Source organism: Rousettus aegyptiacus, unplaced genomic scaffold (genome assembly GCF_014176215.1).
Source record: "Rousettus aegyptiacus isolate mRouAeg1 unplaced genomic scaffold, mRouAeg1.p scaffold_m13_p_11, whole genome shotgun sequence".
NCBI lineage: Eukaryota > Metazoa > Chordata > Mammalia > Chiroptera > Pteropodidae > Rousettus > Rousettus aegyptiacus.
Genome location: NW_023416286.1, coordinates 92632789 through 92688801, shown reverse-complemented (window position 1 = coordinate 92688801; position 56013 = coordinate 92632789). Strand labels below are relative to the sequence as shown.

General features: G+C 46.6%; 1 protein-coding gene, 1 non-coding gene and 2 pseudogenes across 3 annotated transcripts; 2 read left to right on the top strand and 2 right to left on the bottom strand.

Annotated features, from left to right (window-relative positions):
• Nucleotides 1-619: 619 nt before the first annotated feature.
• On the bottom strand, nt 620-55013 carry COG3 (component of oligomeric golgi complex 3). Of its 2 annotated transcripts, XM_016143846.2 has the most exons (23): nt 54736-55013; nt 45812-45958; nt 43840-43901; nt 42635-42800; nt 41905-41979; nt 40599-40691; nt 39791-39916; nt 38529-38600; nt 35869-35912; nt 35041-35167; nt 34391-34482; nt 33184-33323; nt 31742-31902; nt 29760-29865; nt 27245-27369; nt 24846-24935; nt 19177-19297; nt 16699-16787; nt 16455-16589; nt 10981-11056; nt 6805-6932; nt 5958-6056; nt 620-2181 (listed from the first exon to the last, which is right to left on the bottom strand). In XM_016143846.2, the coding sequence occupies exons 1-23, from the start codon at nt 54907-54909 to the stop codon at nt 2152-2154; spliced, it is 2478 nt and encodes an 825-aa protein (XP_015999332.1). In that variant the 5' UTR covers nt 54910-55013; the 3' UTR covers nt 620-2151. The 2 variants fall into 2 exon arrangements, with proteins under 2 accessions (XP_015999332.1, XP_015999333.1); XM_016143847.2 differs by lacking the exons at nt 45812-45958; nt 54736-55013 and having other exon boundaries at nt 42635-42796.
• Nucleotides 11833-11951, top strand: LOC118609434 (annotated as a pseudogene).
• On the bottom strand, nt 26369-26487 carry LOC118609647 (annotated as a pseudogene).
• LOC118609438 lies at nt 45337-45455 on the top strand. Its single transcript, XR_004953433.1, has one exon. It is a non-coding gene; the product is annotated as a 5S ribosomal RNA (ribosomal RNA).
• Nucleotides 55014-56013: the final 1000 nt, after the last annotated feature.

Here is a 56013-nt window from a genome sequence, read left to right as displayed (position 1 = left end):
CCCCGGGACGGAGACCCCCTTCCCGCATGCCCTGCGGGGCACGTCCCGCAGCCTGCAGGGCCCACCGTCGCACCAGCTGGCAGAGGAGACGCGTCTCCAGGGCCCCGCTTCGGCACCTCAAAGCAGGGCAAAAAGGAGTGGATTTGGAGCCGAGGCCATGACCCAGCGGCTAGCACAGACACCGCCCCCTCCTCGCTCTAGAACGCTCCCAAGCGTGGAAAACCGCACACACATGCACGTGCACGCACGCACTCTCTCGCTGTTACTTCTCACAACCACATGGGGATCTACAGGGAGCTCAATAAAAGTTTCAATTAAAAAAAAAAATTTAAGCATTCACACACATGACAGACCCATGAGGACAAAGTAGGAAGCAAAAATCTTTATTTTTAAAAAATTCACATTTATTAAAAACAGCAATTTCTAGCCAAATAATATAAAGCATTTTAAATTAATTATCTGAAAGTATGTACACTCTCTGTATAAGTGAACACTCGAAACTGTACAGATTTAAACAAATATTCATTTAGCAAACAAGCTGGATCACTATCACCTACTCAGCACTTTGTAAGGGTGTTTGCGTGTTTCAAAAAATAAAAAGATTCAACACAAGAACAAGTGTTGTCGAATATTTTTATCCTTAAGAACACACTCTGCTCTGTACATCAAATTAAATCCGTCACGTATGTACAATAATCATGCCCTCATTTCTTTGGAAAGGCTTTACAAAAATCAAATGTACATATCATACACAAAACGGGGTATTTTACAGTGTATTTCATTAAACACATACTTAAAACAGTTAAGTGGAAGTAAATGCAACGTCCTAATTCTTTCATCCCATGTAGAAGAACGACCGTGGACCTCATCACCTTCTACTTCCCGAAACAGAGCGCTGAGCTCCAGCAAGCGACGCCCGTCGCCGACCTAAACTGGGCTGGAAAACGAGTGACCCGCTCAGCACGACGTGTCTCAGCACGACGTGTCGGCATGTGCGACCCGCCCACGCCCTGCGGCCCTGCTCGAAGGCGATGGCCGTGCTGCTCGTCACGCGGCGTGAGGTCTGCGGGCTACGGGTCCAGACGCCTCCACAGGGCTGCATCTCGAGACTAGTGTTTGAACAACTCAAAATTCCTCGTGAACCAAAAGCAGGCTCCTTTCTCCACGACGGCGGAGGCAAAACGAGTCCGATCAGGAACAGGCGTTCACAGGACGACAGGCGGACGTGCGTAGTTCACGGTATGTGGTGACCCGACACAGTGCGGTGCAGGTTTGGGGCGGCGGCTTCATCCCCCCCGTCTGTGAGTCACAGGGTCTTCGCTGGGGCAGGCGCGCAGCCCGGCCACTGAATCCACAGGACGTGAAAGCCGCCCCAAGAACGAGTGGCAGCGTGCGGAAGGCCGGCGGCCGGTGGCCGGTGGCGGCAGCGGGCGGCACGAGACGCGCTCTCCCTCAGCCCCCCCCACGCAGCACGCCCACTCGCACACTCGCTGCTGCCCACGGAGGCCCACCGAAGACACGGCACGCGTCTGCCGCGCAGAGGCTGCCGCCCCTGCCCTCGCCCTTGACCCCTCCGCGCCGGACCTCGCATCAAATACACAGGAAGGGAACTTCCGGAATTCCCGGGAAAGCAGGATGTGTCCTCGGCAGGATCCGACCTCCTCCAAACCAAACTTCAACGCGACAGGGGAAACATTACACGAAATCGCGCAGGAATGCCGTTTCTGGGGTACAGGCCAGCCACCGGGGCGCGCTCGTGGCGCAGTGCTGCGGCGTCCCACACGCCACCAGGCCTCGCCCTCACGGCTGCTCATAGCGCTCCGTCCCCGAGTCCGCCCCTGCACGACCCGCTGACGCCGCTCCCACTGCGCGGCGTGTGCTGAGCCGCCGAGCCGCCTCTTAAACACTCACGTTCCTCGTGGCCACTCGAGTGCGGCGGTGACCACCGCTCAGGGGAATCTCTGGCGTGCCGATGCTTTCAGAAGGGAAACGGCACCCCTTTCACACTTCGCTTACACCTCGTTCCGCAGCCAACACTGAGCAGCACGCCCGTGTGGCTGTTGGGGACACTCCTCGCCGTCCTGCGGGTCGCGTGCGTCCTCAGCTACTCCTTCCGGACGGGCCATCCACGCGCACAGCCGCCTGGCCTGGTTATTTAGAAACTGACAGGAGGAGGTTCAGCTGGAAAGCAAAGCGAAAGGCTCCGTTAGCTGCGCCGTGGGGAAGGCGACCGGGGCCTCAAACACAGAACGAGGGCGGGAGACCCACATTTCTGCGAGACCAGGTATAAACCAGACCTGCAATGCTGGTCTTGTTCCTGAAGCCGCCGCTGGGCGCTGAGTTTGGGGAGGCCTGTGGGGAGTGACCCTCCGTCTCCCAGCCAGGCCCTCAACACATTTAGGACCCAAGGAAGATGACAGAAAAAACTACGTACCAACAATGTCCAGGGAAAGAAATACAGCTAAATAATCAATTTCATCTTTTTCTATGCAGAATGTGTTTTGGGAAGTCGAGTTGTTCCACTGACGTTTAGATGCATGAGAACAGGCATGACGCACGTGCTGACTCTGAGTGGACCCAGGAGCGCCCTGTCCACTCTAAAGGCGGACGTGACACAGAGCCGAGCAGAAAACCAGAGAACCCATCACGGTGACAAGGGAAAAGCAGCCTGCACACCGCACTCTGCCCCCGAGCCCCCGCGAGACTTGCAGTTACGTGAACGTGGCAGTGAACCCTCTCTAGAGCACAAACTATAATCACCCCATAACCTTGTACAAAAAGAAGGGGACACCAAGTCACCTCTGTGGTTTTCCTAGCCAAAATACAAAACCTAGATCTAATCATGAAAAAAAAGTAAGTCCAAATCAAAGGACACTCTACAAAACCGCTGGCCTGCAAAGGCCAAGAAAGGGGACAAGGCTGCAGAAGTGCCCCAGGTTGTGAGAAGCTGGAGAGAAGTGACACTTGACAGCACTACGTGGACTGGCCCCTGGACCGGGGAAAAACACGCATAAAGGACGTCATTGGGACGACCGGAGCACAGAACGCGGAGCACAGAACGGGAACTGTCACACCGACACTAAGGTGACCTAGGTAACAGTATCGATGTCGCGGTCCTGTTCTGGTAACCGCGGGGCGGGGGTGGGAGGGTCCCGTGCTGTCAGGAAGTCCACCAACGCAGTTCCAACGAGGAGCGGTCCCCGGCGTCCTCTGAAATGACTCCAAGTGGGCGAGGGGGAGGCGGAGGGGGACGGCAACGCTGCGAAGCCCACGGGCGCGTGCGCACCGCCCGAAGGCGCCTGACTGCCAGTCCCGCACTTTCTGTACGTTTGAAATGAACAAAGTTTAAAAATGTTTGTACAGATGCTCAACTTACGATGGGCTCCCGTCCTCATAAACCACTGAAAGCGGGAAATGCCGCAAGCTGCACACACATTCGATACGCCTGACCTACCGAGCGTCACTGCTTAGCCTGGCCGGCCTCGAACGCGCTCAGACACTCACACCAGCCCGGCCAGCGAAACCGTCCCACATCACGAATGCACCACAGAGTGTCGGCTGCTACCCTCAGGATCGCGTGGCTGGCTGGGGGCCGTGGCTCGCTGCCCACCCGACGTCAGGAAAGTATGGAAACTCCAAATCCCAAGTACAGTTCACACTGTCAATACTTTGAAGAATCATACATTGAACCATCTTAGGTCAGGGACCATCTGTACTGCCATATACTGGATTTTTAAGAAAATGAGTCACAAACTTCAATTTCCGGGGGAATCTAAAGTGGGAGGGAATGTGACAGAAAAGCAGTGGTCACCCCCCGGGCACAGCCTGCAGTCGGAACACCAGGTCCTGGTTCCTGCCCTGCGGCTCGTGGCCAGGGCCTCAACCAACAACGGTCAGGGCCACGACTGCTCCTCCAGCAGAAGCGGAAAAACGGGGAGGTCGAGCGAAGATTAAATACGATGTGTCGAACGCTTAGGACCGTACTCGGCAGCGTAGCACCGATGACTATTGTCTGGGGAATGTTAACAGCTCTGAAACAGGACCGAGGCGCAGAGGGATGATGGTCCCTGTCAGTGACTTTGGAACCGCTGCAACCACTGTGCATCATGAAAATAATTCAGGACTTCATCAGCAGAGCAGGCAAGAGAAGCAAGTGAGTCACACCTAATGAGAGTGCGCATTTACTGTAAACCTTTTAAGTCACAATCACGCACACTCGGCTCTTGCTGGCCGAAGTCAAATGTGGGCGCGGGAGCCCTGCGGGTTCTCGGGGGCCCACCCGGCACTCCACATCCACATGCGTGCAACTGACCACGGCTGGGAGGACGGTCAGACGGCGACGCTGAATGGCCCCTCCTGGGCCCTCCTCACACCGAGCACCTCCTCACTCTCAGCGACGGCCTTGCTTCCGGCTTCATGCACACGTCGAGCAGCCAGATGACAGCTTCTGGGAGCCCATCGCACCCACGGCCTCCCCACGTGGGCCCACCCGCCTCTCGCCTCTCCCACGACTGGCCCCATGCACACAACGAAGCAACAGAGGCTCCGCCCCCCACCTGCCCCTGAGAGTCTGGGCCCCTCCCTGCCCAAGGACATTTTTCTGGCGTCCGTTCTCCCTCTTTGGCTCTTCCCCAGGAACACACGCACACGCACACACGCATTTCCATCTTTCAAAATAAAGGGAGGTTAATAAAAGGCTGGAGGGACTGGAACGGGAAGTGAGGCGTCTCCGCATTTATCTTGTTCTATAATTCTGACTTGGGAACCACGTAAATATTTTACATAATTTAAAAACAAAATTAAATCAAAATGGGGGGATCCCCAAATACTGAAAATGACCCTAACTACAAATCAAGTTAGTAGCGTAATTACACAGACTATAACTACTTCAAATGACCTATAAAAAGTATTCTAACCGCACAGCCTAGGACCACAAGTATGTCTGTCACGTGACCCACACACCCGCACAGAAGAACGCACAGCCGTAAGAGAGCAGAGTCCTGACAGACTGCAACGTGGATGAGCCTTGAAGACATCATGCTAAGGGGACGAAGCCAGTCAGCGAAGGCCACGTGTTACAGGATTCTGGTCAACGAAATGTCCAGAAGAGACCCAGAAGAGACAGACCCCGCGAGACGAGATGCGGGTTAGCGGAAGGGGGAGGGGAGTCGGCTCTTGGGGATGGGGTTCCTCTGGGGGGATTAAATGTTCGCAAATTAGATGCTGGCGATGGTGCTCTACTTAGTGGATGCACTACAAACAACTGAACTGTCATCACTTCAGGCTGAATTTCATGGTACGTGAATTATATGTCGACAGAAACGTGACCTGCGGCTCCTCCAGCTACATCTTCTCTCCCCCCACGCGGAAATGCTCGCCCCCTCCACTCTCTCCCCGGTGTCTGCCCCTCCCGCCCTGCTCTCCCCGAATTCTCTGGTCCCTACCGCATACCAATCTCCTAAACAATTCTAAACTTAAACCACCCCCAGCACCAGCCTAATGCTCACCAGGTGCTTGACACAAAGCCCTCGCCTGGTCTGAGTCAGCTGATGACAGTCTACACAGACTCAGCCCTATGCTTAGCTTTCTACATTTGGGAAAAAGAGAGAAAACAAACACGGTCTAACGTCTACTCTAATCCCTAAAATAACTTTTTTTTTTTTTCCATTTCAAATGTGGGCCTCTTATCAAGCATATTGCAAAGAAAAGTACTCAGTGACAGTTCATTCATCTTAAACACAGCAACTTCGGTATCAGAAAAATTAAAAAGCAATTGAAAATTCTAAAACCATCACCAAAAATTTGAGAAAGCAATTCAAAGTTTAAACTCCTGCTCACTGGAATTAAATAACGTCTGATTTTTAATACTAAAACTAAAAACACGGAAACTCAAAGACATCACTCACGAAAACAACCGAGAGGCCATGGTGACAGCAGGGCCTTCGGACAGCAGTTACCTGCTCCATGGAAGGACAAGCGATGATCTGGATGTCCTCGGGGCTGAACTCCTCCTTCAACAAGACGTGGAACTTCTGGAAGACTTGCTGGATGTTATTCTTAGAAAGTGAAGAGGCAATCATATGAAATGTGTCACTAAAAGCATACAGTCATCTCAGTCACGAAGCACTAAGAATGTTGAACCGTAATAAACTGTCGAAACGAGCGGAGGAAATGCATCTTTCATGAGGTTGCCAAAGACATGTAATTTGCACTTAACATTCCACGTGCCAGCACAACCCGACAGAGACTCGGCAGATAACCTGCCCGGAAAAACCAAACCCTAGCGAGCCCCGTCCCCCGAGAGAGTAACAAAGAGTCTTCAGCAGCAATTTCTTACACAAGAGAGAATGAAGTTCCCAGACACATAAAATGTACTAAAAATCAACCGATGCCTTAGGTGAAGACGTGAGCCCAACACAGAGCCGGGAGTCCTGACGACTAAATTTGCTCTGACATCTAAGAGCGTGGAGGCTACCGCAGGCCATTTATTGCTAGGACCCACCAGTAACATGGGGCGTGATTCCTGAAACGCCTCTCGCTCAAGTGCTGGGCCTCGTCCAGCGCAAAGGTCTCATTTTTCATTTATTAATTTACTACCTTCTGCTTTGAGGGAGAAACTACCTTAGTGCCAAAGGTAACATAAGACAAAGTGAGGGTGGGAGATCACGGATATCATCAGACAGATGCAGGCGCTTCTGGAATCACGGTAATTATGAGCCGACTTCACTAGAACAGTCCACCAGCAGGAAGAGAGAAACGGTGGACAGGACCACCCTACATGCAAATAAACGGTCACGTACTCACCCTAACAGGTTTAAACAAGATGAACTCGGTATCTTTATTGGACAGGTACAATGACATACTTCTCAGGGTCAGAGGCAGCTTTGTTTTTATCGTCTTGTAGACACTTGCCACAAGGTCACCAACCTTTGCTAGAAAGAAATTAACCTTGTTAGTGTCCCAAAGAAAAAGAAACATTTCCATTTTAATTTAAAGGGGAATAAAAGGAAAGAAAAAGTATAAAAAGATAAGACTATTTCCCCAAAGAATTTCTTTCACTTGTCTTGTTTATCAAGTTTAATCACAAGCTCTATAAACATTCATTAAGTATCTACTAAATACAAAATTCTAATCCCTAGGGCTAAAGTGGCAAAAAGACACACAGCCCCCGCCCCCAGCATGCTTTGGGACAGACACAGGGCTGTAATATGCGGCCTTCGGAACTTCGAGGTAAGAGTTAAAGTAAACTAAAAAGAGAGCTTGTTCCTTTGCAGACTGACTCATGGTGAGAGATGCTCCTGACTTACAAGATCATTCAGAAAATATCCATACGTTTAATGGGAACTAAGAATTCATGTGTTAGATTCTTATACTGCATTATCAGGAAGGGAACAGAGTTCCAGAAGATCGTAACTGACGTAATTCTGTAGCTCAGGTGAAGCATCTGAAAAGAAGTCAAGGTGGAAAAGAAGAGCAGTGACCTGGATGAAGTATCTGAAAGGGGAACTCGCCCGGAGAGCTACACGGGAAAAGCCTCATGGCTGCGAACATACTCAACCTCACTCATAATTAAGAAATGCATGTTGAAACAACTGAGGTATTTTCGGATTGGTAAAAATTACAAAGTTGTGAGTAGAGCTCGTGTGGCAGGCGCGTGGGCACACAGGCCCCTCGCCCGCTGCGGGAGGGGCGCGGGCTGGCTGGCGGAGGGGGGACCCTCGGACAAGGACAACGTCCGGCAACACCGAGCACACTTAACGCTCTTCCACTGAACGTTCCTGCTGCCAGAAATGCCCGACACGGAGCCGCCGTGGACACACCCACAGCCAGGGACGCTTACGAAAGAGTGTTAGAAAAACAAAACACCAGAAGTAACTTAAATACCACAAATAAAATGACCGAAGAAACTGCGCTGCGGTGCCATGCTCTGGGCCTCCAGCGGGCGGGCTGGGCAGCCGGGGCTCCGCGGTTGGGACGGGGAAGAGCGGGCCGGATCCGGCACAGGGTCACTGGACGATGTGTCTCAGGCGCACGGATGTGCGAGTTTGTGCATAAACGGTTTGGGGAAAGACACTTTTAATAGTGGTTAACTTCAAGAGGACTAGTTTGAAGGTAGAGAAGAGAATTACTTTCCATTTTATATTTTTTCCTAATTCAAGTTTTACACCATGTTAAAAAAAACCAGTATAAAACTGAGGAGCGTCGCTGTGGGCAGGGTGGGAGCGCCGCGGCTCCGGGAAGGACGGACGGTAATCCAGGAACGCCTAGTGCCGCAGGCTCTGCCCCACTGCCGCTGGCACACCTCGAGGGTCTCCAAGTCACTTCCAGAGCCCTGATCACCGAAGGGGCGTGTGGGGCCCCGTCACGCAAGTCCGCGCCCCCGCCATCCGCGGCTTAACTTCCACAGTTTCAGCTACCTTCCCTTAACCACGGTCCAAAGGTAGTAAATGGAAAATTCCAGAAATAAATAATTCATAAGTTTTAAGCAGTGCACTGTGCTGAGCAGTGCGATGAATCTGCCACCTGCTCTGCCCCGCCAGGACGTGGGTCGCCCCTTGGCCGGCGTCTCCCGGCTCTAGACGCGGCCTGCCCGCTGGTCACCCAGCCGCCGCCTCAGTCGTCAGACTCGCTGTCCCAGCCCCGCAGTGCCCGTGCCCCGGCCACCCCTCCCCTACCTAAGAATGGCCCCAAAGCGCAAGGGCGGTGACGCTGCCCTGGGGACACGCCACGGACGGGCCGTGAAGCGCGCCGTGCGGAGGGGGGCACCGCACGCACGGGGCTCCGTCTTTCCCAGCGTAAATCGACAGAAGGGCCCCCTAATTTATAACTCGACCCCCGTGAGTCCAGCATGAAACGACCCTGGGGGCCTGATCGGGTCTGCGTGAACCAGGAAACCGTGTTCCTAGGGGCCCAAGACAAGTTCCTGGACCGTTTCTGACGCTCTCGCCTCAGAGGCCCCCAAATCCCTGTGACGCTGAAGTGTGGGCTTCTCGTATTACAGAGTTAAAAAAGCAACCCCACGGCTCTGAGCGGCTAAACGGGACAGACGACACCCCAGACGAACAAAAGTGTCACGGCTATAGCAGCCGACATCTCCTCACTGAGACACAAAACGGCTCACGCAACAAACGGGTCGCGTGATGAAACAGGCCACGTGACAAACAGGCCACGTGACGAAGCAGCAAGCTCTGTGTAAATGTGCCCTCTGTCAGTCCTCGTCTTACTGATGACGACTGCCGTAGGCCCAGGAGCGCAACGCGCTTACCGCTGGCAGCCCCCGGGCTCCGGGGGGAGGCGGGCCTCCTCGAGCACTGCGCACCGAGCCCCGGGCCTCGGCCAAATGCGCCTCTGCCTGTTTGCTGCTTTCTACCTGTTTTAAGAAAGATTACCCAAGAGTTTCACTTACATAAACATTCAAAATAGGCAGCTCCTACTTCTAAATAAGCTCTGTATGTGACAGAAACCTTGACCCCAAGGCCCCGGTTATCCAAAGATGATCAGAGTTCTTTCTGGAACCGTGCTGAGCAGCAGACGAGCAAGCCTGGGACGGTGAGCTGTGGGAACAGGCGGTCGCCGCCCGGCCAGCCACGGTCAGAACTCCCAGCAGTGTCGGTGGAAAAGCCTGGCTTTCTGTCCCCTCCCAGAACGGACTCCGGCACCGGCTGCGCTCTCTGTCAGGGTTTTCATCTCATACACGGTAAAAAGGTTTAAAACAATAAACACGGTATAACATTCGCTGTCCCTCTCAAAGTAGATCAAAGGCCTAGAGCAGGTTATCAAGCTTGTTTGCAACAAAGCGAATCAGGGCAAACCTACAGTGACGTCAACACGTTCACATGACGGACTTTTGAAACGAAATCCTGCACTTCAAGTATAATTGATACTTCTCCACATTCACAAACCTTCCTAAGTGATACACGGCTACTCTTTCAGCTTCTTAATTCAACTTCAAATTAACCTAAGGCATTACATAATAATAACTGAAAATTTTAGAACGGCCTCAATTCTTTTTCCCAAAAGAAAACATATACTGACAGACATTACATTCTCTCGTATGAAAAAACGTATTAACCAAGTTCCAGACCGCACGCCTGCAGACGGTCGACCCCCCAGGGGCGCTAAGCCAGACCCCATTCTTCGGGTCTCTCACTGTGAGCGAAAAGCTTCCCCACCAACTTGGACACAGCTTGTCCACAGTTAGAACATCGAGCCTTTTGCCATTTTGCTCTTTTTAGCTTCAAAGGACCTCTACCACAGAATGGGCAAGGGGATGGCCAGAAATACCAGTCTAAATGATTATTTATTGTGGTTTAATGGCAACTTAAAACGTGACAAACATGCCAAAAATAACCCAGAAAGTTAGTAGTGTTTTTAAATGTCTAACATCTAATGCTAGAGACAAAAACAAAATGAAACAAAACAAAACAAAAAAACCTTCTAACACACAAAAAATTTACATTTAGGAAAGAGTAAGACCAGGAGCATCTCGAGCGCGTCTGCCAATCCGACCATACCAGCCTGCTGCCGGCCGGCCAGCACTCCCATTTTTTATAGTTTTTCACGGGTGTGACTTGCATAAAACGTGGAATGAAATAATGCCGACATCCTTCACATAAGACTTGAAAAGAGACGCATTCGTTCCCTAGTTTCGTACTACCGAACATAGTATTTTCATCGAAGCTGTCAGCGCAATGAAAAGTGGGCGTACGGGAGCCGGCAGACCCACAGCGCTTCCACCGAAGCCTCGTTTTTCGGCTGGCTGTGCGAGTCTGTGTTTTCCACTCTTCCTTCCCTGAAATGCTTGTTGAGATAAGGCAGGACGAGCCAGCTGAGACCCGTCAGCCCCTTGCGTGGGTGTTAACCTGGCCACGGCTGGGAGCCCGACAGCAGCTCCGAGCGTCAGAGCCCAGGACGGTGTCCACGCGAACCAACCCATATCCGAAACCAAGACACCCCAAACAGTACAATGAGAACGAGTACCTGGCTGGGCCCAAGGCTGCTGCGAGAGGGTGTACCTGGGTCCTCCCTGACTCGCCATCGTTCTTAGTGCTGACACCTGGCAGAAGAGACAAAAAGAAAACAAGTTCCGTGTCACTGGTGATGAATTAAACCAGGACGCCTCTCCGAGGACATGCAGCACCACTCACACCTACCAACGCGTGATGATAATCAGACGCACAACCCCGAAAGAAAACGCGTCAGAGCAGACTTTCAATCGTGATTTCAAGCAAATGTCATCTTGCAAAAAGCCACACCAGTGTCCTGGGGCGCTGGGCCTGAGGCATCTCAGGGCGGGAAGACAAAAAGAGCCGCGAGAAATGTCAACACAAAACAGGCCTCTGCTCAGGTGGACAGTTACGGGACTGTTAAATTATTACTGTACGTTCTCAGAAAAATGTCAGCAGCTGGACAAAATCTCCTGTATGTACCTAGAGGGTCCTTTACTATAGCACAGGCGGACGGAATGTCTGTTATTTAAAAAAACAATTTTCGAGTAGCCCCAAAAGGCACACTTGACCAACCAGTGCTGCGGGTACAGACTGGACGCTCACCTCCTAGTCGCCTCTCTTTTTGTTCCTCAGAATCGGTACAGAGAAGCAAAACCAAAGGAAGGAGAGTCGGTGCCTTGGACAAGACTGTTCTCAAGATGGCGAATTATGGCAGGGTCGAGGCATAGCTGGGAAGGGTGAAGGGCAGAAACTGCATACGACATTTTTTAAGAATAAACTGTAAGGTGCCAAAGGTCCAGGCCATGACCTGGGCCTCCCTGGAGAATCTCATTAGCAAAGTCGGAGCACCAACTCTCGATTTCTCGTAAAGAAGGACACAGGAGTCTGCGGCCACGCCCCCCTCAACGTGCCTGATCCCGTCTGATCTCGGAAGCTAAGCAGGGTCGGGCCTGCTCAGTACTTGGATGGGAGACCACCTAGGAAGACCAGGTGCTGTAGGCATAAAAAATAAAATATAAGGGATGTAAACGGACAAGGTCCTTGCAATCTGTGAGGTCAACCAAGGGTGGCCTCGCCGAAAAAATAAATAAGTAAAAAGGACACGTGACCGTCTGGGCAGAGGCGCGGGCAGCACGTAGCGTGCCCGAAGCGCTCCGGCCTCCTCTCCCCTCCTGCCGCGTTACGCTTCCGGGCGCCCCCAGGCCTCTGCTCACGCTGGCGGCATAAAGCCACCGCTTCCTCCTGCTGCTCAACGCCTCGTCATGTCTTTACTTCATACAGTGAGATGCAACTTTTAAAAGCAAATCACACATACGATTCGCATTAGACACAGTGAAGAGAAACCACGCTCATGTTTAGTGCGGGGTCGGCGTTCACGTGAACACGTTTGGGTCAGAGATTTTCTATCAGACTCAAAAACCGTTGAGTTTTTTATTGTTCTGGAATGTCACTGCACCGAATATGGCTTAAAGCCACTCCTGCGGGGCTTGGGCCGCTGTGGGTGTCGTAGGGAGAGCACAGCAGCCGAGTCCCCGAGATGCCAGCACTGCTCCCCCAAGTTCTCCAGCATAAACAGGTAAACACACTAACGTGTCCACACTCAGGAGCACAACGCTGCGAAAACTTTTTTCCCCGCTTGTCAAATGGCGGGCATTTTTCTGTATGCAAGTTATGTTTTAATAGTAATCACTTCCTCTTCCTCCACCTCTTGTTCCAGAATTTAACCAATTTCATAATAACATATAGTTAGGCTGTATGTATTTAGATATTAAAAACCAACAAAAACTTGTGTGCTTATTTCTATTTACTACCTACACAACGTGTTTATTTTAAGTTACATCTCAAGGAGCATTTTCTTCGAAAGTTTTCCTCAATGAGCCCCATCTTTTTTAAAACCTTTACAGGACGAACAGGGGCCCAGCTGTCTCATAATGACACTGCTGAAGACACCTCACTGTTGACATATTTTCTATCCTGACTTCCCAGTAGATTATATAACTCTTCGAAAACAGAAATTAAATTTAGAGGTCAAACTCTATTAAGTACACATCAAGAAATAAACTTAAAGGTATGGTGTTGCTGAGAAAATTAATAACACTTCAGAGGAAATATGAAGAATAAACCTGCAATACTTCAGGAAATTATCTGAAAGAAAAGGAATATTGCTAAATACAAAGCTGAGTTTTCAGTATAAATTAGTTCTACCAGGGAAATGCTTTTAGCTACAAACTTGAGATTATACTTCCTTAAAATGCTCTCAGATTTTTTTTTATTTGAAGCAATATCTTCACTTCAGATTTGTCATATTTTACTATAAAATAACATTTTTGCAGCTCTTACCGTTACAAAGCACATTTATTTATCTGCATTATCTTCTTCGGATCCTCGCAGTAAACTTGGCGAGGAGGAGGGCGGAAAACCGGGGCTGGAACACGCTGACTCGCCGGCCCCGCCGCCAGGAGGCACGGGGGGGGGGGGGGGGGACGGGGGGGGGGGGGGCCGGCGCTCGGCTCCCTGCCTCGGCTGCTCTGCTCGCCCTCCGACCCCCACCAGGCCCTACCTGGGCGTCTGTTCTAAGCAACATTCGGTACATAACATTCTAGAACAACAAAAAACTACTAACGGTTTTTGAGTTCGATAGACTATCTATTACCCAAAAATCTCTATACGAACCTCCACCCCAACACTGAGAGCAGCATCACACGCCTTACGGACAAACGCTGAGAGAGAACGTTAATTTTCCAAGGAGCAGGAAACAAGGCGATAGAGCATGTATGTTCTAAAACTTATTTTACTTTTCTCAAAAAAAAAATGCATGAATTGAACAAAAAAAAATCAGGATGTTCATACTGGACAGATTATGATGTTGTAGAAATGTTTGTCCTTGTGCATCCTGCGTCACTGTGAAACCTGAGGTTCTCAATCTGTTAATGAACTTGTTTTCCTCACTCCAATACTAAGGATGTAACGGGAATTAATGAAAAGGAAGCATCTCAACAAGAATAGCCCAGGGAAGGAGCAACAGAAACGAAAAATCCAAAATAAAAGGAAAGAAAAGGGAAGGAAAAAGGAAAGGGAAGGGAAGGGAACGGGGAAAGTCAACTTGGGAATCAGAATCGAACCCGAGTCTTTAGGCTCAAAAACCAGTGAGAACCTCAGAATGTTCTCTACACACTCACACGGTTTGTTTTATTATGCAAACCCGTGTATGTTTATAAAATCACCCCAAACTCAGGAACAACTGAGGACAGTGTGTTGATGGGATTTAACAATCCAGACCTATAAGCATCATCCGAATGAAATATAAAATGCTGTTTCCTGGCTGTACCTGCGGATACTGTTTTCTTACCATCGTTTATCAAGGTACAAGCACTGGTGGCCTTACAAAAGGCCAACTATAATGAGAGGCACAAAATTCTGCATTTGCAGGTTTACCTTTTAAAAAAAAACATTTTAAAGTTTTTAAAACCTTTCCACTGTCTCTGCTATTCAGAACAGGAGTAACATTCACCAGGAAAAAGTGAAAACGTTTGCTCTGTAAATTCTAAGAAGCTATGTCTTAAACGATCACAAGTCTAGATGTGTACACTGTATGCTTATGCATGTGTGTGTGCACGTGTGTGCACACACGCACGCACGCAGGCTGTATCTTTGCTCTGACTCACACTCTATGCCAACAGGACAGGGAAAGGGGCCTGAATTTGGAATAAGATAATGTAAAAGGGATGCAGAGTCCCCTACGAAGTATTCTGACTGGAAACTCGGTGAGAGACCGGGGTCGAAAAGGGAAAAGGGAGGTCACCGTGAGTGACCTGAGCGAGGGCGCTGCAGCTGAGGGGAGGCCGGGAGTGGCTTCTCCGGGACAATGTCCCGCCGACCCACAGCGAGGGGGGTCTACAAAGAGCTGTGGGAGGAGCTGCACAGAGACCCGGGGACACGCGTGGCCTGTCCACGGAGAACCGTTATACAATGCACACCCGCAATAGGTGTTTTCTGCGGAAACCTCTACTATTTAAAAAACGTTTGCAGTGTCCGGCCTTCCAAAATGCACGCGGTGCCAGGTTCACTGAGCTTATATAAGATTAGCCGGGACACCACCACCAGTGAGTTTTCATTCTCCTGATTTCCAGGAAACCACTTTCCTTTAAAAAAAAACAAGACCTTTAACCCTGGATTTCACTACCACCAGCTTGCTTCCACGGGGAGTTTCACTCTGCCGCTGCGTTTGCCGAATCCTCACCTCAGCATCCCCGTCCGCGCCAACGCGGACGCGGGCCCCAGACGCGCACTGCAGGCTGCACGCTGGCCCCCGCGAGGTCGATCCCGGCAAAAACTGTGACGACTCGTCTGTAAACCACGAAGCATCAAAACCCGTACCGTTTTTTAATTAAAACCTGGTAGAAAACATTCCCACCACCTTCTTTCTAAATTTGTGTGGTAGGAAAAAAACTCGTCATGCACACGCATTCCGAGTAGCTGACATGCAGGGACTGAAGTCCACTCACAAGTACCGTACTCCAGCGGAAGCGACGAGCAGTCTGCCTGGGTTAACGTTTCTGCATTTGCTTTTCTGGGTACTTACTATTTTTTATAGTTACTACATTGTTTTTATCACAGGCTTCAGACACATCCGCGTCCCTGGACCCAGCGACAAGTCACTAACAAACGACTTACTTAGCTGTCTCCTCTGGTCACTTCATACATACGTCCTGTCTCCCCGGTTAGGACTGAGATACGCAGATTTGAGAGAAAGGACTGTGATGTCTTTTTTTTTTTTTTTTTGATGTATTCTAATATATGTATGTCTTGATGAGCAATGGAAGCTTAATAAATTAAAGTTAATTTCAAGACTTTTTAAACATCTTTATGAGAAAAGTTCTTAGTAACGGCACTTAAATTTTTTTTTTAAAGATTAGGTTGAAACAGAGAAGTCAAAGTAGCTACGATCTGAATTTTTCACTGCTGGCATTAGCCAGCTGATGTATTTTAGCTTGGAGACAGAGACAGATGATTATAAACTCATGTATCTGGTAATTAACAATGCAATCATAAAAAACCTTGAATTCTCAATTATCCATGCGAAAAAGAAGGGAGAAATAGCATGTGAAACAGAGAGGAAAACAGTCACCCATTTGAGAAACAGGAAACCCTGACGGGCAGGACTGTGACTACTGCCACGTGGGTGCAAAGCCAGGAAAAGTGAGCGTCCCAGACACACGCACACACCCGCCGCGCGGATAAACAGAACACGGCCCCCCAGAGGTCTGCCGAAACCAGCTCTGCGACAGTTTCACTCTCTCTTAAAAGCTAAAATCTCCGCCAGCGGTTTTTATCTGAAAGTCCAAGACCAAAAGCTTCTAAGAAAGAACCGCGGTGACTTCCCAGACAGAGTCACTGAGACTTGGGCTTCCCGCCTCGTCCTGCCGGAGCGCCCCCCAGAAAGAAAGTCCCTGAACAGGAATCCCCGGGCGGAACGCAAACCCCCGGGCCCCGCACGGCCCGCACCTTCGCCGTGAAGAGCTCCAGCGGCTCCACGAACTGCGCCGTCTGCTGCTGGATGAAGTGCTCGCAGGCCGACTTCAGGTGATGGTCCACGTCTTTCTTGGAGTCAAGGTAATGTTCTCTGATCTCAGGAGTGCCCTTGAAAAGAAGACGACAATTCCCTCCCGTGTTTACGTGCCTGAAGTCAGCAGACGTGTAAAGAATGCCGTTTTATCTCCCACCACCAATGAAACAGACTCCTTCTCACCTCCAACAAGAACTCTATCAAGGCATTGTTGCTATTCAGCCTAAAAAATCTTGGAACAGTCATAGGGTTCAGGATTTTAAACGCTGCATCTGTGAAACAAAATTACTCATCCGGTGAACAGGTACAGTTTCAACAGAAAAGCCGAGTTACTGTTTCAGAGTTTCAGAGTGTCCGCATACCCTGGTTCTGCGACTGCGACCCAAAAGCGGTCTCGTTGCCACCGCGCCCTCCAGGATGGGGCGAGACAAGGCTACGGCGCCCACACCCCGTCATTTGCCAGAAGTCAGACTGAGAAATGACCATTAAGCTTACTTATTCGTTTATAGAAACTTAGAAAAATGATAAACGGTAATTGACACCTTAAAACGCCATGCCTTTACTTTTATGACGCTAACTAGGTTTTAAAAAAAGTATGCATATACTTACCCAACTTCTTTTGTTACAATCCTGGCTGGCACAGAAATTTATTCATTGGAAGCGGTCTGAATAAATTAATGTGTCAGCCGGAAAGAAAACACCAAAAGGACATATTTACCCCTTAACCTCCAGACTAACTAGAATCTACACAAAGTATTAACCGAGGTCTCATTGATGTTCAAATGCAATAAGATATGTTAGTCGTGAGAGGTTAGAGGCTTTACAAGTGAGCACAGCAAGTGCTATTAAGTGATAGAAAAGACCACTGCTTCGCTTCGCTTCGCCAGACCGGAGAAAGCAAAGCGTGACACACTTCCGGCCCCGGCTTCCCCACGACAGCCCGACCTGCCTGACCCCGACCCTGACCTCACCGCAAGAGACCCTCTCCACCAGGCCAGGGTTCAGGGCAAAGCTTTAGGAAATGGCTCTGTTTCTGCTCTTTTTCTACAAGATATCTGAAAGTGTGTCTGCAATAAATAGAATCAAATCACCTCCTGGCAGGCTGCATGAGCTTCATAATGTTTTAGGGAAAACATACTTCAAACCAAAATTTGCCAAAATTTTAGGGTATTTCGTTTTCTCACACGTCAGTGCATCTAAACTAGGCCCTAGCAGCAGCAGATAATGAATTTTTAAAAAATGAAAATTCAGTTCATCGGCCCTGCTTTATCCCATCATTTAAATAAAGTGCGGGCCATCGGCGCCTGGCATCCTTCGGGGCTGGGGGAATGTTCCCACACCTCATATCTCTGAAAGGAAGGGAAATCTACTAGAATGACTGGCACGTAGAAGCCTCTGAGGAGAATAAGCGCCAAGAAAACAAGGTATTCTCTACGGGCGAGAGCCAGGAGATCCGCTGCTGTTAAAGAAAAAATCACAGACTATGTGAATAACACAGAGACACACTCTCCAGACTCCAAGAGAACTGAGAGGTATTCTCTGGTGGAGAGGAGAGAGCGTTAGGAGAGGGGCAAACCTTCTTAGCAGGACCCACGACGCTGGCTCCCAGGGGAGTTAAATCAAGTCTGCCAGGTCACAGGCAAGGCCCTTAGGGAACCAGCGACCTGCTGCCTTTGGGGACCCTAGTGTTGTGGCCCCACTGAGCCATGGGGCACAGAAAAGAATGGAGTCACTGGATCTTCTCGCTCCCCCGATACCTAAGAGGCCAGTTCGCTCATTACCTAAATGAAGGGCTAACGTCATTGGACCTTAATTCTCTTGAAAATGGTTGTTAGGTAAGTTTTGTAAGTAAAGCTAGTTTTGATAAGTTTGAAGTAATTACAGGAAATGAGAGATTTCTGTGGTATGCTCCTCACTGCTTAAGATCAACATCTTAAAGAAGAACTACTGTGACCTTCTAGAATCATCACTCATTACTTCAGTGACAAACCATGAGGGCGGACACAGCGCCTCCCCCCGCACGAGCCCGTGTGCTGAGGTCTGACCACCTCGAGATGACCGCTTGACCGCATGCAGCTCGTTTAAACCGTGCCCGTACAGAGAGCTTTAACGCACGTTTTCGGCCTCGATGACCTGGACTGACCTCGATAAGCTGGGAAGGTATCACGACATGCGGATTATGCTCACTTTACCTGGGGGACAGAAGCGAAAACCCCTGTCCGAGATCACACAAGAGCGGGAAGTGACTCTGGGACCCGGATAAGCACTCGCTCGGCCCCTTGCACCCCGCCGGCTCCCTAAATGTTCATGAACTGACGAACTCAACGCGGAGTTTAAAATCATCCCACTAGCTCACACTGTTGGCAGTTCTTACACTGACGTTTCCTTTTTGACTGTTTATGACCATGCATGGCAGAGCTGAGAGAGTAATGCTGCATGACAAAGAGGCACGTTCCGACACAGCTCCCTCCGTAAAGAAAATGCAGCAAGTTAGATGCCATTAGGACGCCGACGGCTCAGCTTAGAATGAGTGAGGAACATGCTTAGCAAGCGCGGCATGCAAAACCATTGCAGATGAACATAAAATAAACCTGTGACCTGTGCTGACACATTTGGACAGGCAGGATGCACCCAACTGTGCCAGCCAGGGCAATGAAGTACCTCTAGTTTTCTTGAGGTCCAGGGAAATTTCCTTAATGGTGAATTCAGTGTGAAATGGAGCGATTTGTTCACGAAGAATCAAAAGATGCTTTATTAAGAAAAGTTGTCCATCAATACGAGTCTAAATTGTAAGACAGAAAAATGAACATTATCTCACAGTAAATAAAAATACGAGCATGCAAAACATAGACGTTGTTAATCAATATTAAACATTACGTTTATAGCGCTTAACCTAACTTTCTGACTCTTAACTTTATGGCACCAACACTCCTTTGTTGTGCAATGAACTCTCCCCATAGCATCCAGGTTAGAATGACCTGGAAAACCTTGCTTCAAACTCTTACTAACACGGTCACCTGTTCTACTTAGCAAATCCAAGCAAATCAGACAGGAGGCTGTCAGGCAACACAGAAAGAGAAGCCAAGGCCACGTGCCCTCGGCGCAGGAGGCGAGACCAGGCAGCCACACGTGCGCGCAGAGCAGGCAGCGAAAGAAGAGCTCAGCGCGCACGCGTGATTCCGACCTCTCGCCGTTCTAGCTTCTCTTCAGTAACGTGGCCTTCACCATTGGATGAAAGCGGTTTCGAAATCCAGAAATACTCGTGTTTATACAAAAATACAAAAGGAGCCTCCAAATGCACAATGATTTGGGGTCACCACACCTGGATTACACTGCCACCAACAGAGCACTGACCCCCTCTGCCCCTGAGAGTCCCTGCCTTTCCTCTTGCCCTCCCAGGGCCCATCCACAAGAGTCTTAGGGTTCAAGCGCAGGCCTCAAAGCCCCGGCCCAACCCCCAAGTGGTGGATCATCACAGCTCTCAGTGCAGAAACGGGTGTGCACATTAACGTCGGCAAGGCTGTGTTTGCTCCTTGCTGCTACTCCAGACAGAACTCTACCATGAAAACACCTCTGATGAAATTACACATCAGGAAAAGAGGGGAGGGGCTATGAAGCTAAGCGACGCCTCTCTGCTCTCCCCCACCCCCAACTTCTAAACAAACACATAATCAACACGTAAGGATGCCTCCACTGACGGAAACTCACTCTGCACTCTGGACCACGAAGCATTAGATCAATAGGAAGTGCCACGCATTTTTGAATACTTGCTCTATTTTGCCCAATTCCAATGGGCAAAAATAATACAATATAATTTATTTTACTAACACTCTTGTGATCCAGGAAATGTGCCATGTTAGTTTACAGATATACAAGATGCTCAATTTAAGTACATAATAACAATTTCTTGCCTTAAAAAACTAAGACATTAAGTGATTATTTTCACTGATCACGTTTTAAAAAGTTGAGGAAGCATCGGAGACGTGGCTCCCCAGCGTATGTCGTCAGTTTGGCTCAAACTCTTACAGAAACTCTGTAGGTCCGGACGTCTCCTACGTGGCTGTTTACTGGGCGTAGCCGGCAGGGTCATGACAAACCCAGCCAGGACCACGCTGGGGACCCTGGTGCCAGGTACAAGGGCACACTGTCCCCCATCAGCTCTGCACCGGGTGAACCTGGCTGAGTTTCTCTCGGATTTGTGGGTGTCCCCGCTTTACACAGCAGGCCGCGACTTTATTTGGCCTGTTCTCAGAAAATCTCTGAGGTGGATAAGGGCTGAGATGGCCCTGGGAAAGGGGGAGAACGAGTTGCTGCTTTTCATTTGTTTTTAACTGGATGTGCTTCCTGAGTCTGAACAAAATCTTTGCTGGCTAATGAGAAGCTGAACTCTCTTTAGAGCTGAAAGAGAAAGAACATGCGAGTCCCCTGTGTGACGATAATGTTCGGATCCCCAAATCTGGAGTGGCGGGGGGGTTGCCGGGAGCCGCCCAGTGTGGCAATGAGCCAACCCCAGAGAGGCCACGGCAGTGCGGGGAGAGGGGCAGGGCACCCTGGAACAGGCGCACCCCGAGAAGGGCCTTGGAAAGTGCCGGGGATCCGGCGGCGTCTGCGAGCCCTCGCCGGCCCCTGCTCGGGTAGGGTGTTCTGGGGTGACTGAGCGTCTCTGTGAGGCTGCCCGCAGAAAGCTCCCCTGGGCTGTAAAGTGACGGGCACGCTGGCCTTTCCTAGCAGTCTGTCCAGATGCTACGCATCACAAAATTCACACACGAAATCCTGCCCACGGCGATGAGCCCCACGACAGCCAGCATCCCCTTAATGCCGAGATGGCCACGAGGCGGACCCTTTAATTCTTCTGAATTAATCTTCTGCGCACTCGATTAGAAAAAGCAGGCTATAAAATCAGGCAGAAAGAATGAAAAGCATATTTAATTGCTCTCTGGAAACTTCAAAAAGAGGATTTAGATAAATGGGTCAACCTACAATGTCATTTGTCAACCCAACTCTTTGAGGTATTAAAATGGCTGTCCTTATTTCAAAAGGGAGAACATTTGGAACTTGATTTGCCAAGGACAGACATAAATTGTCAAGGTCTCCAAAACAAAATTTGAATCCAACTGTTCCCTGTGCCCGTCTGTGCATGTCTACATGTGCATGTTGAAACGGGAGATAATTTTCTACCTCCGTGGTATTGTTAAAATTAACTTAAAGGCAGGTGTTTGTAAGAATTGGGTGTTTTAAAATTCTCAGAAATACAGAAACTAACTCAAATGCTTTTCATATTCATGCGATTTGAGATGAATCCTCAGAAAATAAAAGCTAGCTTCAGTCTGTTGGTGTTAGGTAAAACAGACGTGCCGTTATTTTACATGGGTTTATAACAGTCCATGTTAATAACTTACTTTGACATCTAGGAAATGGTTCTAGAGCTTACGAAATGTCTTTAAAAATCTGCCAAGCTGGAGTGCTAAATGCTGACTTCTTAGTTTTCATTACAAATTGAGGTTTTAAGGGCTAAAATCTCAATATACGTGTAGGAATAACTTTGCAGTGTCTGGAAGGCCTCAAAGGATTTATTTTTTATGCTAAATTGCATGGGAAACATTATAAAATAAGTGATAAAAGACTTCTAAGGTAAATTACATGCACAAACCATGGCTGTTAACTGAACAGCCAGGGCTCCGGTCCCTCCTGGCCCCTGGCACGCCCCTGTTCATTTTTTTTTTTTTTTGCATTCCTTCACGCAGAACATGTATTTAAGCTCAACTTTAAATGAAGGAGCTCATGAGCCCACATTTCTGAAAGGAGATGCACCGACTGCCGGGGTGTTGATGAAACGCCAAGCCAGCAACCAGGCCCTTTTACAGCGAGCTCCAGGGAGACGAAGACGCAGGTGTTGGCCTGGAGAAAGGACGGCAGATAAAAGACACTCTCCTGCCCCTTTCGAAGGGGACTCATCAGGCCCTGACGTGAATGGGCAGCCACCCCCGTCTCTGGCGCGTGCCTCTGCCTACAACAACCGCCAAAGGCTCCTCGGGGACAGGAAGCCGCTGACGCCAGAGGCAGACAGCTATCCTGAGATCGCGCCACGCGGTTCACCCACGGACTGACACCGGACTCGGAACCCGCCTCGCTTGACCGTCTGAGCCCGTCTGCTAATGACGCTGGTCGTCACCACGGTCACACTTGTTCCCTGGGTTTTCCGCACGGTCCGCCCGTGTATGAGGTGACTGCTCGTCCTCCCCGTGGCTCACGTAAACGCCCCACGAGACGCCAGACGAGGACAGTGAGACACAGGTGGGGCTCGGATCATGGCAGTCCACGGGGGAGAAATGACCCAGAGTGGTTTTCCGCGATGAGAGCCACAGGACCCGGCCGCCCTCCACACACCTGCCCTTCCCTTTCTGGGACAGATTCGGCCTCGGCTCAGACCCCACGGTTCCGGTGCCGCCCCATCCCCCACGGCCAGCAAGACCACGCGATACCGAGACCTCCCGGCACCGAGGCCGCACCACCCGACCAGAAGGCGGGTCGTCGTGCATCCCCAGACCGACTTAGGACCAAAAGGGGAACGGGAAAAGGTTCTACGGAGTCACCTCGCAGGTGCTCTGACCCTAAGCTCCTGCCTGGGCAGTCACGTGGGCAGTCCCGCCCAGGCCCACAGCGTCTCTGCTGAGAGGCTCACCTCTGCCTCGAGCCGGCCCTGCCCGCGGCCCCCGAGCGTCTGGGTGAACACACCTTCAGCGCCTCTCTGCAAACCCCTCGGTCCGAAACGTAACCGCCCCCAGGAGAGCAAATAATCTCAACCGCCCTGTACCCCATCCCCGCCTGCTTCCCCCGCCTCCACGCCACCTGCCCCACGTCCCCTCCGTAACTCCAAACGCATAAAAGAAGCTGCCAAAGTGTTACTCTCGGGAGCATTTGGGATCTTGCTCCCTCCCCGGCATCTGATTTGCTCTGGCTCAAATGAACTCATAAAAAGTAAAAAATAAAAAGCTGAAAGGCAAAAGTACACTAACTCAGCCGTGAGAATAAGTTAGCTTATTTAACTGTTTACCAAATTGAGGGCTTCCTCATACATACTTAAACACCCTATAAAATGCAGGAAACAGATAAAAGAGGCAATGAGGGCAAAGACTGAATAATCAAAAGGCTCTTTACTCCCCCCTTAAAACTGAGACGGTGGCACAAGAAGGCATAAGCATTTGAATGTTTTTTTTTTTTAATTAGGACATTTTTCTTTCCTCATGATGATCTAAGAAATACATGCTCACCATAGAAAATCTGGAAAATTTTTAAAAAGTGAAAGAAAAGGAATAAAAATCATCCATAGTCACCCAAAAGCTTTCAACGTTGTTACATTTTCAAATGCATATTTTCATTACACAATGTTACGTGTATTTCACCTATTATAAAAAATGAGAGCTCAGACTTGGAAAAATTTTTTGAAATGAAATCTGCCTGCCCATGACTTAACTGTCCATTCTCTTGTCCCCATAGCAAAACTTCATTTCGACTCTCCATCCCATGAATGAGAGGGTGCAGTGGTCACAAAGCGAGAACTTCCCCAGAAACAGGATCCCGAATTCTCTTGTGAGGTTTTTAAAAATCTTATAAAGCCTTGAAGTTAGAAACCAAGCCTGTACATCTGGAAGTCTGCAAAGGCTAACGGTTTGAACACTCCAAGCGGCAAAGACACGTGGGCTAGAAACAGCCCCCGGCCCCCTCCCTCAGGCGGCAGGTGTTTGGCCAAGCGACACCCCCGCCCACGCTGTGCTCCCTAAAAAGCTCAGGGGCCCGTGGGAGAAGCGGGCACCAGCAGTTCTCAGCCCCAGATCCCTCCCTGATTAAAAACCCTAAGTCACAAAGTCACGTCAACTGCTTCTAGTCATACAGGGCCACACTGCCTGTCTCCCAAACTGGAGGACCCCCTAAGAGCGAGGCCACTCGGCCCTTTAAAACATCATCGTAAGTAAACAAAGAAAACGCCGTTGCAGGGATGACTATAAATGGCCACGTTTCCTTGAAAACCCTGTGTTGGTAACCCCGGGAACCGGCGCCTCCCCCAGCTGCTAAGGCCGTAACGAGAAACCTTTATCCTGTAAAATTTATACCCTAATTACCATTTTTGGTACTTTAGCAAAGTAGGCATCTCTCTTACACAGTGCAGTCTTTATTTAGCACTGCAATGAAATACTACCAGCTTCTCTCAAAGGGCCTTGAAATTAAATCGGTTAAATAAAGAAATCCTACTGCCCAAAGGGCCTATAAATAACTGCCATAGTCCACAATGTTATATGGGTACCAAGAGTTCACCTAACACTTCATCAAACCTTGTTCTTGCTGATAGACTCTGACGCTCCAAGTAAGGACTGGATGCAGGCGGACAAGGCTTCCTGTGACAATCCTTGGAACACCGCCCTCTGGTGGAAGAAAAGAGAAACGCACCGTGTAGCAGCACTTCGCGCACAGGGAAAGAGATCAGGATGGCCTGCCCTCGTCCACTGGGTGCATTTACGTCACTGGGGCGCCCTAGTCCCGGGTAGCCTCTCTAGACCAACGCACACAGCTTACAGGTTCGAAACCTGCACCTCTCAGAACACTCACGTGACCCTTCCACTATACTCCCTGAGCAGCTATCCTTCACGCCGGGCTCTGCGAGGCTGGACACAGCGGTGGGTGGGCCGCAGAGCTCTCGCTCCAGCACGGTCTGCTGCGGGCTGTTTTTTAAATATGTAAAACCAACTTTAAAACAGACCCTCAGTAAATCCACTTCTAGAAATCTATCCCAAGAGATTAATCAGTATTGTTCTATAAGACTCACACAGGTGGGTCTTCCACACAGTATTATTATTTAAAAGTAAAAAACTGGAAGGAAGTGCTCCATGATGAAGGGGCTGACAAAATGCTAGTAAATCTAAATGCCGGAACGCTGTGCATGAAACTAAAAACGCTAAAGGAGGGGGTCAAATTCTCGTAAAATATAATTAAGTGAAAAAAATTCAGGTTACAAAACAGTGCGTCAAGAACGATCCTTGATTGCCGTGTCTCCGTCTTGCTCGAGGGGTGGCACGTGGCCAGCGCGGGGACTCCTGCCAGTCCCCTCGCTTCCCTCCAGGGTCCACCACGCCCGAGATGAACCCGGCAAGGCGCGGGTGACTGCGGCCCGGGGCCCGGGCCCGTCCCCGACGCGGCCCTGCCCCCGCCCTGTGCGCTGCTCCCCTCCCCATCCCCACGAGGCTCCTGCAGTGGGGAGGGTCCGGTGGCCTCCTGCTGGGTCAGCGACCCTGTCTCAGGAGGAGGGCAGAAGATGGGCGGCTGAGACTGAGAACCCCTCTTTCTCCTGCTCAGCCGTACTGCAGTCTTCACTGGACCAGTCTTTCCTCACCTTTGGTGGGGAAGACAGAGAGGGGTAAGGTCCGAACGTAAGCCAGGCGAAAAAATGACAGGCCTGCCTAGGGCATAAAATAAATACAGGCACAGCGATGCCCTTGGCCGACCTGCTTTTTGGCTAAAATCCTGTAAGCACCCAGGAGACTTCGCTCAGGGCTGTGATGACAGGCGGGCCCTACAGGGAATACGCCCCCTGCATACTTCCCATGGCACCATGGCTCTGCCGCAGGGAGTTTCTGAATCCCAGCCTGATGCCCTCATGCAATACGCCTACTGGAGAACCTGGGGGGTCATGCCAGTGTCCAGACTCCCTCCAAAAATAAAAAATAATAAAAATAAGGGATTGTAAGCTGACAAGGTCCTTGCAATCTGTGAGGTCAACCAAGGGTTGCCTTGCCTTAAAAAATAATTTAAAAAAATAAAATAAAAACAATCAACTTAAGTTTTTATTTTATTTTATTTTTGCCTACAGCACCTGGTCTCCCTAGGTGGTCTCCCATCCAAGTACTAACCAGGCCCAATCCTGCTTACCTTCCGAGATCAGACGAGAATGGGCTTGTTCAGGGTGGCATGGCCATAGTCAAATTAATTTTTTTAGGTGCACCAAAATTTTATAAACTTTAAGTTCAGCAGCAAACCTCTAACAGTCAATAAATGTAGAAAAATCTGATCTTTCAAGGACTGAAAATCAATCACATTCTTAAACTGAATGCTTAAAATAACTGTTACATGAAATCGGTGTAAGTTGGTGCTAAAAAATAAAATTAAAAAAGTACTGCTAATTTCAGCAAATAACTAAATCAGTCCATGGTTAGAAACACATGTAATCTTAATACTAACTAAGGATCTAAATTGAGTGCAAAATGGAAGTGACTGCCTTTAACGCTAACAGTGATTCTAAATGTCCGTTACGCCTGCGTGACACTGGACGCAGCACTTAACCTTCCTGCATCTCTTTTTCTTCATCTATAAACTAGGACAGGTGAATTAATCGGCAGTTTTAAATTGTTTTGTGGTCACAGACCCCTATGAGAAGCAATAAAAGCTACAGCGCTTCTCGGAAAGACACAGTCACAGGGACCCACATACGATCTCACCCACGACACCAAGGTCTCCACGGACACCCTCAAAGCCCCCTCGTGAGTTCTACAGGTCTACAGAATGCTCAGGTTAAGAATCCCTAAACTAGACTGATGTTAAAATTATCTCTGTATCTAAAAATCACGATTCTAATCTAACGCTAAGCAAAACAGTGTATCGACATCTTAGAAAAGCAACGTCAAACACATCGCGGGCAGAAGGCCCGCGGCCCGCAGCGGACGGGACCTCACGCACGCACATCTATGCATCTGTACAGCTTGGACAGGCAGACGAGGGCGCGCCGCACGGTCGGGAACCACATGCCATGGAGGTCGGCTGGCGACAGCGTGGTCTGTGGCCTCGCGCTGAGCGATCCCGCTGAACCTAGGAGCCCAACAGAAAAGGAGACACGTCCACACATATGGCTGGCTTGTTTGCAGAGCAAAGCCGGGGTCAGCGGAGCCGCCCGCCTTCTCGGTCTCGCCCGTAGCGGGGGGGAGGGGGCCCGAGAGAAAGCTACGTCAGGGCGGTGAACGTGACAAGTGAGTACACACACAGGTGTGCGGGTATGTCCCCACGTACTCGACCAGCTGTCTGTCCCAAACCGTGAAGGGTGATCTCTGTGGAACGCACGAACAGTGTGCACGGTACAGGATGCCACGCAGCCATTAACGAGGAGGCAGATGGCTACGCGGCCACGCGGAACCCGTGGGAGCCCGAGGAGCAGGGCGCGTGGCCGCGCTCACAGGAGGCGGACCCACAGCTGCTCCGCTCTCGCCTCCCTGCCACTCACGGACCCCCTCCGCGCCAGACCTCCACTTCCGGCCCTCGCCACCCACCACGCTCCCCCCTCTCAATGACGGCCCCCAGCACGCAGTCTTTGACCACGGTGTCCTTTTGACTTCCTGTTTCTCACCCATGTACTCAAAATACACTGCTGCCCCCTCCCTCCTCTGGCTTCCATGGCACCCCACGCCCCGCCTGCCTCCGACCCCCCTGCTCTGCTGTCCTTTCTCAGTCGGCCCCCAATGCGCCTCTACTTCCCTTTGTCCCTTAATGTCAGCATCTGGCAAGGGACTCGCCCCACATCTCCGCCACCGCCACTCTGCCCTTGCCCTGGCGTGACCTTACACAAGCCCGAAGTGGCAACTGTGGCTCTAAACCGGGCCCCTCTTTACAGCTCTAGAGCAGCGCTGTCCAAGAGAAATGCACGAGCCACAACTGCACATGTGACGAAGTAAAAGAAGTGAGAAGAAACGAGTGGAATTCAGTTTAATATATTTTATTTAACGAAGTTTATCCGAAACAGCCTCATTCTAACATGCAAGCAATATAAAAATTACTAATGAGGTATTTTCCATTCTTTGTTTCTGTCTTTGACACCTGGCATGTATCTTACAGTCACGGTGTGTTCAGACCAGCCACATGTCACACTCACCGGCAAGTGGCTACCACATTGGACAGCACAGCTCTAGACCTACGGGACACAGGTGCCCCCTGTTGTTCCACAGGGACCCTCCTCAGTCCTCAGCCCACGTCCAGTGTGACATCCAATTCTGCTGACTCACCCCAACCACGCCCTTCATCTACACACTTCTCTCCACCCCCCGCCCCCCGAACCTCCTTTCTCTCAAAAGCAACGCTCCCTAAGCAGTCTCCACAGTCCTGCCGGCAACGCCGCACCGCGAAGCCAGGGGTGAGGGAGAGAACGGGCTTTCGGGGGAGGGAGATGTACCAGGCTGGGTGGGCCACACAGCGGTGCACTGTGGTGTCTCCGGGAGCCCTTGGAGAGATGTACTAGGACCGAGAGGCATACCGGGACGAGACAGAGACTCTGTTTCGGAAGACGTCAGGCCGCTGTGGGTCCCTCGTCCTAGCGGGCATAAAATAGCTTTGGCAGTGGGGAATACCCAGGCTGCTTGCCGATCTGGATTTGGGGCACCAGCTCTTTATAGAGTTGACTCAGAATACTTGATGATCCCTACAGCTGGGGACTTGGGGCGGCTGGGGCTCCTCAAAGCCCTCAGAGTCTGTGTCCCCACTCCCAGCCAGTCCCATGGGGACCCGGGCTTTAGTATCGCCTTCACTGTTGTGGGGGTCGCGGAAGGACACCGTACTTTCCATCCAGCTCGTTGTCCAGGTAACCCATGAGCCCGCAGCGTTATTCCTGGACAATTTTGCTCCCACATAACATGCGCCCCAGCCCGAGCTCTCCCTCATTTCTGATCATTATTTTACCCCGGCCCCAAGCACGCAGCACATTCACAAACCACAAATCCGATGGAGCAACCGCCCTGATACCCTGTGCTTCAGCCGAAGTTCAAGGTCCAAGAGACGCTATCACTTGCCACGTAGCACGATCTGGCCTATTTTACCTGCTCGTCCCATGAGCGCCCTGCGCCCACACACGCCCAGGCAAACACGGTCTCCAGTGCCGCGTGCCACCCTCCACGCCCTTCTACCCTGACGAACCTGACCGCCTGGCTATGTCAAGCTCACTGTCACAGACACTACAGCGTTCGGTCACCCACCTCTCGCCGAGCCCACCGCCCCGTGGTCAAAGCTCACTTCCCTTCACGGTTCTGATGCCCTCGCCACGGTCCACGGCTGCCCTGTGCACACCTGTGGCGTGTCCCGAGTCCGTCAACCTGCCCCACTGAAGCGTGGGCTCCTTCAAAGCATAAGCTGGTTCCACGCCTGGCACGTGCCCAGGCCTCGACGCACGTTTATTACATGGGTAAATCCCAGCTGGGAGTTAAAACATCACGACATACCAGGTTTTGTCGGATGATTGGGCTCTGTTTCCTCTAACCGCACATCCGAAAATGAAGCTTCTGCAGGCACCTTCTTCTGTTCATCTTTTAAACTCTGAGCGATTTGCTGTATAAATGAGAAGAATGTTAATTAAAGTGCAGATCTCAGCTGTGTTTGGCAATATGAACATGTTCAAAAAAAATCCAAGTAATAAATAGATGGACTAATACCACATGCGAGTGAAAAACTTGCCTTTTCTGAACCACTAATTTTGGAGCCACTACAAGGCATCTATCTACTGGTAGCTCAAACATACGAAACCCATACGAGAATCATAATTTTCAACTTTGAATTTAGAAACGAAGTCTCCAACACTTGAATTTCCTACAGAAAGCGAGGGAGGGGAGGGAGGGGAGCACGCGACTGCCAGAGCAGCAGACGCCGGGGCCTTCGCGTCAAGCGCGGCGACAGGAGCGAGCGGATGCGCAGGTGACTTCTCCGCTCCGTCGGCTGTGCGGCCCCCGACGCCCCACAGTGACGGGCACGCCCGGCACCCATCCCCGGTGCCCGGCCTTTCACTCCCCAGGGGAAGGAGCCAGGACCCTGGGCAGGGGGCGGCCCCCGCCAAGTGCCGCTGGCGTGATGAAGTGTGGTGCACGCCATCGACTGTGTAGTATTCTTGCAAAAAAAAAAAAAAAAAGTGTTTAACCTGAATCTAAACGTGAGGGAAGCAATCAGACACATCCGGAATGTGGTACATTCTATAATAAAACTGGCTCAGCGCCTCAAAAACTCAGTATCACAGGGGAAAAAAAGAAGAGGGAGGGAGCCTGGACTTGATTTAGACATAAAAACCCAATGTGACATGGTAACTGTGACTGGATCCCACTTTTTATTTTTTGGTCCAGTTAGAGAAGATCTTTGAAGGACAACTGAGGAAATGTGACTATGGACTGTATACATAATTAATATGATTGAATTAATGTTAATTTTCGTAGATGTAAAAACTGCATTGTGATTATGTGGAGAATATTTTTACTCTCAGGAGAACAAGAACTACAGTATTTACAAATGAAGTATCATGATGTCTGGAACTTATTTTCAAATAGCTGAACAGTAACACATATGCACACGAAAAAACAGAGTAAATGTGCCAAGCCAGTAACACCTGGTGACCCTGAAAAAATTCTAGATTCAACTGAATATTAGATATTAAGGAACTATAAATGCTTTTAGGTGTGATGACGGCATCATGGTTGTGTAAAATAGAGGCGCCCCTGCTGAGGCATTTATGATGAGCTGGTGACAGAATTTGCTCTGGAACGCGCGAGGGCAGCACGGGGAGGGAGAGGCAGGAGCACGGGACGCGAGGCCACGCGGACGCGGGGCCCGGTCCGTGGCAGTTCACCGTGTCGTTCTGCTCCTGCTCACATTCGAAAATTCCACGTAAAATGTTCTGGGCTCTGATTCGGTTTTAGCACTGACATCTCAGACATCGTGGAAGCTTTGTCCAGCACGCAAAGTAAAGGAAGACATGGATATGAGCGGAAGACCAGCGAGACAAGCCCAAGTCTTCGACGCACAAACTGAACATCGGAACTGCAGAGCTCTGAGGAGACGGCCTCCAGGGATGTTACAGGAGAGCGTGACACGTGGTTACTACGTGACCATCACTACGGTGGCTCCTATGTCATCCACCCTCTTCCGTGCCATTTCCAAGAAAAAAGAGCAATCACAGGAAGCACTCAATTTAAAAACTGAGAACGCATATTGCCTAGAAAAGAGAACTGAACAGAATGTTTATAAAATACATCTTGAAGGGAAGACAACCTAAAAAATTACTTCTGTTCAATGTTTTAGAGTTTATTTTCTATGATTTTGTGGCAAGCTTATCCTGATCTTAAGTTCTGAGTGAGAATTAAAAAGCAAAGTCCTATCTCAATGAGCACAAAACACCTGGAAGTGGGGGCGGGGGGTGGCGCAGCCAGTGAGGAGGACCCACCTCCATCATCACCAGCTTGTCGGGGTACGCCAGGTCGCCGGGCGCCGGTCTGTAGCCGGCGATGTCCGTCTGGATGTAGATGTGGGTTCGGTAGACCAGCCGCTCCTGCACGTCCTCCAGCATCTGCTTCGCTCCAGCTGCAAACGCCCCTAGCTGTTCAGCTGACAAAAAAGGGCAGTCACCCGATCACTGAGATGTAGAAAAACGCTTTCTTTAAACAAGCAAAAGCATCGCTGAATTGTCTGGTAACAGAACAACCCACTTCGCTTCGGGGACTGTGGCTGTATTTCAGGATGACCTAATGACCTCCGAAAAATTTAATACATGTCTTTCAATGTCCTCAAATTTAAAACTGGGAAATAAATTTGCCCTTACACCTTCTTCCTGGGACTCTATAACTTTACTTCTATTATCAATATGGATGATAAAATCGGACTTAACATACTTAGTGCTTTTAAAAGTTCTTTCATACAGTTTCGGATCCATCCTGACTGAGATAGCTAAGGCGGCTTACGAACCGGGTTACCATCCCTTTTACAAATAAATTAATTCCCACAGACACTAGAGTGACTTGTTAATGTTTTCACAAAGTGAGTAAAAAACTAAAATGAGATATGAGTCTATGCTGGATTCCTTCATTTCTAAGATGCCACCGATGTTAACACACACCAGTAATTCTGTGACGATCTCCCAAGGGCTGGGGAGTTGGAGACACAACACAATCGCGTAAGCACGTTGATTTAAAAACTCAGCTTTAATTCAGAAGCATTAAATATGAGAAAACGTACATCTTAGAATAAACGAAATGAAGAATAACAACCATTGAAAGAGTAACAGACCTATAGTATCTCCTAAGGAAAGTCAAATCATTTCTGCCAGTAAAATAATTACTTGAAAGGTATTTTTTAAAGGTGCCTGTGCATCATTAGGAAAATCAGGTCTTCCATGACAATCGAATCAAATGTTGATTTGATTTGAACGTATCACACAGATAAAGTAAAAACTGTTTCAGAGAATTTCTCTTCTTTATTTGTAATTTCAAAAAGATGAATCATTACTGTTATGTATGCTAAAATAATGCCTGTTTTTTAATCAAGATTATAGAGTAATTACTTTACGTATTCTGCTAAAGGCGTGCCAACATGGCAATCCATTTTCTCTGGAGTTCAGATGCCAAAAAGAAGAGTTTAACTGTAATTATTTTATTACTAATTTTGCCCAGATTTCAAAATTCTTTCCCCTTTAATTTGTACATTTAGTCACAAAATAAGATGCTACTTGATTCAAAAAGGGGTAAGGCATCAACCCACGCTTCAGAAATATTACCTTTATACAGGTGGCGGGGTCAGGGGAGAGGGAGCTCATCTTTCTCAAATTCACTGAGCCCCAGATACACTTTAAAAGACTTTGGGATTACCACCTCCACTCGCCCCAACACTCACCGTTGTTCTGTACGTGATCTTCGAGCACCTCATTTTTAAGAATTCCACAAAGTTCCGAAAGAGTCTCTAAGTGAATAACATGAATGATCAATGGCCTGAAGACATCATACAATGACACACACAGTTTCTCCAAAAGTTCACTAAAATAAAGGAATAAAACATGGTTTAGTAGTAATCTTTTCAGGATTTTCTAATCGTTTAAAAGGCATCACTGATTTCTTCCAGCCAATAAAAACAGTAAAATTCTACTGAAAAATAGTATCGGGAACACTATATATTGAGGAGCGAATGGCAGAAAGTAATTTTGAATCTGTAAAGTATATTTGCTTTAAAAGCTCAGAATCAATAAGCGATCAGCAGTCAATGCAAATTAGCTGCCCCCAGGTAAATATTAATTTATTACAACTTGTACTCATTTCAGCAATAATTTTGTATATGTCCTTCCAAAAGCAATAAAAAATATTTCAGGAGACTTAATTATCCTTTTACAATCTGCATCACTGTGAATAAAATGGTACTATCATCCCCAGAAAAGACAGGTCCAAAATTCCTGAATGCTTACAGACTTAGATAAACAATACTTGAAGTCCTCCGGACATACAAGTATTTTGACAAAAACATTTGAAAAGAAAAAATCAGGTTGTCTATATTCTTCATACTGTCAACAGTATTCTCTATACATAGTATTACATCAAATGTGATCAACCCAATCAAAGCCATAAGACACACCTGTCCCCTCCCCATTAGAAGGGCGCAATCAAAACAGCCACTATGAAGAAACCAAAAGTGACTGACAGGGGTTCTGAAAGACACTTAGAGAACAAACTTTTAAAAGGATATTAAGTCTCGTCCGTAGCTTTCAGTGCCTTTCATTAGTTAGAATCACAGGACTTTCTAACTACGAGAATTTATTATACTTAGTGGAAATAAAAGAATGTAGATCCAAAGACTTAGTTCCCTATGTAGATTCTTACTGCCACACCATGCTGTCTCCATAATTATATCATAAAGGATGTGAAGCACATTGGCCTTTAAACTGTATGTTTGTTTTACAATAAATAACCACTGTCCCACCCAACAATATTGCGTTCACACGCCCACAAAAGTTAAAACACCCTGCAGTTAACTTAAGAATACGCCCATAATATAATCAGCCATCATGGTCATTAGCACATGAGATCTGAGTTCAATTCTGTGTACCACCTACTCTAATTTTGGTGTTGGCTTTGTGAAAAATTCACTGTAGAGTTGGTGCTCATCCTGGCACACATGGACCATAAAGGCGCAGCCACTGCGAACCTGCGGGAAACAAACACACACCACCCACAGTTAAAGACACACGACGATGCCAGCGCTTACGAAATAAAGCGAATTGTTGTATTGGCAAAGATCACACATACATTCATGAGACGACTTATTGAAACACAGAAAATGGTTGGTTTTCACTGCATAATGTGAACATGGGTGATTTTTACTTTCTTTTTCATGCTTTCAAAACTTCTGACAATGAAAATTGCTTTTCTAGCTGAATGGGGTATTTAAAAAAAGAATCTTTAAATACTTTCCCATAGTATGAATTAAAATCACACTAAACAAAAAAGCACTTCAGCAAAAACTAAGATATACATCCACAAACTGTGAATTTCATCTTTCAATGAACAATATTTATTTGTGACTCTTCAAAAACGGATCAAAATGAAGATATTTTGCCACGCTGAATGTTTAATTACTAAGGTATATTTGTCATAATGGAAAGAAAAATTCTTTACATTAGTTGATGTGGAAAACACACAGCTCCTAGGGCATCAGAATGTCTCAGTGGAAGGATTAACAAAAGCAGAGCGAGCAGGAACTTACCAGGGCACAGTGATCTCTATTGTTCCGGCTGGTTAGCTCTGTCACCGCGCTCGCAATGCTGGGGCCCAGGAGCAGCTCCCGCTGGCCCAGGTAGCACTGATGGATGTCGCTAAGCAGCTGCTGGTATCTGACCAGAAGCAAAGGAGACAAGTATGTGAATCAAATCTGATCGGAAATCCCAGGACAGGCTGCCAAACCTCTAAAGCTATGGTCGCCTCTCCTGTGCCCCTGTTAAATACTAGAAATATTTATGTATATGTATTTTTAAAAACCCACATAACGAACTGCGGTGCCATAACCTTTATCTTCAAAAGAAAGATTGATCTCCCAAGAACGGAGCTCTCGCACCCGCCCGGGCGGGGGGGGGGGGGGGGAACCCTGCTGTGGGGAAGAGGCGCCTCGCTGACAAGGACAGCGGGCAGTCAGTCGGTGACATCACGCGGCGTATCTGAGAGCCACTAACAGAGCAGAGCTTAAAAGTTCCCACCACGTGATGAGAAACTGCAGCTGTGCGTGGTGATGAACAGTAACCAGACTTACAGTGAGTGGTGGTTATTTCCCAGTACACACGAATATTGAATCGTTATGCTGTGTACCTGAAACTATAAGTTTTATGTCAATTATGCCAAATAAAGATAAACAGAGAGACGTCTTGCACACTCATGAAGTCAGGCCTAGGACTTTGCTCCCCAAATAAGTTGTGCTACGAGAAAAAGCTTACACGGTATGCAAGGTGACTGCTCAGAAAGTACCGGGGACGTAACAGATTGGGGGAAAGTGTTGCGAGAGGAAGATAATCTGGACACTCAAGAGCTTCTAGGTACTCACTCAGGCATCTTTTCAGATCGCTGTTCTATTTGTTCAATCAGAGTCTGCAGAATAAATAAAAATGCTTTAAAAATTCATTGTTTTAGTTACTCTTTTCATTACTTTCTGATTAGAACACACACTAATGCTAGAAAATCTGTAAGTACAGAAAACTTGAAACATAAAAATGTTTCATATAATACCATAAGATAATCACACAGTTAATATTTTAGAATATTCTGTTTTTTGTACATACACAATACCATTTACTATATGTTTATTTTTAAACAACACTGGATTTGTACTACAGATTCAGCTTTATAATCTGCTTTTGAAAAATTAACGTTATTTTAAAACATTTTCCTGTTACTAAATAATTCTCAATAGCAGATGAAAATGTAAATAGAAAGGCTGACTGTGGCACCTGGCACCTAGTAAACACTCAATGAATCATCATGATCACTACTTAAAACAGTGGTTTAAATGGCTACATAGTGGTTTAAGGGGCTTAGGGCTCTAGGCCGGGGGCAAAACTGGAGGAGGGTTGGAGCCCAGAAGAGCTGGTTCTGCCCTCTGAGACTCGCCTCCTACCACACAAAGCCAGCATGACAACCGCTACCTACTTCCCACCTGGGAACCCGCAACACTGGGTCACAAGAGGTACGTATTTCTTGAGGCTTCTGATTCATTCTCCTACAACGTTTCTGAGAAAGGAATCACTTTACTTCCCTATGGCAGTACTTCCTGTGTCTCCGAATCCTCTGAAGCACTATTACGCCTTAATCTGCCAGTTTCTGACGGACAAAAACTGCTACCTAACCTTCACTGAACGTACCCTCCACTGAAGCTAAACACGAGCTCACATTTAGCAACTGTTTTGTTTTCTAAAAGTAATCTGGTCATTTTTGTATTACGTATTTATCTTTCTGATTTGTATGACTTCATTAAAAATATTAATCTTCTTTACTTATTTCTTATGTTTGCTCCAGTTTCTGCCTTTTTTTTTTAATTCAGACAATTTCTATATCTTTAATCTTTTACTCTGCAAATATTTTTCCAATAACTTTTTTTTTAGTCTGCTTATCATTTTTGCACTTAACTTTTTAGTTCACTTAGAATGTATTTTAGTAACGTTATAGAGTGAAGGGCTTCTTTTTTTTACAAATACTTAAAAATCTTCTCAATACTATGTAGAAAACTCCAGGCTTTCCTCTTTGAGATGTTTCTTTATATACTAAGTTCTAGAATTTTCCATTTCAATAATCTCTCAGTGATTTCTTAAATCAGTACTACTGTATTTTTTCAAAATGTTCTTGCTTAGTCTTGCTTATGAATACCACATTAATTTTAGGATCATCCAAAAAGAAAGGCCATTGGAATTTTTGCTAGGATTAAATTTAACCAATAAATTAAACTAGGAGGAACGGACACCTTCGATATTATCTCCCCAAGTAGGAAGAAGACAGGCTTACTATTTATTCAATCTTTTATGATTTTCTATCTAGTTTTGTCATTTTCTTCACCCTTCTATTTCCATTAATGTTACTTCTAAATATTTCATGTTTTCTGTTACTAATATAAATGGGCCCCCATCACATGTACTGATTGGTTCCTAACGGTATATAGAAAAGTTGCTGATATGTAACCATTTTATATCCGCCCACGACACTGAGCCCTCTTATCTATGCCATTCTTTTCTAATCTAATTCTTATCATCGGTATTTGACTAATAAGCAAAAGCGACCAATCAGGCACAATCTAAACCCCATGCCAGGCTTAACCAACCGCTCTTCTCCTGTATCTTCTACAAATAAGACCAAGTGCTGTTATCTCTAAAAGCAAACAATCAAAAAACTCCTTTCAACTGACTTTCACGACGGAAACAAGGAGCAAGGTCAGAGTCCACAAAAGGAGACCACTCTTTCCAGTAACTTCGCCATGAGTAGAAAAAGATGCATGTACCAGTTCCGGTAAGTTCCATCTCAGGTGTGTTATTAAATACATAATAGGTACATCTACTCTCTGTGCCCTCCGTTTCCAATCATTCGATCAAGATAAATACTCTGTATTCCTTCAGGTGCCAGACACTGTACTAAGCAGACTAAATAAGGCACGTGTTCCCAGCCTCGCAGAATACCCCACAGGACGGGCCTTGATTCGACCCCGATTTCTCACCCACACCATTGCAGTCTTCCTCGTCAACCCGGCCTCGCTGTCTCAGATCCCTCTTCACCGTAATTCATTCTTTATTCGGCATCCTTCGTCTTAGGAAATGGCAAATCTGACCCCACACTCTCCCGTTTAGAATACTTCACTAGTTCTTCACTTTTCCTGAACCGGCGTGACGAGTACGCCCCTCGGGGATGGTCTTTGCCATTCTGCCTGTCTTTGATGTCTCTACAATCTTCCCTATCCACGCTGATCTCCTGGCAAGCAGTAGCGACACCGACGCCCTCGAGTGCACTATAAACCCGAGCTGTTTAACCCAGAAACCTTCCCTCGGCATCTTAGGAAGAGCCTGGCGTTTCCTGCTCTGTGTTCTTCAGGGAGCTCTGAGGCAACGTAAAGTCACGTGGAAAGACAGCACCTTCCTAGTCAAAGCAAAGGGCCTAACACAGCACCTCGAAAGGGCTGGCTCCATACGTTTCATAGCGACATCGTATTCATGTCACTAAACTTACCCTGACTTTGGGGGCAGCGGCTCGAAATTTCACGTAAAACAGCGTGAAGGCATTGGGCGTGGATGAAGGATCCTGCAGGAACACAGGAGACGGGGAGGGAAGATGGTTAGCAAACGAGCGAGTGCGCAGAACACGTGATGAAACCACTGCCGACGGCCACTGCTCGGACAGTCTCAAGGAGTAAACGTTATCACTGCCGCGAGTGAGAAATAGTTACGAGGAACCATCGCCTCCCTCCTCTTTATAATTAAAATTTACCCCAGGTTACATGAATTTTACAGTAAACAGACCTGAATTCAGAGTCATACTCAGTCACTGACTGAGGGTAGGACACTGGCCACATCACTTAACCTCCGGGATTTGGGGTTCCCACTGTGTGATCACATATACGCATAAAGATTTCATGCAACTCCACTAAAGCGCTATATACAGAAGGCAGTAGTACTTATCAGGTATTAGTTTCCTAAACTTATTAAAAATTTTACTAAATAGAAAAATTATATAGTCTGGCTGTTCTGTCAGCCAAGAGCAACGTTAACGATAAAATGCAACCGAGAAATCAGTGGCTCTGAACAGGAAGCTCAAGCAGATGTTCCACGCTCCTTAGAAAGTAAACGTAAAACAACGCACAATGCTTAGGGCTTCACGTAGTCGATGACCGGCCAGGCGGCTCCACTCTGACTGGCCGACCTGACACTCTACTAGTTTTCCACCTGCCATCTACTACGACCTGTAACTGATTAATCTGTTTCCTTCTTTACTGATCATTTCCCCTGAATATGAGCTCCACGAAGGCAGGGACCCTGCCCGCTCCTGGTCTCTACCATGTAATTCCTAGGACAATGCCCAGCACTCAGGAGGTGCTCAGTAAATGGACATTTGCTAAACACAGAAAATTACCCATCCTACAAAGAAAAATAGTCAAATTACCTATCATGTGAAATCTTACCACTCAGAACGACTTAGATTATTTTGGTGTATTTCTAATATTTTTGTGGAAAAGATATGAAAATGTTTGAAGCGACAAACAGTTTGAATCTTGTTTTATTATTTATCATATGCTACTGAACACTTCACACTGTTATACATTCTTTGAAAGTAAAGATTGATGGGCAGATATAATACAGCCGTTTTCCTATTATAAATGAAACTGCAATGCCTATTCTTATTAACAAAAGGTAAAAGAAGAATTTTGTAGTTACTAAGTACTGCTCTCAGACCAAGATCATAGAAAATAAGAAAAACCCTCACCATTAACTCACCCTTTTTAATAACTGATTTGTGAGGTTCTGTAGTGTGTTCACAGTATATGTCTTCATGAGGTGCAAAGCTTTAGAAAGACATTGCTTAAACTTCAGTAAATATACAGGATAATCTTTGAAATTCGGCTGTAAAGGAAAGGAAGATTTACGAAAAGGAACAAACACTGACAAAGCAAACTTTTAATGAAAATCAACGTGTCCTTTCTGTGAAGCCACATATGAATTCCGAAGGTCTTCTGCGGGCCGAAAGTGCCATGAAGACAAACCCTGCGACTAACCTGGTGACGGCCCAGGGCCCGGTGCCTGGCACAAAGGAGGGGCTCGATAAACATTTGCCGTTTTTAGCAAAATGTATTTTCAGTACTCCAGAGACTTCAAGACTAATATGTCAGGCCCGACTAGGGAAAGAATATCGTCGAGGGAATAAATGCAGCTGCAATTCCTCAGCGGGTAACATCTAGCGCAACGGGAAGTCAACGGCCTAAAGACCGCTTATGCTTTGGTAACGCTGGGTCAGCCGGGGCCGCTCTCCACTCCGGCTGGAAGTACTTTCTACATCACTCCTGACAATGACTGAGAAATGACCACAGGTTTTCAAGTATATGAGAGATCTATTTTTCCCTTCATGAGAAATAAGTACTTTACAGCATAAGACACAGTATACTAGGGATGTTAAGATATTTTGAAAGGTGCATTTGAGAGACTGCTTCTCTGTAACTGTTGTCAGTTTTAGTTCAAATAAACATAAAAAATTCAAAACAAAAGAAAAAAGGACTTCTTAAAAACATACAGAGATACCATGACTTACGTGAGACGAGATGTATGTTATACAATCATCTAACTTGGCCAGCATAGGTATAAATCCTTCGCTATTCACAGACAATGTAGGAGAATTCAATTTCTTTAAGGAAAAAAAAAATCAACCTTAATTCACACAATGCAAAAATGTACAAGTAAAACTTGATAATTACATTTTAGAACTACCATATTTCCCTTTAGGATATAACAAGTTAAACTAATGTCTTTACATTTTGAGTCACCAAAATATCCTCAAATGTAGTCCATGTGTAACAATAAATAAAGGAAAACCAAAAAATAACACTGATTTAATTCCGTTTATTCATAATAATCTTAATGGGGCTCTTCAAGGATTAGCAAATATTTTATTTACGCCATTGTACAATGTTACATTACGATAACACATCAAGTACCTAGACTCATATTTACCAGCACTTTACAACATAAACTTTCTGTTTTCAAACACTGGTAATTTTCTCAAGGTTAAAGGATTAACTAGCAGTCGGTAATACTATGCTTAGCCACCATATTATTAAAGTAAAAAATATATATGTAAAATGTAAGTAAATATATAAGTAATAGTAATAGTATAAACATAAACAATGATATTTAACACTTGATATAATATGTAAAATTATATTTTAAAACAAAATATACAGTAATATAACATAAATATAAGTAATGTATATAAAATATAAGTAAAACTGATCATTTCTTATCTAGATATACAAATAGTTTGGCAATGAACTATTTCCTGTTGCATTCCACTGTTAATTGGCTAACAGCTTGACTTCTAACTCTAGTAAATTATAATTATGATTGATTTAATAATTGTAATAATGTCATTTACATATAATTACTATAATTAAGAATCAGAAATGTCATTGACACAGCAGTCTTTATTGAGACTATTACTTAGGAATACAAGCATACATTATGGGGACTATATTTTTCCTCATACTAAACATGAAATTAGTTTAAAAAACATTTTTATTATTATTATAGTAGCAAAATTTAAAATTTAGTATTTCTTCTTATAACCTTCAGGGCTTACATATAAGATACCATAAGAGGTAGCAAACAAAGAGATTTTTAGTAACATCAACACAATTTAAGCAGAACTATTACTTAGATCACATTTGAAAAAATCTGAATTGGTAATCACATGTCCATTGATCGTAAACAGGAATAATACTATCAGCAAGCAAACTATTAAGTTAAAATATCACTCAAGCCAATTTATAGGTTTAAAGATTATACTCAGAAAGGGAAATATAAAGTCACTAAACTTTACAAAAAGGGAAAAACATGCTTACCGTATTAATAGTTTCCAATTCATTAAAATAGGAAAGCTTTTGTTGGATGTTTTCAGCTAGATCAACAAGTTCCGACTTGCATTTTTTAAAAGAGAAAAATCAATTATTAGAAGAACACAAGAATCAGCACTCCAATCTCAAAATGACTTTGAACTGATTTATATCAGATATTATCGATTTATATTAGACATAAGATTTCAGAATAATGCTCAAAGATTTTTGCAATCACGGACTAAAACAATCAGTGATATTACAGTAAATTATAATCTCATAAAATATAAATGATTGCCTCTTAATAAGCAGAATACACACAGAGAAAACTCTGATATAAACACAGTAATTTAATATTCTATCTTTAAGTCACAAGTTAAGTGCAGCTAGATCAGTTCATCTTTCTCAAAGCCCACCTTCACTACAACCATGATGCTTGTTTGAAAAGTGTCAAGAGTAGACAGTGCAAACTGATACATCCTCTTCACTCTGAAACTGTACTGAGACCTAACAGCTCAGAATACAGGAAAGCCAGCCCTCGCCCCATCCACCTGAGCTGATTTAGAATAAAAGCAGGTTGTCTATGTAACATTTTGCGTGCTTATTAGCACAGGGCCTCATACAGAGCAGTGTTCAATATATACTTGGAGAAATTAAAGAGATTAGAATTAAATTGCATACATCTATTTAAAAATAAAATATTAAATACAATCACTGGCCCTCTGCCCTACACCATTACCTGTTCTTTCAAGAGCTGTTCGCAGGCTTCATGGAGGGCTCCCGTCTTGTTGGACACAAAAAGATACTGTTTCTGCAGTGACTCCAGATGCTGAAGAGCTCTGTTTACGTCATTCAATATAGCATCACACTGCTCCTGAAACCCAGACAAGTAATCCCTCATCTGTCTAGAAAACAGAACCAAGAGGGGGTTGGCAATAATGTTTTCCCCCAATAAGCATAGTCAATAAACAACAAATTCTCGTTTTTCCCCAAATGCTTGGATTTTAGGAGGAAAGTTGGACCTAGTCACTGCAGTTCATTATATTCAGAAATGTACCAAAAGCTACGTTACAAACTGTTTCAATACTTAAGAAGAAAAATTACTGAAACTTAAAGGAGTAACTAAAGGAATCAACCATGAAACCACAAACTGGCTTTTCACATGGAAGACAATAAATCACCAGCTCAACTTTCAAAGACAACGACACCAGGGCCACCCCCTCCAAGGTATCAAGGAGTTCAATTCCAGCTTTGAGAGAGGGTTGTATCATGGGAAGAATGCTGGACTCGGAATTAGAAGACCCAAGTCCAAATCCCAGCTCTGCCCAAGTCTCCATGACATTAGGCACGTTATTTAATATCTCCAGGCCTCAGCTCGCTCATTTGTAAAATAGGAATAATATCACCTTTCCTCACAGAGCTGCTATGAACATTAAATGGAATTATATATCAAAGAGCCTAACACAATGTTTAGCAATTATAGCCACTTCATAAATATTCGACAAATGAAAAAAGCTCAACCCACAGTCCTCAAATCAGCTAGAAAGTATACGCCAGCACTTCCCCCATGCTACTAGTACACACGACACAGTGACGCCCCAGAGTCCAGGTGGCCGTCCCTAAAGTCCCTTGTGTCTCTGCTAAATAAAGGCAGCAAACACTCCTGGAGCCCCTGAGGAATTCCCACCTGAACCCAAGCCTTTCTAGATTTACCTAAAAACCAATGTCTGCCTCTCCCAACCTATTAATTACAATGTAATTTTTTTAAAGTTACACAACTTCCAATACTAGTTGACCCAAATCCTCTCTGGCTAGTCTTTAAGAAAATGTTGCTGTCGGACTTTTCTTTGTGCCTTAATTTTGTTTAAAGACACAGATTACGAAACGCTTCAGATGAGCGTGATCTAAAACTTAGGACAGGCAACAAATGCAAGAGCCACATACCTATATTTAGTGTCTTCATCTTGATCCATCTGGGTTTGTAGCTTTGCAAACCATGAGAAAAACTGGAAAAATGAAGAGTATTATATTGTCAAAAAAGCTAAAACAGACCACATGAAAAGTGGCCACATGCTAAACAGTCAGAAGGGAACTCTAAGTCTTACTGTTTGGAATTCAGACGTGAATGATTAGTTTTATGCCAAGAGACGATAATTTAATTGTACAGTCAATATCTACATGCTAAGAAAAGTGAAGGATATTAAAAACAATAGCCATTTTCAGAGTTAATCAAGACTATTAAAGACACAATACATAAGAAGTAAAGATTTCTTCTCTGAGAGGCTAAAACCCATTTGCTAATTTGCCGTATCTGAGTAGGTGACGTCAGGTTTTGGGTAAATATTGTTATCTAAGAAGAACTGTGAGAACATAAACTCATAAATAACGTAACAGACTAGTTTAAGAACACAGACTTTCACAGCAGCTAAACCTGGGTTTGAATTCTGGCCCTACTGTCGATGTTCCGAAAATATCTATTATTAAAAAGAAGTGGGGGGAGTTGGCCTTCGACAAGCATGAGGGAACTTTTTGGGGTGACGGAAATGTTTTATACCTTGATCAGAGTGGTAGTTACACAGGTATACACACTTGTCAAAACTCATCAAGCTGTATGTTTAAAATGATTACATTTTATTACATATAAGTTATAACTCAATATATTTGGTTTTTCTAAATTAAAAGAGCGTGCAGGTGCAAATTTAATCCAGAAGATTTTGTTTTCAACCCATCCAAAGAAATCCAGAGACATGGTGCAGGACTTCGTCCTGTGACTCTCCGTGGGACCGGCAGTCACGGGCACGCTAACTCCCCCGAGACTAACCCGCCCAGCGCGCAGGCTGCTGCCCACTGGCCTGCGGCCGTATGCCCGCCACACGCGGCATGGCCGTGATCATCCTCACAGAGGTCCGTGACGCGGCTACAGGACTGCCATCGTTATGCCCATAAGGAAACTAAAGACCTAAGGAGGTAAGGAATTTGCCGACACTCGCGAGGACGGCAAGTGACACCGGTGACGTCCGGACCCCGGGCCTCGCCCTGCAGCGCTCGTCAGCGCCGCCTCGCTCACTCGCTGTGCCTCCGGTCGGCGCGCTGCTCCCTGCCTGACTCAGTGGACTTCTCAGCTCTGACTCCTCACGAGACAGAGCAGAGGAAGCAGCAGAAGAAACTACTGTCCATTTAGGTTTATCGTCAGGAATAAGCAAAACCCAAGACAAGATTGCACATGCTACATTACAAAAAATAACTCCAAGGGCTCATCTAAAGAGGATGTTTAGGTTTTTAAAAGAGAAATTACCTTGCAACAGGCAGAGAGGGGTATGTGTGAGAGTGTGTGTGTGTGCGCACACATACATGTATGCGGGCTGAGTGAAGTCGAAAGTAAATAAAATAGGAAAGCCTTAATAAATATAATAATCTATCAATACCCAAACTTGGAATATTGTCTATGGCCATGCTATCCTGAACACGCCCGATCCCATCTGATCTTGGAAGCTAAGCAGGGTCGGGCCTGGTTAGTACTTAGATGGGAGACCACCTAGGAAGACCAGGCGCTGTAGGCATAAAAAAAAAAAAAAAAAAAACTTAAAAAATAAAGTATTGTAAGCTGACAAGGCCCTTGAAATCTGTGAGGTCAACCAAGGATTGTCTTGCCTAAAAAAAAAAATTTTTTTTAATAAAATAAAATAAAAACTTGGAATATCATGTTTTTATCTGTATCACATACATAACTGGGCAACAGATTCATTTAAAACACTTAATGGCCACAACTAACGCGAAATCAAGACTGCTTTACAAAAATGTTGTGTTAACCACAGTTTCGAATGTCGAAGAGCTTGTCGTTAGGGCCCTTCGTGTTGGCCCTGTCCCGGGACAGTTAACATGCTCCGGCACCCTTGGACGCGGGGCTGCCACTCGCCTGCTGTGCGGTCTCGATTCTCCCTTCTTCCATCTGCAAGGCCGTGAAACCCTTCGACAGGATGTCTTCCGTGGAGTCGGGCACTATCGAGGTCTGTGCGATGGGCAGCGCCTGGGACGCCAGGCTGCACAAGTCTTCAATTGGGAGCTTGGAAAAAAAAAGCGACACAGACATTTAAATACCTTGAAAATACTCTGAACTTCCCTCGAGACTGGTGTTACAACTCGGCTATTCTGTCAGAGAAAGGAATGCTTCTGATTTTAATAAGAGCCATGTAACACTAACGCTCCTACGAGGCTCGCGCACTCTGTTAAATGCTAGTCTCGAAGGCGAGCGTGACACTGGCAGCTCGCTACCAGTAAAGTATGGTTTTCGAGCTCCCTTTCTAATACTGGGGAGGCGTCCATGCCAACCCACGCCCACTTTCTTACTTGAAAGTCTTGTGAAGTAAACCTGCGTCGAACCAACCTGTGCTGCTGAGAACGCGCCTGCCGTCCACCCCCGCCCCGCCCCGCCCCATCATCTCACACAAAGCCAGGCCGCAGAAACAGCCCCCAACGGAGAACATCACACCCAAGAAGCAAGCACCAATAAACGTTACCTCCTACCATCTCCACCGCTGGCACACTCCCTCTTGCGGACAAATTCTGAATTGAAATGACAACTGAACAGAAAGAATTTCAGAGTCTCCCTCAGCTTCGGGAGAGCCCACCTCCAAGGCCTCACTCTGATGTCAACACCTCCCAGATCCCCACTGCTGCTAACGACAGTCCAGGTGTGAACCCGCCTGTAGTCAGACAGACAAGCCACGTGGAGACCTAAAAGAAAGGGAGTGTGGCCGCTGGGGAAGCAAAAGAGCCCACTTTGTTTCAATTCCAGTTTCCAGACCTTAGGGCATGACACGCAGGGTCCAGCAATATGAGATCTTGATCCGAGGCCTTCAGAAATGACTTCCCTGTCTATTTTTCTAGAAATAGAAATTTCATCTGAAGATAGTATTTTCTCTTTCAAGCTCAAATAAGCTAGATACAAAATACACCATCGCTAACTTGGAAATACAACCCCGTAACTACAGGGGTTTTGTACCTGGGCTCGAGGTACTCTACGTCCTGGCACAGTACATATTGTCGCTGGGCGGCCTGGCTTCGGCCCCGCCCCTGCTCACTATAGGCTGTGACGACAGGGCAATGACTTTATGCTTCTAACCCTCCATTTCTTTGCTGGAAAGTAGGAGTCACACCATCTGCATCATGAGGCCACTGTGAAAAGCAGCTGGACCAGGCGCAGGGAGCAGGCCGCCCAGGCAGAGCGCTCGGGGAAGGTCCTCCGTCGGCTGGTCCCGAGGGAGTCTGCCTCGGGACCCAGGGCACCGCTCGTCCAGGTAAACTCCTCCTGGACGGTGATGGAACCGAAGCACAAAAGGACTGCCGCGCAGAAAGAATTACGTTTCCCAAACCCACTCAGAACCTACCTCGAGTCTAAGGTGTCACCAGGACCTGTGAGCTGCCACCGAGGGCTCTGCAGGACGGCGGGAGTCGGGCTGAGACTGTCGCCCCTGCTCCCGCTCGGTGCAACGCCCCCAACGACCAACCAGCCGTCTCCTCCGAGATGGCGCTCCCTGGACGCCGCACAACGCCGGCCGCGGAGCAGACACCCCACGAGTCCCATGTCATCACCCCCCTTTACCGGCACCAACGCAGTGAGTGGATTTACACATCAGAATCCTCCCTGCTTCTTGGGTGTAGCCCGTAAGCCGCCTTTACAAGATCACATTTTACTAATAGTAAAATTTAGCTCTCTATGAACGGACCATGGAGAAATTCAAACACATAACCCTCTCTGCCCTGTTTACACAATACCTAATGGGCGAAGGGGAGAGAGGCACTAACTGGGCTCAGGTTTGAAACATAGACCAGAAAGCACACGAAGGCCAGGCTAACGCAAAGAAAGCTGAACGAAGTGCTGCTTGCGCCCTAATAAGAAAAAGACAAATAACCTACCGAATCATAACTATTTTTGAACCCATCAGAGGGCGGAGGTCACAGAATAACCAAGTAGCTTAAAATCTATGTAAGGTGGGCACCTCTGGGGAGACAGAAGCCAGCACTGGCTCACCTGTGGCAGATCACGGGGAAAAAATGACAAGCACCACCGTAGTAGGTAGGAATTCCGCTAAAATTTCTCATAAATTGCTAAAGGCTAGGGGGTGAGTGTCAAATGACCGGAAGCCACAAACACAAGGGGGGCACCGGCACCCACTCACACAGTTTTCTTCACAGACCCCCACAGGTGCTCGTGTGACGGAAAGAGGCCTAGGAGAACGCTGTGGGGGCGGGGCTAAGCCCCATCCACTGAAAGAAAGGCAGCAGACCCTACCATCCCTGGGGCGCAGAGGAGGACCCCCCAGTGCTGGGGGAAGGGAAGAGAAAACACCACTAAGCCCAGGGGCGAACCCCACCAAGAACAGCAGAGGCCCCCTACCCAGGAGGGAGGCAGTAAGAGAGAGAGCTCCACCCCCAACACACAGGGCAAAGGGCCTGCCCAAGGCTGAGGCGAGGCCTGGAGGACAGAAGCCTCTCCACAACCACCACTCCAGGCTGGGCGGCTCGTGCCATGGGAGGGCAAAGGCAACGCCAGAGATTTTGAAGCCAAAGGGAAACTAAAGTCAACCAGAGCAACAACAAAACCCAAACCTAGCGCAACTCCTGGCTACACTGACTCACCTCCCCACACTAACGACCTACCAGAGGGGTGTTCTTATTTCCAGACATCAATATTACTTTCCTTATTCTCTACTGTCCTGCACACAATGTCCAGTATTTATTCAAAATCACATTAAAAAGCTAGAGGGAAAGAAACAACTGATTGTCAAGAGACTGAGTGCTCAACAGAGCCAGACTCAGAGATGACTAGTATAACGGTACTATCAGATAATGAATTTAAAATAACTAAATAATGTTAAAGACTCTGGTATAAAATATAAATAAAATAAATAAATAAACAGATACAGAATTTCAGCAGAAAAGTTAAAACCGTGTCAGAAGGAAATGCTAGAAATAAACATCATGCTAACAGAGATGAAGAATACCTGCAGTGGACTGACTCACCAGTATACTCGACACTGCTAAGGAAAGAATCAGTGAACTGGAAGCTAGGTCAATAAAAATAACCTATAAAGAGGAAACGGTGGGAAAATAAAAACTGAATGCAACATCCAAGGACTGTGGGGTGATGTCAAATGACCGAATACATGTGTAATTTGATCCCAAAAGAAGAGAAAGAACAGGGTAGAAGAAATATTTAAAGATAATACTGAGAATTTTCCAAAAATAATGAAAGACACCAAACTACAGCTCTGAGCAGCTCAAGAATCCCAAGCAGAGTACGCACGCACACACGCGCACGCGTACACACACACACACACACACACACACACACACACCATATGTAAACTCCTGAAAACCAAAGTTAAAGAGAAAATCTTGAACGCAGTCAGAGGAGAAAAGACACATTACATACAGAGTAAGAAAAATAAGAATCACTGCAAACATTAAAAGACAATAAAGCCATATCTTTTAAGTGATAAAAGGAAAAAACTGTCAATCCAGAATTGTTTACCTAGTGGGAATGCCTTTTCTAAATGAAAGAGAAGTGAAGACTGTTTAAACACAGCTGAGAGACTGCGTCGCCCGCAGACCTGTACGACAAGAAATGTTAAAGGAAGTTCCTCAGACAGATGGAACGTAATGCCATATGGAAACCTAGATCCACAAAAACAAAACAAGCAAACAAACAAACAAAAATCCTGAAGAGCTCTAAGAAATGGTTAAAATAAAGGTAAATATGACCATTTTTCTTGCTTTTTAATCATTCGGAAAGACAAATGTTGAAAAACAGCAGCAATGCATTATGGGTTTATAGCATATGTAAAAGTAAAATGCATGACAACAATAGCACAAAACAGAGAAAGGAAGCATTGGGAGCATCCTCTTGTCAGGTTCTCATGCAAGTAGGAGCAGAATGCTTACTGCAGGACTGGGACTAATTAAGCAAGAATGTTATAAACCTAGGGCAAGCGCTCAAAATACTGAACACACAGAGGACCTTACAAAACTCCCCATACCTATATTTAATTCAACTCCTTTTGAGAAAAAGATATTATAAATGTATCTTAAAAAGTAACACAGATCAATTTCAAAACCCTGGTTGTGAAACCACACACTAGATTTGCAAAGGAAACAGAAATGTAATCATCACATTCTCCCATCAGAGTCCGTGAGGTCTTACACCACTTAAACCTGGTACTTCGCAATATATGACAGACTCCAAATAAAAAGTAAAATTTCTCTCGCTTCAGAATTATTTGTAATACACACAGCAGTCCTTTTCACCACACTTATGTGAATAACTCGCAAGGCACAAAATTCAAAGGACATTCAGGGAAAAGCATCCTCCCCAAGGACCCACTCCTCGGCCATTGTTCCTCCTCAGCGGCCACTGAAGTTCCTCGCCTCTCCCGCGTCCTTCCTCGGCCACCTACACACACACACACACACACACACACACACACACACACACACACGAAGGAACCTTTTTCTAACCCAAATAACAGTACACTATACACCCTTAGTCTTCTTCATTTAACATATAGCATTTTCAAATGTCTTTCAACAGACCATAAAGAAAAGAAGAACTAACTCTTTAAATGCATAGCTCTCTAATTGTCATTACACTATAATGGGCCCATTAGTTTTTCTGACAACCCAGGAGTACAGACTGATTAGCAATGGAAAGCAAGTCTGCCTTCTTCTCCCTCTTCTCTGCTTTTCCAGCAATTCCTCTGGGAGACAATACCAGTGTTTATAATTTAAAAGCTATTTCTAAGGAATTTAAGGGTAGAATGAAGAACTTTAAAAGTGGAATGTACCAAAGCGATAATCTGAGATTTTTACCAATGTTTTTACAGTAATTATTCAAAATACATGAACATATATTTTATTCCAAATCATTAAGAGTTAAAATTAAAAGTAAAATCCTCTCCCACTCCCCACTTTTAACAAAGTTCACTGTATGCAATATTTTTGATGGTTGCCCTGTAACTCTACAATAGATTTTCAATATTGACTTTGAATTCACCAATCTATTGAGAGTCCCCATTACGTAAAATGAAGAAATAAGTACCTTTAATTTTTTTCTCCTATATCTACTCTCAAATTCTGTCATCTATACCATCTTTTTAGTGTCAAAATTTATAATATTTACAACCTGTTCTGTAATTAAGACTTTAGACTGATTTTTGTAAATGATAGTACATGCTTCCTGACTTCCATAAATTTGTCAAAATTGCAGGATCATCAATACTGTTTGTGTTTTGGGTGTGCATTTATCACTGTCATGTCAAAAGGATCCAGGTGTATCATACACGTGTTCTCACTTTGAATCAAAAAATATTTATCTTCTAATTTACTTTAAAAATAAGATTGTATGAAAACTCCAAATACTTGAGAAGAAGGTACTATAGATATCCCAGGCACAATCTGTAAGCTAGACAGTGTGAGTAAACATAATAACTTGAACATATGAAAAAGCATTCTATTTGATGACTTCATGTACAAACACAAACTACTCTTCAATCATAAGGACATTTAAAACCCAGATGCAGACGGCGGCTTCTTGGCCTATACCCGTCTCATTAATACAAAACATTTTCTCTCAAACCAAGCGAGAGAGAAGCCATACTGCAACCAGTGCTAAGAAATACTGGTTAAAGTAATGAAATGAGTTGCTTTTGAAGAGCTTGTGAGAGTCTCCCATCAGGTACATCTGCCCAGCTGTCTTCCTTTCTCAAAGCACCTGGAACAGAATGGCAAATCATGAAGGGGCGTGCTGGTGGCACACGGCTCCCGTTCCCACCTCTCCCTCGCTCCCGAGGTGAAGATAACTGGGCCTCTGACTCGCACTGGCTTCCGATGGCAGAGACGTTTCCCTTCAGAGAGACAGCAGCGCAGACCTGGGTCCTGGCTGGCAGAAGCGCAGACCTAGGTCCTGGCTGGCAGGCCCCGAGAGCCGCCATATAGTTTAGGCCATTGGGGACACCAACACAATAAACACCAATTACAATAAACTCTCCAGACTCGCCTGACCAGCTGGACAGGCCCAGGAAAAAAAACAAGCAAACAGACCTTTCTCTCCCCAGCTTTACTTCTTGCACAGTTCTGGGCTGGACAATCTAATCAATTCATTCCTAAATGAAATCTGATGTTACTTTCTCTGGAGCAAATCAATGAAGAGGTATAGATGGAGTCCTAGAACCTTCCTCAAGGAACCTAAGCTCAGGATCATAAGAATCTAATCTGTTCTTTCAAAGTGTGACTCATTTGGTGGTGGGGAAGCAAGAAGATTCCACGTGCACTGTAAAGACATGATTTCATTTAATTCTCATGACTCCCCATGAGATAAGGACTATGATCATCTCCATTTTATAAATAAGAAAACAGGCTCAGAAAAGTTAAACGCCATGTCTGAGGTCACACATTCTTTAGGAGTAACTGTAATAGTAAACTATGTGTAAATTTCAGGGCAAATTATTTCAGCATTTTATCAAGAATTACTAAGTTCAGCTGAAAGAAAATGACCCTCACTGCTAAAACATGTGCCCTGGCTATGAGAAACCAGTCTAATTGACCGAAAATTCTCTTCTCTAACACTAAATTAAAGGTTTAACTCCTTTCCAAGATACAACTAATTCTCTTCACAAAAGAGAAAGCTATTTTCTGAAGAAGTTGACAGCTGTATGATATTTTTGCTAAGAGATAGCTGGACTCCTGTTATTCAACTAACTTGCCTAATTCCAGCTGTCCAGGAAGAAATTTATCTCGTGAAAATTGTGAAACACCGCAGAAAATCCCTTAGAGATATACTGGTTGGACGGCATAAAAACAGAGGCCTTCTTTTTCAGCACTAATGTTAAAAAAGAGGTAACAGAGGGGAAAAGAAAATTTAATTCCCAAGGCTTCCCACCAGACACAGAAAACACTTCGGTAAAGGGGAAACGAGGGCTGTTTAAGGGCTAAGGAGCAATGAGAACCCCCACTTAAAGGTTCCAGGACGGGTAAACAACGGCCTATGTCATTCTCACAGGGATCCAAAATCGAGGCTGCACGTAGCGGAAGACACTCGCTGAATGCCTGAACTCGTCAGGCTCAACCCCCCACTGCTTTTCCTCCAGCTGGAATGCTATTCCTGTAGTTTGCAAGGCTGGCTTCTTGTTTTCCATCCTGAATTCTCACCTCAGACTGCTACTTTCTCCGAAAGGCCTCCCGCCTCCTCTGAAGGGCGCGCATCATCCTTCGTGTCATAGCGTTTTATCTTCCCTGCATCTTAAACTGCCATCTGAATTTACCTTCCTTGTTCTTTCAAACATGCTCATGATCATCACAATCGTCAGCTCCGCGAGGCTAGGGATCATGTCTTTCTTACGTCCCTTTCTATCCCCAATTCCTAACCCAGAGCAGACATGTCATACGTGGTATATGACTGCAGGAGGCGAATGACAGGTACTACATTGCACGGATATGAACCAATGGGGTGAAAATGAAGAGATTCAATTTACTTCACTCCAAACCCCTTCCTTTAAGTTCAACGAGAAATAACAGTGTATGACCTGTGACAATAAAAACAAACTGGGTTACATTTCTTGGAGAATACGTTCCCCCCAAGGTGCTGTGATGTCCAAACATCCTGTTTCAGTAACAGGCCAAATCAATGACAAACGGATTGGAATATTTATTGAGCAAACAACTTCCATTATCTAGACCATAAAAGACTTTGTATGACAGCCCAGCCAAAGAAATTCCCATTGACTTCCTCATTTATTTTAGACCACCTTCCGGCATCCTAGAGGTGGACAGAGAAACCCAAGAAAGAACACTTGTTATTTTATGGCAAAGCGTCCCAAAGTAAAAATATATATATTTAAAAAGGTACTTTCAAAGTTTTTAACTTTTAAAGTTTGAGGGTAGAAAAAAAAGTTTAAGTCTCTAAACTTAGTCTGCCCTTGGACACAACTCTAAACTGTGTAAAAAGAATGCTCCCAACATCAAAAGTAACCATCATCCCTAATAAAATAATCCTCCTGTATCTGGCTCTCGCAACTAGAAAAAAGTTGCCAAACATCTGAGTTTATTACACGTACTTGTTGCTTTTATAACTGACTGAATAAAACCACGCAAGCAGTAACACGCATAATATCCCAACGGTGAATAGCGTTAAAAACGTGGACACTGAAACCGCCAACCAGCCTTATCCGATAACGCACTGACCCAGCTTTCAAGGAAAATTCATTTTTATTGCTTTGCGACAGGTCAGACAAACCGATCTCCCATAACCTGCAGTCGATCGAGGGCTCACTGCTCAATGTGCGATGAATAAAACTGTCACCCAAGAGCCAGTTTTGGGCTCCCAAAGTGCCCCCACGGAAAAAGGACGCTGGGTTATTAATGAGGTGATAAGTGGCCACGAAGAGGAGGCCGGCCCCAGGCGGAGCACTTCGGGCTCGGCGGCCTCTCCGCCTGGGAGGCGGTGGGCAGCAGGGCCGTGCCTCGGCTGACGCCGGGGACGCCGGGGACGCGGGGGCCAGGCTCCGGGCCAACCGTCCGCGCCGCAGGGGGAGGGCTGGGTGCTGGACGCCGGGCACCCGCCGCACGGCAGCCGCCCCGCGCGGAGGGGACAGGCGGCGGCCGCCGGCAGTGCGAGCCGGCCGGCCCGGGGAGGCGAGGGGCCTCTCCCGCCCGCGCCGCCGCCGCCGCCGCCAGGAGGCAGGGAAGGGAGACCGGCGTCCGCAAGGCCAAGGTCCGCCCGCGCGGGGCACATCCCAGCGCCGCCTCCCGCCGCCGCCGCAGCCCCGGTCCCGCCCGTCGCCTAACCTCGGCTGGCACTGGCAGGTTCTCCGCCGCCGCCTTCAGCTCCAGCACCGAGTCCGTCTGCCTGTCGGTCAGCGGCGCCTTGGTGTCCGGTCTCCGGTCCCACAGGGCCAGCTTCTCCCGAGAGTCCCGCTCCGCCGCCGGCTCGGCCGGCAGCAGCAGCGCCGCCTCCGCCATCGCCGCGGCCCCGCGGCCCTCAGCAGCAGCGGGGCGATGGGGACCCGACAGAGAGGCCCGGGCCACTTCCGGGAGAGCCGGGGCTTCCAGCACTGCACCGGCAGCGGGGCGGGCCGAGCGAGCTGACCCGGAAACGCTTCCGCGGCGTGGGCGGGACTGCGAGCAGGACTGACGTGGCTTTATACCCGGTACGATTATTTCCGGTTGCGATGCGGTCCCAGAGGGCGAAGGCTCTACACCCCGACGGAAATAGGAATGCCCCTACCGGAAGTCTCAACATCAATAACTTTATTGTCCGTGGTGTTCACGACAACTGCGCTAAGTGACCCTGCCTGCAGGGGCCTTCGTGAGCTCCAAATCTACTGCCTCTGCTCACCGCTGGGTAGCCTGGGTGGAGCGTGTGGACTGTGATTTTCGTGTCGACGTGTTGACAGTGGCAGCTGCTTGGATTAAAACCACGAATACAAACTTTTCCAAATTTCAATAACTACGCTCCTAGAAAACTAGTTTATTTAAAAAATCATGAAAATTCAAAGATTTATGTGTTGGACATCATTAATAGTATTATCAAATAAGTGGAAACAAACCAAATGTCCAACTGTGAAGAATTCGATCAATAATTCATGGCACAGACATGTAGTTCGAATACTATTCTGCCATTTAAATCAAGGTGTAGACTTAAGCAACAAAACAAATAATGACATTATTGGCTCAAAGCAGAATAATATAAATACCCTTGATTCAATGCTGATACAAATGACTGAATTAATAAATGGGAAAGGGACAACTCTATTTTACAGAAAAATTCCAATCAACAAATGTGGAAAAGATGAGAGAAATAGTAATAATTGTAGCAGGCAAGATCCAAGGAAAAATGCTAAAAATTAGTGGGTCAAAGTTTGAAGAGAAACAGAATTTGCATTATATTATATGCTCTCCCCAAAACAGATATTAAAGCAAGAGGGCCTATTAACTTTACAGTGGAAAACCTGGCAGGCATCATCCTTAACCAAATGATTCTGTGGCATTCTTGCCAAAAATGCAAAACCACATTCTAACCATGAGAAAAAATCAGACAAACTCAGATTGAGGGATGCCCTACAA

Excerpts from the sequence above, each read along its gene's own strand:
- COG3 (XM_016143846.2), bottom strand. The coding sequence starts at position 54,909 with ATGGCGGAGGCGGCGCTGCTGCTGCCGGCCGAGCCGGCGGCGGAGCGG. Across the intron at positions 43,902-45,811 it reads GAATCGAGACCGCACAGCAG|TTTTTCTCATGGTTTGCAAA; the intron begins GCGAGTGGCAGC and ends TCATTTTTCCAG. Across the intron at positions 31,903-33,183 it reads AGATCACGTACAGAACAACG|CTGAACAGCTAGGGGCGTTT; the intron begins GTGAGTGTTGGG and ends CTTTTTTGTCAG.